Source organism: Choloepus didactylus (assembly GCF_015220235.1).
Source record: "Choloepus didactylus isolate mChoDid1 chromosome 23 unlocalized genomic scaffold, mChoDid1.pri SUPER_23_unloc4, whole genome shotgun sequence".
NCBI lineage: Eukaryota > Metazoa > Chordata > Mammalia > Pilosa > Megalonychidae > Choloepus > Choloepus didactylus.
The window spans coordinates 308,139-380,014 of record NW_023637598.1 but is presented as its reverse complement, the minus strand read 5'-3'; the positions used below and the strand labels follow the sequence as shown (position 1 = coordinate 380,014).

At 47.9% G+C, this 71,876-nt stretch overlaps 1 pseudogene and 2 gene segments (V, D, J or C); 1 reads left to right on the top strand and 2 right to left on the bottom strand.

Annotated features, from left to right (window-relative positions):
- Positions 1 to 39,546: 39,546 nt before the first annotated feature.
- Positions 39,547 to 42,257, top strand: LOC119525057 (annotated as a pseudogene).
- A 17,635-nt stretch (positions 42,258 to 59,892) lies between these two features.
- LOC119525046 lies at positions 59,893 to 62,469 on the bottom strand. The segment is given in 3 exon segments: positions 59,893 to 59,942; positions 61,770 to 62,096; positions 62,331 to 62,469. Coding segments are annotated over 3 exon segments (423 nt in total).
- Positions 62,470 to 70,370: 7,901 nt separating this feature from the next.
- LOC119525058 overlaps positions 70,371 to 71,876 on the bottom strand; it is a 1,955-nt gene continuing 449 nt past the window's right edge. The window contains 1 exon segment of the V gene segment in view: positions 70,371 to 71,876. This exon segment is cut by the window's right edge and continues 14 nt beyond it. Coding sequence covers positions 71,481 to 71,876 — 396 coding nt within the window.

Here is a 71,876-nt window from a genome sequence, read left to right as displayed (position 1 = left end):
GCCTCCTGGCTTCTGATCCTGTGGTGTCCTCACTCCAGTCATCTTCCTGAGCCAGATTCTTCCCTGAAAGGTAAGGGACTGGAAGGCTGATGGCAGAGGATGCTGCTCTTGCCAATATGCTAGAGGCAATGACAACATCATGGAAACCCAATAATGGGCTATCTGGGTGTGTCTGGCCCAGATTTTATTGATTCTTTCTGAAATTCCCCACCTGTGCTAAGCTGCTCTTGATCATGACCTGAAGAGTTTCTTGTTTCTCCTTCATGCCCTGACCCAACTGCAGCCTGGAATCATCTTATTCCCTCCCACAGAAGTGTTCTCAGAACTCTCCTGGGGACTGTGCAGAGCTAAGCAGCCTGAATCATGGGACAACTAGTGTCCTGCTGAGGTTCCCAGTAGCAGCTCTAGGTGGCCTCCTCCTCAGCAATGCCAGAGGCCAAACCTTATTCATTCCTGGTGGCCTCACCTGCCTTCTACAGATGGGGCTGTGGAAAACCCCCAGGGAAGCTCAGGCAGACACTCACACCAAGTCTCAGTTAGGTTTTTTTTTTTTTTTTTTTTAATCTTCATTTTATTGAGATATATTCACATACCACGCAGTCATACAAAACAAATCGTACTTTCGATTGTTTACAGTACCATTACATAGTGGTACAGTCATCACCCAAATCAATCCCTGACACCTTCATTGGCACACACACAAAAATAACAAGAATAATAATTAGAGTGAAAAAGAGCAATTGAAGTAAAAAAGAACACTGGGTACCTTTGTCTGTTTGTTTCCTTCCCCTATTTTTCTACTCATCCATCCATAAACTAGACAAAGTGGAGTGTGGTCCTTATGGCTTTCCCAATCCCATTGTCACCCCTCATAAGCTACATTTTTATACAACTGTCTTCGAGATTCATGGGTTCTGGGTTGTAGTTTGATAGTTTCAGGCATCCACCACCAGCTACCCCAATTCTTTAGAACCTAAAAAGGGTTGTCTAAAGTGTGCATAAGAGTGCCCACCAGAGTGACCTCTCGGCTCCTTTTGGAATCTCTCTGCCACTGAAGCTTATTTCATTTCCTTTCACATCCCCCTTTTGGTCAAGAAGATGTTCTCCGTCCCACGATGCCGGGTCTAGATTCCTCCCCAGGAGTCATATTCCACGTTGCCAGGGAGATTCACTCCCCTGGGTGTCTGATCCCACGTAGGGGGGAGGGCAGTGATTTCACCTTTCAAGTTGGCTTAGCTAGAGAGACAGGGCCACATCTGAGCAACAAAGAGGCATTCGGGAGGAGGCTCTTAGGCACAACCATAGGGAGGCCTAGCCTCTCCTTTGCAGCAACCGTCTTCCCAAGGGTAAAACCTGTGGTAGAGGGCTCAACCCATCAAACCACCAGTCCCCTATGTCTGTGGTCATGTTAGCAACCATGGAGGTGGGGTAGGCGAATACCCCTGCATTCTCCACAGGCTCCTCAAGGGGGCACTACATCTTTTTTTTTCTTTGTTTTTCTTTTTTTCTTTTTTTTTTTTTTAACTTTCCCTTCTTTTTTAAATGAACTGTATGAAAAAAAAAAGTTAAAAAGAAAACAAACATACAATAAAAGAACATTTCAAAGAGACCATAACAAGGGAGTAAGAAAAGGACAACTAACCTAAGATAACTGCTTAACTTCCAACATGTTCCTACTTTACCCCAAGAAAGTTACCTAATATAGCAACATTTCTGTGAACTTGCTCCTACTATATCCATCAGAAATTCACAGACCATAGTCATTCCTGGGCATCCCCAGAACGTTAAATAGCTTATCTGTTCTTCTTGGATTATTGTTCCCCCTTCCTTAATTGCTCTCTATTGCTAGTTCCCCTACATTCTACATTATAAACCATTTGTTTTACATTTTTCAAAGTTCACATTAGTGGTAGCATATAATATTTCTCTTTTTGTGCCTGGCTTATTTCGCTCAGCATTATGTCTTCAAGGTTCATCCATGTTGTCATATGTTTCACCAGATCGTTCTTTCTTACTGCCGTGTAGTATTCCATCGTGTGTATATACCGCATTTTATTTATCCACTCATCTGTTGAAGGACATTTGGGTTGTTTCCATCTCTTGGCAATTGTGAATAATGCTGCTATGAACATTGGCATGCAGATATCTGTTCGTGTCACTGCTTTCCAATCTTCTGGGTATATACCGAGAATTGCAATCACTGGATCGAATGGTAACTCTATATCTAGTTTTCTAAGGAACTGCCAGACTGACTTCCAGAGTGGTTGAACCATTATACAGTCCCACCAACAATGAATAAGAGTTCCAATTTCTCCACATCCCCTCCAGCATTTGTAGTTTCCTGTTTGTTTAATGGCAGCCATTCTAACCAGTGTTAGATGGTATCTCTGTGGTCTTAATTTGCATCTCTCTAATAGCTAGTGAAACTGAACATTTTTTCATGTGTTTCTTGGCCATTTGTATTTCCTCTTCAGAGAACTGTCTTTTCATATCTTTTGCCCATTCTATAATTGGGCTGACTGTACTATTGTCATTGAGTTGTAGGATTTCTTTATATATGCAAGATATCAGTCTTTTGTCAGATACCTGGTTTCCAAAAATTTTTTCCCATTGAGTTGGCTGCCTCTTTACCTTTTTGAGAAATTCCTTTGAGGTGCAGAAACTTCTAAGCTTGAGGAGTTCCCATTTATCTATTTTCACTTTTGTTGCTTGTGCTTTGGGTGTAAAGTCTAGGAAGTGGCCGCCTAATACAAGGTCTTGAAGATGTTTTCCTACATTATCTTCTAGGAGTTTTATGGTACTTTCTTTTATATTGAGATCTTTGGTCCATTTTGAGTTAATTTTTGTGTAGGGGGTGAGGTAGGGGTCCTCTTTCATTCTTTTGGATATGGATATCCAACTCTCCCAGCCCCATTTGTTGAAAAGACCATTATGACTCAGTTCAGTGACTTTGGGGGCCTTATCAAAGATCAGTTGGCCATAGATCTGAGGGTCTATCTCCGAATTCTCAATTCGATTCCATTGATCTATATGTCTATCTTTGTGCCAGTACCATGCTGTTTTGGCAACTGTGGCTTTATAATAAGCTTCAAAGTCAGGGAGTGTAAGTCCTCCCACTTCGTTTTTCTTTTTTAGAGTGTCTTTAGCAATTCGAGGCATCTTCCCTTTCCAAATAAATTTGATAACTAGCTTTTCCAAGTCTGCAAAGTAGGTTGTTGGAATTTTGATTGGGATTGCATTGAATCTGTAGATGAGTTTGGGTAGAATTGACATCTTAATGACATTTAGTCTTCCTATCCATGAACATGGAATATTTTTCCATCTTTTAAGGTCCCCTTCTATTTCTTTTAGTAGAGTTATGTAGTTTTTTTTGTATAGGTCTTTTATATCTTTGGTTAAGTTTATTCCTAGGTACTTGATTTTTTTAGTTGCTATTGAAAATGGTATCTTTTTCTTGAGTGTCTCTTCAGTTTGTTCATTTCTAGCATATAGAAACATTACTGACTTATGTGCATTAACCTTGTATCCCGCTACTTTGCTAAATTTGTTTATTAGCTCTATTAGCTGTCTCATCGATTTCTCAGGGTTTTCTAGATATAAGATCATATCATCTGCAAACAATGACAGTTTTACTTCTTCTTTTCCAATTTGGATGACTTTTATTTCTTTGTCTTGCCGGATTGCCCTGGCTAGCACTTCCAGCACAATGTTGAATAACAGTGGTGACAGCGGGCATCCTTGTCTTGTTCCTGATCTTAGAGGGAAGGCTTTCAGTCTCTCACCATTGAGTACTATGCTGGCTGTGGGTTTTTCATATATGCTCTTTATCATGTTGAGGAAGTTTCCTTCAATTCCTACCTTTTGAAGTGCTTTTATCAAAAATGGATGTTGGATTTTGTCAAATGCTTTTTCAGCATCTATTGAGATGATCAATTGATTTTTCCCTTTTGACTTGTTAATGTGTTGTAATACATTGATTGATTTTCTTATGTTGAACCATCCTTGCATGCCTGGAATAAACCCCACTTGGTAATGGTGTATGATTTTTTTAATGTGTCTTTGGATTCAATTTGCAAGTATTTTGTTGAGGATTTTTGCATCTATATTCATTAGGGAGATTGGCCGGTAGTTTTCCTTTTTTGTAGCATCTTTGCCTGGTTTTGGTATTAGATTGATGGTAGTTTCATAAAATGAGTTAGGTAGTGTTCCATTTTCTTCAATGTTTTGAAAGAGTTTGAGTAAGATTGGTGTCAGTTCTTTCTGGAAAGTTTGGTAGAATTCCCCTGTGAAGCCATCTGGCCCTGGGCATTTATTTGTGGGAAGATTTTTGATGACTGATTGGATCTCTTTGCTTGTGATGGGTTGCTTGAGGTCTTCTATTTCTTCTCTGGTCAGTCTAGGTTGTTCATATGTTTCCAGGAACTTGTCCATTTCCTCTACATTATCCAGTTTGTTGCCATACAGTTGTTCATAGTATCCTCTTATAATTTTTTAATTTCTTCAGGATCTGCATTTATGTCACCTTTTTCATTCATTATTTTGTTTATATGGGTCTTCTCTCTTTTTGATTTTGTCAGTCTAGCTAGGGGCTTGTCAATCTTGTTGATCTTCTCAAAGAACCAACTTTTGGTGATATTTATCCTCTCTATTTTTTTTTTTTTTTTGTTCTCTCTGTCATTTATTTCTGCTTTAATCCTTGTTATTTCTTTTCTTGTACTTGGTTTAGGATTGGTTTGCTGTTCATTTTCTAGCTTCTTCAGTTGATCCATTAGTTCTTTGATTTTGGCTCTTTCTTCCTTTTTAATATATGCGTTTAGTGCTATAAATTTCCCCCTTAGCACTGCTTTTGCTGCATCCCATAGGTTTTGGTATGTTGTGTTCTCATTTTCATTCGTCTCTATATATTTAGCAATTTCTCTTGCTATTTCTTCTTTAACCCACTGATTGTTTAGGAGTGTGTTGTTTAACCTCCAGGTATTTGTGAATTTTCTAAGTCTCTGATGGTTATTGACTTCTAATTGTATTCCATTGTGGTCAGAGAATGTGCTTTGAATAATTTCAATCTTTTTAAATTTATTGAGGCTTGTTTTATGTCCCAGCATATGATCTATTCTGGAGAAAGTTCCGTGACCACTAGAAAAGTATGTGTATCCTGGTGATTTGGGATGTAATGTCCTGTATATGTCTGTTAAATCTAATTCATTTATCAGATTGTTTAGGTTTTCAATTTCCTTATTGGTCTTCTGTCTGGTTGATCTATCTATAGGAGAGAGTGATGTGTTGAAGTCTCCCACAATTATTGTGGAAACATCAATTGCTTCCTTTAGTTTTTCCAGTGTTTCTCTCATGTATTTTGTGGCAACTTGATTGGGTGCATAGACATTTACGATTGTTATTTCTTCTTGCTGAATTGCCCCTTTTATTAGTATGTAGTGGCCTTCTTTGTCTCTCAAAACATCCCTGCATTTGAAGTCTATTTTATCTGAGATTAATATTGCTACACCTGCTTTCTTTTGGCTGTGGCTTGCATGAAATATTTTTTTCCATCCTTTCACTTTCAGTTTCTTTGTGTCCCTGTGTCTAAGATGAGTCTCTTGTATGCAACATATTGATGGTTCATTTTTTTTGATCCATTCTGCGAATCTATATCTTTTAATTGGGGAGTTTAATCCATTTACATTCAACGTTAAAACCGTGAAGGCATTTCTTGAATTGGCCATCTTATCCTTTGGTTTATGTTTGCCATATTTTTCCCTTTCTCTATTAATATCCTTTATTGTACCCATACCGAATCTCTTTAGTACTGAACCTTTCTCCAAGTCTCTCTGTCCTGTCTTTGTTTCTCTGTCTGTAGGGCTCCCTTTAGTATCTCCAGTAGGGCAGGTCTCTTGTTAGCAAATTCTCTCAGCATTTGTTTGTCTGTGAAAAATTTAAGCTCTCCCTCAAATTTGAAGGAGAGCTTTGCTGGATAAAGTATTCTTGGCTGGAAATTTTTCTCACTCAGAATTTTAAATATATCGTGCCACTGCCTTCTCGCCTCCATGGTGGCTGCTGAGTAGTCACTACTTAGTCTTATGCTGTTTCCTTTGTATGTGGTGAATTGCTTTTCTCTTGCTGCTTTCAGAACTTGCTCCTTCTCTTCTGTGTTTGACAGTGTGATCAGTATATGTCTCGGAGTGGGTTTATTTGGATTTATTCTATTTGGGGTTCTCTGAGCATTTATGATTTGTGTATTTATGTTGCTTAGGAGATTTGGGAAGTTTTCCCCAACAATTTCTTTGAATACTCTTCCTAGACCTTTACCCTTTTCTTCCCCTTCTGGGACACCAATGAATCTTATACTTGGACGTTTCATATTATCTATCATATCCCTGAGGTCCATTTCAATTTTTTCAATTTTTTCCCCATTCTTTCTTTTATGCTTTCATTTTCCATTCTGTCATCTTTGAGGTCGCTGATTCGTTGTTCAACTTCCTCTAGTCTTGTACTATGAGTGTCCAGAATCTTTTTAATTTGGTCAACAGTTTCTTTAATTTCCATAAGATCATCCATTTTTTTATTTAGTCTTGCAATGTCTTCTTTATGCTCTTCTAGTGTCTTCTTGATTTCCTTTGTATCCCATACAATGGTCTCATTGTTCATCTTTAGTTCTTTGAGTAGCTGCTCTAGGTGCTGTGTCTCTTCTGATCTTTTGATTTGGGTGCTTGGGCTTGGGTTATCCATATCGTCTGGTTTTTTCATATGCTTTATAATTTTCTGTTGTTTTTGGCCTCGTGGCATTTGCTGAACTTGATAGGGTTCTTTTAGGATTTGTAGACCAATTGAAGTCCTTATCTCTAATTTATCAGATCTACAGCTTCGTGGAGTACACTTTCTCTAACTAACCAGCAGGTGGCATCCACGAGCCACCTGTTCTCCACAAGCCAGTTCTCCCCTGCTTAGACTTTTTGGTGAGTGGGGGTGTGAGTCTTGTGGGGTCCAATTGGTGTACCAAGCTTGCGTGTGTAGTTGGTGTTGCCTGCCCTGTATATGGGGCATGTTTCTGGGCAGTCAGGGAGGGGGGGGTGGGTGTAACAATCAAATCTCCCTGGTGATCCTAGAGTTTTAAGGCTACTGCAATAGTCTAATCCTTCAGTTCAGTCCTGCCACAGTTTGTCTCTGCCACTGACCCACAAGTCCTTGGTATTGGAGTATGGCTCCTGAGACTTGCAAGTGGGCCCCTCTTCCAGGCCGTGCACCCCCTGGTCTTCTGTTGAGGGATGACTGTGCTATGTCACAGGTGAGTGCCGTCCCCCCAGGGCAGTTCTGGGCTGCTGGGCTGTGTAGGGAGGCTCCCAGTCTGCTGAAATGATGGCTGAATGGGGCATTGTTAATTCACACTGCTCTACCTTCCCAACTCTGGGACAATCAGCTGAGGTTGCAGGGAAGGCTAATGTCCACGCGCAGTTTTGTGGTGTGTGCCTGTTATTTGAAGCACTTCCGTCATACTGGGTTGTCTGGGGCAGTTCTGGGCTATGGGGCTGGCAATGGGCAGGAGTGTTTCCTGTCCACCAGGATGATGGCTGTGAGCGGACACCCCCCTTTTCTTGGGAAGTTGTGGTGTTTAGTGAATTTTCTCAGCCACTGGATTATTGCGTTTTGTCTCAGAGCTCTCCTAGTTCTGCTCTTGACTTGACCTGCCCAAATTGCAGGTCTTTGAAGCTTTCTGTATTGGGCTTTTTAGAGTAATTGTTTTAGAAAAAGAAAAAAGGATTAAAAAAAAAAAAAAAAAAAAAAGGGCCCTCCTCAGAGATCTAATGGGTTATTGAAATGCTAAGAGACAAAGCAACCAGGGACATTAAGGAAAGGTCCACAGGGCAGAGAGATCAGCTTTTCTTCGGGATTTACATATACGCCTCAGGGCCTGAGCTGGGGCCTGAGCTCTGCCCTTCCCCTTTCTATGTTCACCAGAACTCCAAAAATCCTCCGCTTTTATTTTGGAGTTTTTCATGTTGTTTTTTTTCTATGCCTGTCTCCTCTCTGCTGGGCTGGCTGCTCTCAGATTCTCTGGCGTCTGGTCTCCGTCTATCTATGGTTGGAGTTTGGATCAGCAGAATGTGTTTCCGATAAGGGCTGCCACTGCAGTTCTCCTTTCTCCTTCCGGGAGCTGACAGCCCCTCCTCCCATGGGACTGAGCCTGGCAGGGAGGGGCGCAGGTCCCCTGGCCACAAAAACTTACAGATTTCGCTGATCTCAGCAGTTCCACATTTTCATGAGTGTTGTATGAAGTATGCCCAAAGTCAGATTGCTCTGTGGTGTCCAGTCCACGCAGTTCCTGGCTTTCTACCTACTTTCCTGGAGGAGTAACTAAAACATACAGCTCACCAGTCTGCCATCTTGCCCCGCCTCTGCTATAGTTTTAAGGATGGTCATTTACTTTTTGTCTCCATTCTTCTACTCATCTGTCCATAAACTGAGTAAAGGGAATGTGAGCCACAAGGTTTTCACAGTCACATGGTCACATCATGCAAGTTATATAGTTAAACAATCATGTTCAAGAATCAAGGATACTGGGTTGCTGTTCAACAGTTTTAGGTATTTCCTCATAAGTATTTTATTAAACCAAAAACTAAAAAGGGATATCTATATAATGCATAAGAATAACCTCCAGAATGACCTCTCAACTCCATTTGACATCTCTCAGCCACTGAAATTTTGTTTCGTTTCTCTTCCTCTTTTTGGTTCATAAGGCTTTCTCAATCCCATGATGCCAGGGCCAGGCTCATCCCCAGGAGTCATGCCCCACGATACCAGGGAGCTTTAGACACCTGGGAGTCATGTCCCATATTTGGGGGTGGGGGTATGAGGACACACTGCAGAGTTGGCTTAGAGATAGAGGCCAGATCTGAGCAACAAAAGAGGTACTCTTAGGCATAATTATAAGGAGTCTTAGCATCTCTTTTGCAGGAACAAGCTTCATAATTAAAAGCCCAAAAATCAAGGGCTCAGCCTACCAAACTGGTAGTCCCTGATGCTTGAAACAATATCATGGAATTAATATTGCCATGTGTTCCGGTTTGCTAATGCTGCCATTATACAAAATACTAGCAATGGATTGGCTTTTATAAAGGGGATTTATTCAGTTATGCAGTTACAGTCTTAAGGCCATAAAGTGTCCAAGGTAAGGCCACAAAAATAGGGTACTGATAGCTGGATAAGTATAAAATATTCAATATAATTCTTTAGCTGGAAAATGGTTAGTATAGTCTTTAATAGCCAGTAAAGGAAAAAGAAAACTGTTCATTAAGATCACTTCACTCAAGCAGCTTTAAGTTATTCTGATCATGAAAAGCCCTTGTTAAAATAACTTGCTATTGCTCTAATCTCAAAAACAAAAATGTATTGTCTGCTCCCAGGAACTTTCCCAGCATTGCCTGCAGTAAGATACGAGGGATGTAACCATGTGGTCTCATGATCAGGACCTTGAAAAACAAAGCTGGATGAGGGGAGGACCTGAAGGTAACAAGGAAATGCTGACCAAACAGCTTTCTCTCCTCTATTTTTTTTTTCCTTTCTACTTTCTTCTGGCTTCTGGCCATTTCTTTGTCTGTTTGGAGTTTATAAAAGCCCAAATAATTCTTCTCACTCTGAACTGGTCTTGGAAACCCTTTTTTTTCCCTCCTGTTCCTGATTGATGCACCTTCAATAAACTCACCTTCTCACCCAAAAATCTTGTTTCTCTGTTTGATAGGGGGTCAGGTGGGCCTCACTATTTAGAACTGTGTTTTCAAACAGTAACTGTACCTTCACTGGAGAAAGGCCATTGGCATGTGGAAAATATCTGTTAGCTCTGATGGCACGTGGCTGGCATTTGCTGATCCAGGGTTGTGTTCCAGCTCTTCTGTCAGCTCCTGTGCATTCTTCAAAATGTTGCTCTTGGGCATTTGTCCTCTCTTTGCTGCAGCTTCTCTTCAAAATGTCACCCTCAGTTGCACTCTCTTGGCTGAAGCTCTGAACTTCTCTCTGAGCTCTTACATGGGGCTCTAGTAAACTAATCAAGGCCCATGCTGTATGGGCAGGGCTTCAATTCCATGCAAATTATCTAATCATAGTTATCACCTACAGTTGGGTGGGTCACATCTCCATGGAAACAATCTAATGGAAAAGCTCCAACTTACACTAATAAGTCTGCCTCCACAAGATTGCATCAAATTACATGGCTTTTTATGGGGGACATAATAAATACAAATTGGCACACCACAGCATACCCAGAACTCTTCAGAGCACAGTTCTTCCTCTGACTCACTGTACCCAGCGGATGGCATTCCCATGGCCAGAAGACCTTGCTCTGGAAACTGACTTCAACCTACTATCCTTGCATGGTATCTTCTGGGGAGTCTTTTTCTTCCTTGGAGTTCTCTTGTTTGAAAAGTGTGAAGGATGGTGAGGTCATGAAAAGCAGATGGACAATGAGTTCTCCAAAACAAGCAAACTTATAGCTAAGTCATTTTTAGACTGTGAGGAAGCACTTGAACACAAAAAGATGAATTCTAAAGCAACCGTGAGTTTTACTGACAATCTGTTGAAGGAAGTCTCTGAGCTAAAAGATGCACTCAGAGTGCACGAGCAAGAAAACTAATGGTTGCTGCATATATTCTTCTTAGCTTGGTGACACAGGAAGGACAGGATTTAAAGAACATCCCAGAGATCCAGCTCTCCCTCAGCACATTAGCAGATGGTAAGAGGAGTTGGAAATAAGTTCCTGAGGAATCCCAGGCCCTGAGGATGATCATGCTGAGTAAGGGAGTCCTTGGCTGAGCTTCACCTGGCCCAGCATGATCATCCCCAGGGCCTGGGTATCCTCAGGAACATGTTCACAACTCCCTTTGTTATAATGCACACAGGGAGAACTGGCTCTCCAGCATGACCTTTAAATCCTGTCCTTCCTGGGTCACCAAGCTAAGAAGTCAAATCTGCATCAACATTAAGTCTTCCTGCTCATGCACTCTGTTAACACACAGACTTCCTGCAACAGATTGTCAGTAACACTCATGGTGGCTTTAGAATTCATCTTTGTGTGTTCAAGTGCTTCCTCACAGACTAAGAATGACTTACCTACAAGGTTTCTGGTGTTGCAGAGCCCTTGCAACTCCAAGTCCATTGCTTTTCACAACCTCACCATCCTTTACACTCTTTAAACAAGAGAACTCCAATGAAGAAAAGGACTCCCCAGAAGATTCCACACAAGGATAGTAGGTTGAAGTCAGTCTCCAGACCAAGGTCTTCTGGCCATGGGAATGCCATCCCCTGGGTACAGTGAGTCAGAGGGAGAACTGTGCTCTGAGCAGTTCTGGGGACTGCTGGACCTCAAATCTGGGCCCTAAATCATTCATATTTCCTAGTCCACCTTGTCCTGGGTTCCTTGGCAGGCAGCTGTCACCAGCACTCTGGGTATCAATTTTCCAATGGATCAGCAGTGGCAGGAAGATGGACGACTATGATGAGGGTTCTGCAGGTGGGTGGAGCTCCATGGGGCATTGATCACAGGTCTGTGGCTGCCAGTGGGTCTCTGAGGGCTGAAAGATACTCTTGGGACAGGGGTTCTGCAGGCAGGAGGAGTCCCAGGAGCATTTAGTGTGGACCCATGGCTGCTGGTGGATCTTTTGGGGCTCAGTGATGGAGATTTGGGACAGGGGTTGTGTCCACAGGAAGGGATACATGGGGCATGGAGAGCAGGTCCATGCCTTATGCTGGATTAGCAGGGGCTGGAAGACAGAAACCTTGGTGAAGGGGTCTAGAAGCAGGAGATGCTCCATTGGGTGTGAAATGCAGGTTGGCAGCTGCCAGTTGATCAGTGGGGGCTTGGAGATGGACAGTTTGTACATGGGATCCTCAGTCATAATAGGGACTGAGAGGTGCCAAGTGCAAGTCTGTGGCTGCCAGTGGATCAGGTTAGGCTCAAAGGCGGACAGTTTTGACAGGAGTTGGGCTGGAAAGAGGTCATCCAAGGGGCATCAAATGAAGGTCCACAACTGCTGGTGGCTTGTTGGTGGCTCAAAGTTGGACAGTACTGACAGGACTCATACACACCAGGAGCCATCCAAGGGGCACTGAATGTTGGTCCATGAATTCTGGTTTATCACTGGGGGCTTGGTGTTGGATGGTTGTGACAGGGATTCTGCAGGCAGGAAGCAGGCCAAGCATCACCATGGGCAGGTCCCCAGCTGACAGTGGATCAGCAGGGGCTAGAAGGTTAACAGTTCTGACAGAACTTGTGCAGGCCAGAAGTCATCCTTGGGGCATTAATTGTGGATCCGTGACTTCTGGTTGATGAGTGGGGGCTTGAAGTTGTGTGGTTGGGACATGGGTTCTGTAGGCAGGAAGTGATCTAATGGTTGCTGATTGTGGATTCACAGCTGCCAGTGGATCTGTGGGACTTTGAAAGTGAACAGTTCTAACTGAAGTTGTGCACACCAGAGGTCATACAAGTGGCAGTGTGCTTTGTTCCGCAACTTCTGGTGGATCAGTGGGGGCTTGAAGTTTGATGGATGGGACATTGTTCTGCAGGGGGGAGGTGATCCAAGGGTTGCCAAGTGCAGGTCCATGGATGCTTGTTGTTTGGCAGGGGCTCAAAGGTGGACAGTTCTGACAGGACTTGTGCACACCAGAAGTCATCCAAGGGGCATTGAGTGAGGGTCCACGACTTCTGGTTGATCAATGGGGGCTTGAAGTTGTGTGGTTGGGGCAGGGGTCCTGCAGGCAGGTGGTGGTCCAAGGATTGCTGAGTGCATGTCCACTTCCACCGGTGGATCATTATGAGCTGGAAGCTGGATGGTTGGGACAGGGGTTGTGCAGGTGGTGGGTCTACCCAGGGGCATCGAGTGTGGGTCCACGGCTGTCAGTGGATCAGTGAGGACTCAAAGTTGGATGGTTGGAACTGGGTTTCCCCAGGCAGGAGGGGGTACATTGGGTGTTGAGTGTGGGTCCACATACTCCCTGGCCCACAACAGGAAGTGAAGGGGGGTGCTACCCAGGGGACCCCACTTTTGTGACAGGGTTCCTGGTATAGGATGTGTGTGTGAGGGAGGACCCCTCCACTGACCTGAGCAGGTCAGCCAGAAGGAGCAGGAGCAGCAGCAGTGGCGCCATCTTGGCTCACTCAGCCTTTCTGCTCAGCCTCAGGCCCTGGCAACTGCCTTACATCCAGGCTCCGCCCCCAAACCCACCCACCAATCAGCTGGGGGAACTCAGCTTGCTTCTTGTGACATCACCACCTTCTCTCCCTGTGAGGTCACCTTCCCCCCTCCATGACGTCAGCGCCCTCCACCCCCCAGCCCCCTGCTTGTGCCCTGCTGATCCCCTGCCCAGGGGACCTTCCCCACCACCATCCTCCCTCCGTGCAGCCCCCGCCTCCCTCAGTCTGTCCTGGATGTGGCCATTGGGTTGGGGGTGGTGACCAGCACTCGGGCCTCACCTGAGGTGACTGCGGGCAGCCTGGGGAGCTGCCACCACCACGTCTCCTCAGGGACCCGGAGGGCTCTGGGATGGGGCAGGGAGGGGGACTCCCAGTACCATGGTGCGGTTTAGCCCAGAGTCCTGCCCCTGCCCAAAGCCATGACCAACTCACTGCAGGTGGGTCTGGGGTCTCCATGGGGAACATGCTCACCCCTCACCTGCCAGTGCTGCCCCCACTCCCTTTGCTGGTGGAGCTTCAGGCTCTGACACTGGGTCTGTGGACTGAGAACTTCAGGGGAGGGAGACCCCAGTGCAGGGGAGGGTGCTGGGGAGGCTCCCACACCAGGAGGGGCCTTGAACTCAGGAAATGCATGTCTGGGCCAGTCACACTCGCGCCTCCTGGGCTGGGCTGGGAGCACTCTGGGAGTGTGAAAGCAGCCCCATATCTCAATGCCTTCCCCCTAACAGCAGGAGTTCACTGGGGTCCGCAGGCCCAGTCTAATGGGACAGTGTCTCTCTGGCTCCCTGACCCCCTGGGGTGATCATGTGATGAACTTTTAGCAGAGGGTCTCTGCAGGGTTTCCACAGAAGATCTGACAGGGAGCAGCAGCCCCATCACTGCCATTCCAGGGCTCCTGGGGGGGGCTCCTCATTCCCCTCACACCTGCCAAGCTCCCTCCCATTCAGCCACTGTGACATTTTTCCAGTTGTGGGAACTGGGTGTTCACACCCCCTGGCCAGTCCTGCTGTCATTCGTGTCTCTGTCATTTCCTCCCTGGCCCCAGCACTAGGACACACACCCCCACCTCCCACAGCTTCCTCCTCTGTGTCCTCATCACACCCGGTGTGATGCCTGTGTGTGCTCATCAGATTCCTGCCTGCCCTTCCCCAGGAGGGGGCACAGGATCACCCTGGCTTTACCCGGTGTCTCTGTGCCCTGCTTCTGAGCATGGCACCAGCACAGGGAGGTGCTCAAGCATGTCCATGTCCCCCACCTTATATGACTCTGCTCCTGTGGAGTCAAGATGTCCCAAGTCAGCAGATGCAGCCCCGATAAAGCCTGGGGTCTGTCCACCCATGACAGAGTCTCTCCCCATCCATGTTCTCACCATCCACCTTCAGGCAGGTGACTCCCACAGCCCTCTACTTTCAACTGTGCATGTGTTGATGCTGGGAAGCAGCCCATGCTGTGGGTCCAAGCTGTGGGGTGTGCATGCAAGGCCCTGGACTCATGGCTGACACAGCCACCTGCTCACCCAGCCCGGTCTCACGGGAAATGCATAAAGCTCCCCAAGTCCTCTGCCTTCTTGTGCTGTGCAATCCTGGAGACGTCTGATGGAGAAGGTGGCAGTCAGTCCTCCAGCCTGTCCATTCCAGAGCAGGGGCCCAGGGGATGTACAGGGACAGTGCAGCCATCCTCTCTGCTGGCTGGAGACAACCCTCCCCTCCCAGAGAAGAGCCAGGCTGGAGGTCCTGTGGGGCTGGACTAGATGGGGGCAGACCCTGCTGTGTGGGGTGATGAGGGGAAGGGTGCTGAGCTCCAGGGGGCCACAGATGACTAAGGTGTGGAAAGAGGAATTCTGAGTGGCCCAGCCTGTGGGAGTCAGGGAGGAGACAGGCCAGGGGCCAGCCCAGGGCTCCCAGCTGCCTTCCTGGGAGCCCAGGCCCTAAGGCTGACAATAGGTGGGGACTCGGCATTGCAGAGGTGCAGAGAGCAGGCCACCTTGCACCTGTGCACAGGGGCCTGTGTGGAGAAGGACCCCCACATGTGCACACAGTATCAGGGGTACCACCCCTCCCTCACCTGCACACACAACCCCTCACTCTCTTCTGTGCACCAGCTTCCAGGCCAGTTCCCACCAAATCCAGAGTGTTGGAATGTACCAATCCCGAAAGGGGGGGGGCATGACTTTGGTTTTCCTCCACACAGGTGGATTTGGCTGGAAGCAGGGGGATGAGAAACACACAGAAGAGGACCTGGCTTCTGTTATCCTATCAACAGTCCTCAGTGATTCTCCCATAACCAGCATGTGGGAATGTGGGCACCAAGCCTGGCCTTCCCCACAAGATGATGATGGTGGAGCACACCAGGATGGCAGGTGAGTCTGAGGGGACCATGGCTACCTGGGCAGCTGAGGAAGGTGCACCCTCTGCCCTCGCGGGCAAGTGAGGCTGCACAGACCACAGAGGACAGGAGGGCTGGGGCTTTGGAGTGACAGGGTGGGTGAGGGTGTAGGCTGAGGCCAAGCTAGGAGCCCATATACCTGTGGGCCACATGAGTGGAGGCTGGGGATCAGCTCAGAGCCCACATCTCCCCAATATAGATAGGTGGAGGTGTGGAGCCCAGCTTGGAGCCCATATTACTATGGAATAGACAGGTGGAGGCTCTGAGCCCTTATTCCCACAGTATAGATGGGTGGAGGAATGGGCCAAAGTGAGGAGCCCCAATACCTGTGGGTAGATAGGTAGAAGCTGGGACCCGGCTCAGAACCCATATACCTGTGGGAAAGACAGGTGGAGGCTGACTTCCAGCTTGTAGCTCATATACCTGTTGGGTAAACAGTAAAGCCTGGGATGTGGCTGGGAGCCAGATCCCCACAGGGCAGACAGGTGTAGCCTGGAGTCCAGCTTGGAGCCCATATTCCTGTGGTGTGGACTGGTAGAGCTGTGGGGCCTAACTTGGAGCACATATACCTGTTGGGTAGGTGGGTGGAGGCTGGGATCTGGCTGGCTGCCCATATTGCCACAGTGTAGATGGCTATAGTCTGTGTCCCAGCTTGGAGTCCATATACCTGTGGTGTAGACAGGTGGAGATGTGAGGCCCAGCTAAGAGCACATATACCTGTGGGGTAGGTGGGTGGAGGCTGGGACCTTATGGGAGCCCATATCACCATACTGTAGGTGGTTGTAATCTGTGTCCCAGCTGGGAGTCCATGTATCTGTGGTATAGAGAGGTGGAAGCATGTGGCCTAGCTAGGAGCCCATATACCTATGGTGTAGATAGGTTGACATTAGAGCCTGGCTTAGAGCCCAGATAACTGGTGTAGACAGGTGGAGATGTGAGGCCCAGCTTGGAGTCCATACACTTGTGGGGTAGATGGCTGGGGGCCGGGGCCCACCTCAGAGCCCATATTCCCAGTGTTGACAGGTGCAGGCTGGGTCCCAGCTTGGAGCCCATACATCTTTGTGGTACACAGGTGGAGGATAGGGCCTGCCTTGAAACTCATATCCTCACAGTGTAGACACGTGGAGGTTGGAGCCCAGATTGGAGCCTGTGCACCTCTGTGGCAGACAGGTGGAGACTGGGACACCACTCAGTACCCATATTCCCAGAATTGACGAGTGGAGGCTGGAGCCCATCTCAGAGCCCATAGTCCCACAATGTAGATGGGTGGAATCTGGGGACTGGCTTGGAGCCCATATCCCCACAGTGTAGACAGGTGGGGGTGTGGAGCCTGGCTTGTTGTCCATCTAACTGTGGTGTAGAGAGGTGGATGCCATGGCCCAGCTTTGAACCCAAATATCTGTGGGGTAGCCAGGTGGATGTGAGGGCTTCATTCAGAGCCAATATCCACACAATGTAGACATTTGGAGGCGTGGGGCTGTGCTTGGAGCCCATATACCTGTGGGTATATGGGTGGAGGCTGGGGGTCTGCTCAGACCCATAACCCAGCAGTGTAAGTGGGTGTAGGCTGGGGTCAAGCTTGCAGCACATATAGCTGTGGTGAAGACAGGTGGAGGTGTGGGGCCCAACTTGTAGCACATACAACTGTGGGCTAGGTGGGTGGAAACTGGGGCCTGGCTAGGAGCCCATATCCACACAGTTTACACGGGTGGAGGCTGGGCCTAGATGGGAGACCACATATCTGTGGGATTGTCAGGTGGAGGCTTGGTCCTGGCTCGGAACCCATATAACTGTGGTATAGATAGGTAAAGGCTAGAGCCTGGGTTGGAGCCCAGATAACTGTGGTGTAGACAGGTGGAGATGTGGGTCCCAGCTTGGAGCCCATATAGCTGTGGGGTAGATGGCTGGAGGTTGGGGCCCAGCTTGGTGCCCATATTCACACAGTGTAGACACCTGGAGTCTAGGGCCCAGCTTGGAACCCATATAACTGTGGGGTAAATGAGTGGAGGCTGGGGCTCAGTTCAGAGCCTGTATCCTCACAGTGTAGATGGGTAGAGGCATGGGGCCTGGCTCAAGCCCGAAGTCTCACAGTGTAGATGGGTGGATGCTGGGGCATGACTCAGAGTCCATATATCCACAGTGTAGACTGTTGCAGGTTGGGGCCCAGCTAGGAGCACATATACCTGTTGGGTAGGTGGGTGGAGGCTGCGGTCTAGCTCAGAGCCCATATCCTCAAAGTGTAGACAGGTGTAGGCTGGGGCCCACCTTGGTACTCATATACCTGTGGTGTAGACAGATGGATGCTGGGGTCAGGCTCAGTGCATGTATTCCCACATTGTGAAAGGGTGGAGGCTGGGATTTGGCTCAGAGTCCAAATTCCCTCAGTTTAGATGGGTTTAAGCTGGGGCCCAGCTTGGAACCCATATACCTGTAGGGTTGACAGGTGGAGGCTAAGGCCCAGCTCAGAGCCAATACACCTGTGGACACCTCCAGGCTGGAACCTATCTCAGAGGCTAAATAACTGTGGTAGAGACAGGTGGATGCTTGGGGACTAGCCTGGAGCCCATATACCTTCATGATAGATGGTTGGAGGTCAGGACCCAGCTCAGAGCCTGTATTCCCAAAGGGTCAACATGTGGAGGCTGGGGCCATGATCAGACCCCATACACCTGTGGTGTAGACTGGTGGAGGCTGGGTCCCAGCTTGGAGCCCATATACTGTTGGGTAGACAGGTGGAGGCTAGGGCCAAGCTGGGAACCATAAACCCATGGTGTAGATGGGTAGAGACGTGCAGCCCAGCTTGGAGCCCACATATATGTGGTATAGACTGATAGAAGCTGGTGTCCAGCTAGAAGCCCATATCCCCACAGTGTAGACAGGTGTAGCCTGGGGCTGAGCTTGGAGCCCATATAACTCTGTGGTAGACAGGTGGAGGCTGGGGCCTGTCTCGGAGCCCATATCCCCACAGTGTAGTTGGTTGGAGGCATAGGTCCCAGCTTGGAGCCATAAACCTGTGGTGTAGACAGGTGGAGGCTGATGCCTGTCTCAGAGCCTGTATCCCCATAATGTAGATGGGTTGTGCTGTGGCGCCCAGCTTGGGGCCCATATACCTGTGGTGTAGACAGGTGGAGGCTGGGGCCCAGTTTGGAGCCTATATACTTGAGGTATAGACAAGTGGAAGCTTGGGTCCAGTTTGGAGCCCATATAATTGTGGTTTTGACAGGTGGAACCTGGGGCCTGGCTCGGAGTCCAGACAACTGTGGTTTTGACAGGTATAGGCATGGGGACCAGTGTGGAGCCCATATAACTGTGGGGTAGATGGATGGAGGCTGGGACCAGGCCCAGAGCCCAAATTACTGCAATGTATATGAGTGGAAGGTGGGGCCCAGGTTGGACCCCATATATTTGTGGGGTATACAAGTGGAGGCTAGGAAGCAACTCAGAGCCAATATCCACAGAGTTTAGATGGGTGGAGAAGATGGGCCTGGCTTGGAACCCATATACCTGTGGTGTAGATGGGTGTAGTCTGTGACCCACCTTGGCCCCATATGCCTGTGTGGAGATAGGAGGAAGCTGGGAACAGTCTACAAACCCACAGATTTCATGACTATGGGCTGGGCCCCAGCTTGGAGCCCATATAACTGTGGTGTAGACAGCTGAAGGCCAGGGCACAACTTAGAGCCCACATACCTCTGGGGTAGACAGGTAGAAGTTGAGGCCCAGCTCTGAGCCCATATTCCCACAGTGTTGACATCTGGAGGCTGGGGCCCAGATTGGGGCCTATACACCTGTAGTGTAGGCTGATGAAGGCTGGGTCCCAGCATGGAGCCCATATACCTGTTGTGTAGACAGGTGGAGGCTGATGTCCAGCATGGAGCCCATACACTTGTGGGGTAGACAGGTGGGGCCTTGCGCTGGCCCAGAGCCCTTATTCCCAAAATGTACACAGAAGGTGGCTGTAGAGTGGCTTGGGGCCCATATACCTATGGTCTAGACATTTGGAAGATGGGGTGTACCTTGGAGCCTATATACTTTTGTGGTAGACAGGTGGAGATTAGGGTTCGGCTCAGGGTCCATATTCCCAAAGTGTAGACAGGTGGAGGTGTGAGGCCAAGCTTGGAGCCCATATACCTGTGGAGCAGACAGAAGGAGGCTGGTGCCCAGCTCAGAGCCTGTATACCCACAGTGTCGACAATTATAGGCTGTGTCCTAGCTTGGAGTCCATATACTTGTGGTGTAGACAGGTGCAGCATGGGCCCATATACCTGTGGGATAGATATGTGGAGGCTGCTGTCTGGCTTAGAGCCCATATCCCCACAGTGTAGATGGGTGGAGGCTTGGAGCCTGTCTGAGAGCTCATATACCTGTGGTGTAGACAGATGGAGGCATTGTACCAGCTTATAGCCCATATACCGTAGAGTAAGGAGGTGGAGGCTGGGAAGTGGCTCAGATATGCTATCTCCTCAATGTAGACAGGTGGAGGCTGGGCCTGGCATTTAGCCAACATCCACACAGTGTAGATGGGTAGATGCAGTAGCCTGGCTTGGAGCCCATATACCTGTTGTGCAGACAGGTGGAGGCCAGGGCCCAGCCCATACACCTGTGGGATGATAGTGGATGCTGGGGCCTGGCTTGGAGCCCATGCACATCTGGTGTAGACTGCTGGAGGTTGGGGCCTGATTAGGAACTCATATACCTGTGGGATAGACAGGTGGAGATTGTGGCACAGCTTGGAGCCTATATACATGTTGGGTAGATAAGTGGAGGCTTGGGCCCCTGAGGGAGCCCATGAACCCACAGTGTAGACAGGTGGAGCTGGGGCCTGGCTCAGAGCCCATATCCCAATATGTAGATGGATGGAGGCTGGTGGCAGGTTAGAGCCCATGAAACTGTGCTGTAGACACATTGGGGGTGGGGTAAGATTGGAGCCCATAAACCTGTGGACCAAATGGCTTGAGACCAGGGCTAGCTCAGAGGCCATATTTCTACAGTGTAGACAGGTACAAACTGGGGCCCAACTTAGAGCCCATATCCAGACTGTACCAGCGTGGAGGTGAGGGGTCCAGCTTGGAACCCATATACGTGTGGTGTGGACAGGCAGAAGCTGGGACCCGGCTTGGAGCCCATATCCCCACAGTGTAGGCAAAGGCATGCTGGAACCTGGCTCGGAGCCCACATCCCTAAATTGAAGATGGGTAGAGGCATGGGGTCACACTTGAATTCCATATACCTGTGGTATAGACAGGTGGAGGCTGTGGTCCAGCTTGGAGCCCATATACCTGTGTGGTAGACAGGTGAATGCTGAGGCCCTGTTCAGAGCCCATATACCTGTGGGGTAGAGAGGTGGAGGCTGGACAGAGCTTGCTTCCAATATACCTGTTGAGTACACAGGTAAAGGCTGGGATCCAGCTTGGAGCCCGTATTTCTGCAATGTATTCAGGCCAAGTCAAGGGCCTGATCAGAAGTATATAACTGTGGTGTTGATAGGTGGAGGCTGGGGCCCAGCTTGGAGCCCATATACCTGTTGGGTAGACAGTTGGAGGCTAAGACCTGGCTCAGAGCCTATATCCCCACACTATACATGGGTGGAAGCTGGGGCACAGCTTGGAGCCCCTATCCCACAGTGTGAATGGGTGGGGCTATGGGGCCTGGCTTGCTGCTCATATAACTGTGGTGTAGACAGGTGGAGGCTGCGGCCTGGTTCGGACACTGAATAACTCTGCAGTAGACACGTGGATGCATGGGGTCCAGCCTGAATCCTATAAACCTGTGCAGAAGACTAGTGGAAGATGGGGTCCAATTCAGAGCCCGTATCCATACAGTGTAGATGGGTGTAGGCTTGGGCTTATTTTGGAGCCCATATACCTGCGGTGTAGGCAAGTGGACACTGTGGCTCAGCTTTGAATCCATGTACCTGTGGGCTAGAGAGGTGAAGGCTGGGGCCTGGCTCGGTGCCCAAATCCACACAACATGGACAAGGGGATGCATGGGGCAGTGCTTGGAGCCCATATAATGGCTGAATGTTGGGGCCTGGCATGGATCCCAAATCCCCACAGTGTAGACGGGTGGAGGACGGGGCTCAGCTGAAAGCCCATTTCTCTACAATATAGACTGGTGGAGGTTGGGGTCTGGCTCAGAGCCCATATACCGGTGGTGTGGAGAGTTGGAGGCTGGGATCCAGCTAGGAGCCCATATACCTGTGGGGTAGACAGTTGAAGGCTGGGGCCCAGCTTGCATCCCATACCCCCATAGTCTTTATGGGTGGAGGCTGGGGCTCTGCTTGGAGCCCATATCCACACAGTGTAGATAGGTACAGGCTGGGGCCCAACTCAAAGTCCATATCCTCACAGTGTAGATGAGTGGAGGCATGGGGCCCAGCTTGGAAACCATATACATGTGGAATATACAGGTGGAGGCTGGGCCAGAGTGGAGGCTATGGTCCAACTTGAAGCCACTATACCTCTGGGGCAGATGAGTAGATGCTAGGTACAGCTCAGAACCCATATTCCCAAAGAGTAGTCAGGTGGAAGCGTGGGGCCCAGATTGGAGCCCATACACCACTGGGGTAGACCGGTGGAGGCTGGGGCCCAGCCTAGAGCCCATATTCTTACGCTGTTGACATGTAGAGGTGTGGGGCACCACTTGGAGCTCATATAACTGGGGTGAAGACAGGTGGAGGTTATATCCAGGCTCAGAGCCCATATACCCACAATGTAGATATGTGGAGACTTGGGCCCAGCTTTGAGCCCATATCTCACAGTTTAGACATGTGGAGACTGGGCCTAGCTCTGATCCCATATACCTGTAGTGTAGACAGTTGGAGCCTGTGGCTCAGCTTGGAGCCCATATCCCTTTGAGGCAGACAGGTGGAGCCAGGGGCCCAGCTCAGAGCCCATATACCTTTGGTGTAAACACATGGAAGCAAGGGTCCAGCCTGAATGTCACATACCTGTGGGGTAGAAAGGAGAAGGCTTGGGCACAGCTCAGAGCTCAAATTCCAACAATGTAGACAGGTGGAGGCTGGGGCCCAGCTTGGAACCCTTATCCCCACAGGGTAAAGGGTGGAGGCTGGGGCAAAGCTTGGGGCCAATATCCCCACAATGTAGACATGTAGAGTTCTTGGGCCCACATTGACCCTATATTCCTATGGGGTAGACAGGTGGAGGCTGGAGCCAGCTCAGAGCCTATATAATTGTGGTGTAGGCAGGTGTGGAGGTTGTGGCCCGGCTTGGAGCCCATATCCCTACAGTGTTGACAGGTGTTGGCTACGGCCTGGCTAAGAGCCCATATTCCGCAATGTAGATGGCGGTAGGCTGGGGCCTGGCTTGTAGCACATATACTTGTGTAGACAGGTGGAGACTGGGCCTGGCTTGGATACCATAACCCCACACTTTAGACAGTTGTAAGCTGATGCCCAGCTTCAAGCACAAATACCAGTGGTGTGTACATGTGGAGGCTGGGGTGCAGCTTGGAGCCCTGATTCCCAAAACATAGACAGGAAGTGCCTATGGACTGGCTTGGAGCCCATATACCTCTGGTCTAGAGAGATGGAGGATGGGGTCTAACTTGGAGCCCATATATCTGCGTGGTAGACATATGGAGTCTAGGGTCTGGCTCAGAGCCCATATCCCCACAGTATAGACAGGTGTAGGCATGGGGCTGAGCTTAGAGCCCTTATATCTCTGGGGTAGACAGGTGGAGGTTGGGACCCTGCTCTTTGCCCATTTTACCATAATGTAGAGGGTGGAGGCTGGGGCCCGGCTTGGTGTTGATATACCCGTGGTGTACACAGGTAGAGGCTCGGGCCTGGCTTGGAGCCCAAACAACAGGTTTAGATAGGTGGAGGCATGGGGCAAGCTTGGAGCCAACATACTTATAGTGTAGACTGGTGGAGGCTGGTGTCCAGCTTGGATCCCATATACCTGTAGTATAGACAGGTAGAGGCTGGGGCACATCTTGGTGCCCACATACATGGGGGGGTAGACAGGTGGAGGCTGTGGCATGGCTCAAAGCCAATATCCCCACAGTGTAGACAGTGGGAGGCTGGGGTCTGGATTGGAACCACTCTCCCCACAGTTTACATGGATTGAGGTGTGGGGCCCAGCTTGGAGCCCATATACCTGTGGGGAAGACAGGTGGAGCCTGAGGCCCAACTCAGAGTCATTATTAACGCAATCAACACGGGTGGAGGCTGCAAACTGGCTTGGAGCCCATTTCAGCAATGTAGATGGTTGGAGGCTAGGGCCTGGCTCAGATAGCATATGACTGTGGTGTAGACAGGTGGAGCCTGGGGACCAGCTCTGGTCCATAACCCACAGTGTAGTTAGATGTAGGCATGCAGCCCAGCTTGGAGCAGTACAGCAATATAGCAATACAGATGGAGGCTGGGGTCTGGCTCGCAGCCCATATCCCCAGAGTGCAGATAGATTTTACCTCAGGCTGAACTTTGAGCCCATATAAATGTGGTGTAGACAGGTTGAGGCTGGAGACTGGATCAGAGCCCATATTCCCACAATGCAGACAGATGGAGGTGTAGGGCACAGCTTGGAGCCCATACACCTGTGGTGTAGACAGGTAGAGATTGTGTCCCAGCTTGGAACACATATCCTTATAGTATAGACGAGTGGGTGCTGGGCCCAGCTGGAGCCCAGGTAACTGTGGGGTAGACAGGTGGAAGCTGGGGCCTAGCTTGGATTCCACGTCCCCACAGTATAGATAGATGGAGGCTGGGGTCCAGCTTGGAGCCCATATCCCCACAGAATAGATACATCTAGAGAGGTAGAAAGTGGGGCCAAGCTTGGAGCCCATATTCCTGCAGTGTAGACTGTTGAAGGCATGGTACCCAGCTTGGACCCCATATACCTGTGGGGTATAGAGGTGTATCCTGGGGCACAGCTTGGGTCCCATCACCCTACAGTGTTTATGGGTGGAGGCTGAGATTTGTAACAGAGACCATATTCCCACAGTGAAGACAGGTGCAGTCTGGGGCCCAGCTTTGGATCTCATATCCACAAAGTGTAGACGGGTGGAGGCTGGGAAGAACTCGGAGCCCATATCCATGCAGTGTAGACAGGTGGAGACTGGGGCCGAACTAGGAGCCCAAATAAATGTGGGGTAGATTGTTGGAGGCTGGGGCCCAGCTTAGAGCCCAAATCCTCACAGTGTAGACACTTGGAGGCTGGGGACAAGCTCAATGCCATTATTTCCACAATGTGGATGGGTGGAGGCTGGGTCTAGCTCAGAGCCCATATAACTTTGGTATAGAAAGGCAGATGCCAGGGCCCATTTCAGAGCCCATATTCCCTCAATTTAAATGGGTTTAGGCTAGGGCCCATATTGGAACCTATATACCTGTGGTGTAGACAGATGGAGGCTAGGGCCTGGCTTGGAGCCCATATACCCACAATGTAGATTGGTGGAGGCTGGGGGCAGGCTTGGAGACCATATCCCACAGTGTAGATGAGTGGAGGCATGTAGCCCAGCTTTGAGCCCATATGCCTGTGGGGTAGACATGTGGAGACTGGGGTCCAGCTTGTAGCCCATGTACCTGTGGGGGAATGGGTGGTGGCTGGGGTGTGGTTTAGAGATGGGTGTGGGCACTGGGACTGGCTCATTGCCCATATAAATGTGGTATAGACAGGTGGAGGCTGGAGACTAGCTCAGAGCACAAATAAGTCTTCTGTAGACATGTGAAGGTGTGGGGCCCAGCCTGAAGCCCATATAACTATGGGGTAGATTGTTGGAGGATAGGACTAGGCTCAGAGCCCATATCCCCAAAGTGTAAATGGTTGTAGACTAGGGCCCATCTTGGGTCCCATATAGCTGTGATGTAGACAGGCTTACGCCATGACCTAGCTTTGAACCCATATAACTGGTGTAGACAGGTGGAAGATTGGAACAGCTTGGAGCAGATATACCTGTGGGGTAGACAAGTGAAGGCTGGGTCCCCACTTGGAGCCCATATACCTGTGGTGTGGACAGTTGGACGCGTGGGCTCGGCTCAGTGTCAATGTTACTGCAATGAAGACAGTTGGAGGCTGGGGCCTGGTTTGGAGACTGTGGAGTAGACAGCAGGATGCTAGTGCCTGGATCAGACCCCATATTCTCAGAATGTAGGTAGGCAGAGACCATGGTCCAGCTTGGAGCCCATATATATGTGGGGTACACAGGTGGACACTGAGGCCTGGCTTGGAAGCCATATTCCCACAATGTAGGCAGGTGGAGGTTGGGGCCCAGCATGGAGCCCATATCCCCTCAGTGTAGACGAATATTGACTGGGTCCCAGCTTGGTACCGGTATACCTGTGGATTAGTCAGGTGGAGTATGGAGCCAGTTTGGGGCCCATATGTCTGTGGGGTACATGCATGAAGGTTGGGGACTGACTCAGAGTCCATATTACTGCAATGTCGACGAGTGGTTGCTGGCTGGGCTCGGAGACCATACACCTATGATGTAGACAGGTGGAAGCTGGGTCCTGGCTCAGAGCCCATAGTCCCACAATGTAGATGGGTAGGAGGCCTGGGGCCCTGCTTGGAGCCCATATTCCCACAATGTAGATGGATGGAGGTGTGAGGCCCAGCTTGAGTCCATGTTCCTGTTAGGTAGATATGTGGTGGCTGGGGCCTTCTTCAGAGCCCATATACCTGGGGTGTCGACGGGTAGATGCTGTGGCCCAGCATGGATCCCATATAACTTGATGAGAGATGGGTGGAGGCTAGGGCCCAGCTCAGAGCCCAAAATCACAGAGTGTAGACAGGTGGATGCTGGGGTCTGGCTTGGATACCATATCCCCATGGTATAATTGGGTGGAGGAGTGGGGCCCAGGTTGGAGCCCATATACCTGTGTTGAGACAGGTAGAGGCTGGGGCCAGCTTGGAGTCCACATATTGTGGGGTAGACAGGTGGAAGCTGGGGCTAGGCTTAGAGTCCATATCCACACAGTGTAGACGATGGAGGCATGGGGCCCAGCTAGAGCAGATAAAATTTTGGGGCAGACAGGTGGAGGCTGAGGTCTGGCTCCTAGCCCAAACAATTGTAGTGTAGACAGGTGGAGGCTGGGACTCACTTGGAGCCCATATAACTCTATGGGAGACAGGTGGATGCTGGGGCCTGGCTTGAAGCCCATATCCTCACAGAACAGACAGTTGGAGACTGGGGCCCAGCTTAGAGCCCAAATCACGAAAATGTAGACAGGTATAGGCTAGTGCCAAGCTTGGAACCCATATACATGTGGTGTAGACAGGTGGAGGCTGGGGCCCAGCTTGGAGCCTATATACCTGTGGTGTAGACAGGAGGATGCTAGGGCCTGGCTCATAACCCAGGTCCCCACAGTGTTCACAGGTGTAGAATGGGGAGAACTTGGAGACCATATACCTGTGGGGAAGATGGATTATGGCTAGGGCCCAGCTGAGAACTATATCGCCACAGTGTAGATGGGTGGAGGCTGAAGCCAGCTTTGAGCCCATATGCCTATGTGTAGACAGGTGGAGGCTGAGGCCCAGCATGGAGCCAATATAACTGTGGGTAGACAGGCGAAGGCTGGGTCCCAACTCGGAGCCCATATTCCCACAATGTAGATGGGTGGAGTCTGGGGTCCAGCTTGGAGCCCATATCCCCACAGTGTAGATGGGTAGAGGCGTGGGGCCCAGCTTGGAGCCCATATACCTCTGTTGTAGACAGGATGACATGGGTTTCCACTTAGTGCCCATATACCTTGGGGTATACAGGTGGAGGCTGGGACCCAACTTCAAACTCATATTCCTGTGGGGTAGACATGTGGATTTTGGGGCCCGGCGCAGAGACAGTATTCCTGCAATGCAGATGTGTGTGGCTGGGGCCCAGCTTGGAACCCAGATAGTAGTAGGATTGTCAGGTGGAGGCTCGGGCACCATTCAGACCCCATATACCTGTGGTGTATATAGGTCGAGGCTAGAGCCTGGCTCGGAGTCCAAATATCTGTTGCGTAAACAGTTGGAGGTGTAGGGCAGAGCTTGGAGCCCATATACATGAGGGGTAGACAGATATAGCCTGGGGCCAGGTTCAGAGCCCGTATTCCACAGTGTAGATGGGTGGAGGCTGGAGCCTAGCTTGGATGCCAAATACGTGTCAGGTAGATAGTGGACACTTTGGCCCAGTTCAGAGCCCCTATCCCCACAGTTCAGACTGGGAGATGCTGGCGCTTAGTTCAGAGCATATATCACACAGTGTAGATGGGTGGTGGCGTGGCACCCATCTTGGAGCCCATATAACTGTGGTGTAGACAGGTGGAGGCTGGGGCCCAGTTTGGCACCCATATTTCCACAATGTAGATGGGTTGAGGGTGAGGCCAGGCTTGGAGCCCATATCCCGAGTGTAGACAGTTGGAGGTTGGGGACAGGCTCAGAGCCCATATCCCTATGTGTAGATGTGTGGAGGTATTGGATCCAGTTTGGATCCAATATACCTGTGGTGTAGACAGGTGGATGCTGTGCCACAGCTTGGAGCCCATATACCTGTGGGGTAGACAGGTGGAGGCCGTGTGTGGCTCGGATCCCATATCCCTACAGAGTAGACGGGAGGAAGCTGGGGCCCAGCTCCGAGCCTGTGCCAGTTTGGATGTATTATGTCCCCCCAGTGCAGTCTTGTGAGGGCAGACATATTAGCATTGATTAGGTTAGAATCTTTGGATTAGGTTGTTTCCATGGAGATGCAACCCACACAACTGTGGATAATACCTTTGATTAGATTATTTCCATGGAGGTGTGGGCCCACCCATTCAGTGTGGGTCTTGATTAAATCACTGGAGTCCTATAAAACAGCTCACAAACAGAAAGACCTCAGAGCAGCTGAGAGGGACATTTTGGAGATGGCTGCTGAAAGCAGACTTTTGCTGTCACCTTGCAGATGCTCGTCCAGTGTTTGCTCCGGAGAAGCTAAGAGAGGACAAAACACCCCAAGAGCAACATTTTGAAGAAAGCACAGGAGCTGAGAGAGGATCTGGGACACAACCAAGGATTAGCAGACACCAGCCACGTGTCTTCCCAGCTAACAGAGGTTTTCCGGATGTCATTGGCCTTCCTTCAGTGAAGGTTTACTTGTGTTGATTCCTTAATTTGAACATTTTCATGGCCTTAAAACTGTAACTTTGTAACCAAATAAACTCCCTTATATAAGCCAATCTATTTCTGGTGTTTGGCAACAGGGCAGAATTAGCAAACCAGAACAGAGCCCATATCCATGCTGTGTAGACAGATTGAGGCATGGGGCCCAGTTCATGGCCCATTGGCCCATATACTTGTGGGGTAGACAGGTCAAGGCTGGAGCCTGGCTCAGAATCCAAATAACTGTAGTGTAGACAGGTGGAGGCATGTGGCCAGGCTTGGAGCCCATATACTTTCATGGTGGATGGTTGGAGTTTGGGGCCCAGTGCAGAGCCCATATTCCCACACTGTAGACAGGCCCAGCTTGGCACCCATATACCTGTGGAGTAGACAGGTAGACGCTGGGGCCCAACTTGGAGCCCATATTCCCTTAATGTAGATGGGTGGAGGCTGGGGCCCAACTTGGAGCCCATATCCCCACAGTGTAGACAGAGGCCTTGGGCCTAGCATGACCCCATATGCCTGTGAGGTAGCTAGGTAGAGTCTGGGGCCAAGCTTGGTGCCCATAAAACTGTGGGGTAGACAGGTGGAAGCTAGATCTTGGTTCAGAGCCCACATGCCCACAGCATAGACAGGTAGAGGTATGGTGCCAAGCTTCTAGCCCATATACCTGTGGGGCACACAGGTAGAGGCTAGAGTCTGGCTCTGAGCCCATATCCCAACAGTGTAGACGGGTTGAGGCATGGGGCAAAGCAAGAAGCCCATATACCTGTGGGCTAGACAGGTGGAGTATGGTGTCTAGCTTGGAGCCCATATAACTGTGGGGTAGACAGGTGGAGCCTGGGGCCCAGCATGGAGCCCAGATACTTGCGGAGTAAATGGGCAGAAGCTGGGTCCTAGCTCAGAGCCCATATGACTAGAGTGTATATGGCTTGGAGCCCATATAACTGAGGTATAAACAAGTGGCAGCTAGGGTCCAGCTTGGAGCCTGTTTAATTGTGGTTTTGACAGGTGGAGCCTGGGGCTTGGATCGGAGTACAGACAACCATGGTTTTGAGAGATGTAGGCATGGGTCCCAGCATGGAGCCCATAGACCACTGGGGTAGACAGGTGGAGTTATGGCCCGACTCGGAGCCCACATCCACACAGTGTAGACAGGTGGAGAAGATGGGCCCGGCTTAGAACCCATATACCTGTGGTGTAGATGGGTGTAGTCTGGGGCCCAGCTTGGACCCATATACCTGTGTAGTGACAGGAGGAAGCTGGGAACAGCTTGGGCCCATATACCTGTGGTGTAGACAGGCAGAGGCAGGGACCAACTTGGAGACCATATTCCCACAATGTAGACACGTGGTCGCTTAGGCCTGGATCAGAGCCTGTGTACCTGTTGGTAGACAGGTAGGGAGTGTGGACCACCTTGCAGCCCATATACCTACAGTGTAGATGGGTGGAGGCTGGGGCCCAGCTCAGAGCACATATCCCCACATTGTAGGCAGGTGGGTACTTGGGGCCCAGTACAGAAAGCATATTCTTATGGGGTAGAAAGATGGAGCCACAGGCCTGCCTCGGGTCCCTTATCCAAATTGTGTATTTGGGTAGAGGCTGGGGCTCAGCTCAGAGCCTGTATCCCCACAGTGTAGATGGGTGGAGGTGTGCTGCCCAGCTTGGAGCCCATGTACCTGTGGGGCGGACAGGTAGAGACTGGGATCCAATTGGAAGCCATATACCTGTGAAGTAGATAGTGTAGGCTGGGGCCTGGTTCAGAGCCCATGTATATGTGATGTAGACAGATAGAGGGTAGGGCCCAGTTCAGAGCCCTCATACCTGTGGGATAGACAGGTGGAGGCAGTGGGCCCAGGTTGGACCCCATATACCTGTGGGGTAGATGGGTGGAGGCTGGGGCCTGGCTCAGAGAGTATATCCCAAAAGTGTAGACAAGTGTAGGCTGGGGCACAACTTGGAGCCCACATGCCTCTAGTGTAGAAAGTGGAGGCTGGGGCCCAGCTTGGAGTCCACATATCTGTGGGGTATACAAGTGGTGTCTGGATCCAGTTCAACAAAAATGTAGATGGGTATAGGCTAGAGCCAAGGGTGGAGCCCAAATAACTGTGATGTAGACAGGAGGCTGGGGTCCAGCTTGTAGCCTATATCCCACAGTGTATATAGTTGGAGGTGTAGGGCCTGGCTCATTGCCCATATACCTGTGGTGTACACAGGTGGAGGCTGGGCCCTGCTCCAAGTCCATATACCTGTGGTATAGACAGGGCATGGCTGGAGCCTGGCTCAGAACCCAAATAACTGTGGTGTAGACAGGTGGAAGCGTGTGGCCTAGCTTGGAGCCCATATATCTTCATGGTAGATGGTTAGAAGTCAGGACCAAGCTCAGAGCCCATATTCCCACATTGTAGATGCCTGGCTCGGAGCCCATATACCTGTGAATTTGACAGGTGGAGGCTAGTGTCTAGATCAGAGCACATATCCCCACAGTGTAGATGGATGAAGGCTGGGGCCTGGCTCCGAGCCCATATACATGTGGGGTAGAGAGGTGGAGTTTGTTTCCCAGCTTGGTGCCCATGTAACTGTAGGATAGATTTGGGGAGGCTTGGGCCCAGCTCAGAGCCCATTTCCCCACAGTGTAGACAGGTGGAGGCTTGGGCCCAGCTCACAGACTATATCCCCACAGTGCGCACAGGTGGAGCCTTGGTGACTGGCTAAGAATCCGTATAGCTGTGCCATAGATAGGTGGAGACTGAGGCCTGGCTTGGAGCCCATATTCCTGCAGTGTAGATGTGTGAAGGCTGGGGCCCGGCTCTGAGCCCATGTACCTGTGCTGTAGACAGTTGGAGCCAGTAGCCCAGCTTGGAGCCCATATACCTTTGAGGCAGACAGATGGAGCCTGGGGCCCGGCACAGAACCAATAAACCTGTGGTGTAGACAGGTAGAGGGTGGAGCCAGCTTGGTGGCAATATAGCTGTGGGGTAGACAGGTGGAAGCTGGGGCCTGGCTCAGAGCCTCTATCACCTCTTGTAGACAGGCCATCTTGGAACCCACTTATCTATAGGATTGACAGGTGGAGGCTGGGGCCTAGCTCAGAGCCCATATACCTGTAGTGTAGACAGCTTGAGGCTGGAGCCTGGCTCAGAACCCAAATAACTGTGGTATACACAGGTGGAGGCGTGGGGCACAGCTTGGAGACCATATAACTGTGGTGTAGACAGCTAGAGGCTGGGGCCCAGCTTAGAACCCCTATACCTGTGCGGTAGATGGGTGGAGGCTTGGGCCCAACTCAGAGCCCATATCTTCAAAGTGTAGATGGATGTAGGCTTTGGCCCAGCTTGGAGTCCATATCCCCACACTGTAGACAGGTGGGGGCTGGGGCCCAGATTGGAGCCCCTATAACTCAAGTGTAGACAAGCGGAGTTTGGGGCCCAGCTTATAGCCCAGATACCCAAAGTGCAGACAAATACAGGCTGGGGCCCAGCTTGGAGCCCATATAACTATAGGCTATACAGCTGGACCTGGGGGCCTGGCTCGAAGCCCGTATTTCTGCAATGTAGATGCACAGAGGCTGGGCCCCAGCATTGGGCCCATATCCATATGGGGTAGAGATGTGGAGGTTAGGGTGCTGCTTGATGCCCGTATCCCCACAGTGTTTATGGGTGGAGGCTGGGACCCAGCTCTGAGCCCATATCCCCACACTCTAGATGGGTCGAGACTTGGGGCCTGGTTCAGAGGCCATATAACTTTGTTGGAGACACGTGTAAGCCAGGGACTGGCTTGGAGCCCAAATGACTTTTTATAGACAGGTGCATGCGTGGACCCATGCTTGGAACCCATTTAACTGTGGTGTACACAGCTGGAGGATGGAGCACATCTTGGAGCCCTTATACCTCTGGGGTAGACAGGTAGAGGCTAGGGCCAGGCTCGGAGCCCACTTCCCGAGAGTGTAGACAGGTGGAGGCTGATGTCTGACATGGAGCCCATATCTGCACAGTGTACCCATGTCAAATTGGGGCCCAGATAGGAGCCCACATTCCCACAATGTAGACAGCAGGGCATGTGGGGCCAGGCTCGTCACCTATATCCCAACGAGTGTAGACGTGTAGAAGCTGGGCTTAGCTTGGATCCCATATCCCCACAGTGTAGGCAGGTGTAGGCTGGGGCCCAGCTTCAAGTACATATACCTATTGTGCAAATAGGTTGAAGGCCACAGCCAGCTTGGAGCCCATATATCTTGGGTGGACAAGTGGACCCTGGGGCCTTGCTCAGGGCCCATATCCCCAAAGTATAGAGGGGTAGAGGCTGGGGACTGGCTCAGTCCCATATACCTGTGGGGTAAACAGGTGGAAGCTGGGGCCCATCTCATAGCCCATATTCCTGCAATTTAGACAGGTGGAGGCTGGGGCCCACCTCAGAGCCCATATACCTGTGTGGTTGACAGGTAGAGATTGTGGCCCAGCTTGGAGCCCATATCCCACAGTATAGACTGGTTGGGGCTTGGGGCCTGGTTTGGAGCCCATATAGCTGTGCTATAGACCGGTGGAGGCTGGGGACTGGCTTGGAGCCCAAATAACAGTGGTATAGACAGGAGGAGGCATGGGGCCCAGCTTGGAGTACATATACTTGTGGGTTAGATGCGGGGAGGCTGCAGCCCGGCTTGGAGCCCATATTCCTACAGTGTAGATGGATGTAGGCTGGGGCCCAGCTTGGAGCCCATATCCCCACAGTGAAGACAGGTGGTCACTGACACCTGGCTTGGAGCCATATTCCCACAATGTAGTTGGGCAGAGGCTTGAGGCCCAGCTTGGAACCCATATTCCTGAACTGCAGATGGGTGAAGGTCTGGGGCCTGCCTCAGAGTCTATATACCTGTGGGGTAGGTGGGTGGAGGCTGGGGTCTTGCTCAGAGCCCATGTCTCCACCGTGTAGATGTGGGAGGCTGGGTTCAGCTTGGAACCCACATACCTGTGGTGTAGACAGGCAGAGGCTGGGGCCCAGCTAGGAGCGCATATCCCCACGATGGGGGTAGGGTAAGGCTTGGGCCTGGCCTGGGTGTAGAGAACACAGGTCTCCTGAAATCCCCTCTGTCCTTGAACCCCCCTCCCAGAGCATCCTCAATCTGGGAGAGAAGCAGCTGAAGTGGCAAAGCCCTTTGTAGGAACCGGAGCTAATGAGATCAGGCTCCAGGCACCGGCTGCACCGGCTGCACCAGCCCTCTCTGTGCTTGGCTTTAACTGCCAACCTGCCAGCGTTGGCGTGGCTAGTGCGCATGGCACCGCCGGCCGACATTTGGCTACAAGCAGGGAGCACTGGCCGACCACAGGCGGCGGGCGTCTCTTGTCTCAGCCTTCCAGCGCCAGCCCTTCAGGCTAAGGAACGGTGCGCTGGGGATGCGAAGAGGGGAGCCTCTGGGTGCCTGGGGTTCCTGCAGCCCCTGCTAGAGCGCCCTGTGCCCCGAGCTCAGTGCAGGTGACTCTAGGCCGAAGAGTCCCTCCAGCCCTAAGGGTCTCGCCTACACCCTACGTGCCCGCAGCCGAAGTCCCAAGCATGGGGACCCGGGAGCCCAGCGCTTGGACGGCCCAGAGAAGGGAGGAGCCCAACGTTGCGCGGGCCCGGCGGCCGAGCCCTGTTCCTGGGGAAGCGCGACTTGGGGCGCGGGGTGCGGGCGCGCAGGCCTCGCCGCCGGCTTCCCCGAAGCCCGGCCTGGCGGGCGTGGAGCGCTGCTGCAGGGGACGGGCTTGGGGATGGCGGCTTCGGCTTGGGACGGGGCTCGCGGCTAGACGCGGGAGGAGCCAGGGCCCCCCCATCCGGACCCCGAGCCGGCGGAGTCCCAGAAGGGCGCGGGGTCGACGGGCTGGGGCTGGACAAGAGAAGCTGTCGTCGCCGCCGCCGCCGCCGCCGCCACGGCGACTGGAGGCGCCACTCCGGGAGGCGATCGGTGTCTTTTAGGGCACCGGGAGGGATGTGGGCGGCGCCAGGGAGGGTCGGGCGTCCGGCCGGGATTTAAAAAAAAAATCTCCTGCCGCAGCGGCTGCCGCTCTGGCGCTCCGCTACCACCGCAAGCTGCGGGGTGGGGGTGTGGAGGGGCGGCCCGGCGGCCCCATGAATCGGCCCGCGGCCCCCCGAGCAGCGTACATGCCGGGCCCCGAAAGCCCCGGCTGGACTGCACAGCCGCTGGGCTGCGCGGGGTCCCGTCGATCGCCCTGGCTCTGCCGCCGCCTCCCGCGCTCGCTCCGGCCGGGGAATCAGGGGCCGCCGCGCCGCCTCCAGGGACCAGGCTTAGAGCTATGCGCGGGGCGCTGGGCGCCGCACCATAGCCGCCAGCCGGGGCCGCCCTGGGCAGCGCGAATTGGCGCACCCGGGGATGGGGGACCGCCTCTCTGGGTGGCCGTCCCCCAGGCCCGCTTCGCCGTGGGCGCCGGAGCCCGCGCAGCAGCGGCAGCCACGAGGCCAGGACGAGGCCCTGCGCGAGCTTCCCGGGGCCGCCGGGTGCTGGCGGCGGCGGTGGTGCCTGCCGATAGGGTGGCAACGCGGCGCCGACCGCCCGCGGGCCCCGTTGCCCCGGCCTGGCAGACGCCCGCGCGTTCGGGTGGCCCGGGCCTCTCGGAAAGAAGCGGGCCGGGAGCGCGATGCAGTTGCGGCCACTCTGGGCTGCCAGGGCCGGCGGGGAAGGCTCGACCCGGACCCGGCCCTGGCCCGCGGCGTCTGCGCCTCGTCTGAGCCTCGGAGGGACCGGGGGGAACCCGGAGCCCTGCAGTCCCCGCCTGGTGCGCCTGCGGGTCCAGCTGAAGCCTGCGGGTCGGGCTCCACCTAGTCGCTCGGGGGCTTCCCTGCAGAGCCTGCCCGGAGTTGGGCGCGTGTGCCTCGGGCCCCCTGCGTGGTCGGGGCGCCCCTTTCCCCTGCCTCGCCCCAGGGTTCCGGAGAGGCCGGGCCACCGGGGCCCAGGAGCTGGCTGCTGCGTGGAGGGCTCAGGGCCGACGGCACTTGGGAGGGAGAGCCCAGGGTTCTGAAACAGGCACAGGGGCCTGGAAACACACTCAGGCAGGGGCATGCACACGCCCACCTCCTGGCCCCGAAGTGCCACATCCCTCAGGCCAGCTGCCTGGCTCCCCAGCGCGCGGCTCCCTGGGCACATTCCCTCCTCCATCCCCAAGTGCCACAAGCGGGCACCTTCCTGCCACTAGCTCCCTCCTGCCACTGGGAAGGGCAGCGTTTTGTCTCCAACCAAGTTTCCTCCCAGCCCAGGCCCAGGGCAGGGGGCATCTGTGTGTCACTCACAGGGACATTGGTGGGAGCCTCAAGACAATTCTGTAGGGGTTGAACTTCAAATTCAAGTTCAAACGTGGCTCTCAAATGCCCAGCAAAGAGTGTGGAATGGGTGTCAGGAGGCAAGCCAGGGACTGCAGCTGTGTCCTTGGCAGGATGGGGTGGGGTGGCTGAGAGGCACTGGAGCTGGCCTGGAGGGCAGCCCCTGTGATTTGCCACAAGGTTGCTTTCTTAATCCACAGATGCTTCCTGAGCACCTACTGTGAACCAGGAAGGGGGGGAGCCAGAACCACAAGGGCTCTCTGGCTCAGCTAGATCAAGTATATTTGGGGAAACGGAGGTTCAGAGAGCCAAGGTGATGGATACCAGGTCAGGTAACCACTGGAGGGCAGAACTCAGCTCAGGGCCCCTGCCTGTCTCTGCTGGGCCCTGCCACAGAGGGTGGCAGATCTGTGCCTGCTGCTGGCAGCCCCTCACCCCAGAAGATGCCTTTGAGACAAGAATGCTGGGCCAAACATAGCACACCTCAAACAGAATTGATCCAAATAGACCTATTCCAAGATACTAAACAGATTTTCAAATGTCAAAGACAAAGAGAGGATTCTGAAAGTAGCAAGAGAAAAGCAATTCATCACATACAAGGGAAGTTCTATATGACTAAGTGCGGATCTCAGCAGAAAACATAGAGGCGAGAAGGCAGTGGCACAACATATTCAAGATACTGAAAGAGAAAAACTGCCAACCAAGAATCCTATAACCAGCAGAACTGTCCTTCAGAAATGAGGGAGAGTTTAAAATATTTACAGATAAACAGACACTGAGAGAGTTGGTGAACAGGAGAACTCCTGTACAGGAAATACTAAAGGGAGTGCTACAGACAGATGGGAGAAGGCAGGAGAGAGAGGTTTGGAGAAGAGTGTAGAAATGAAGGTATCAGGAAATAGAAAGAGGGTAGAGATCAGACTTTTGATGTTGAAGGAGTATAGAATGTTCTAGAGGGTTGATTGTGTAGCTCTGGAAATGGATAGCACAATATGGGTGATAGTAGCACAACACTGTAAGTGCACTGAACAAACATGAGTGTGAATATGGTTGAAAGAGGAAGGTTAGGGGTCTGTGTGACACCAGAAGGAAAGACAGAAGATAAAGACTGAGAATGTATAATTTAGTGAACCCTAGAGTGGTCAATGAGTGTGATCAAATGTACAAACAAGAATGTTTTTTCATGAGGGAGCAGCAAGAAGGAATAAAGTTGAGGTATGCAATGAAATGAATGGACCATGAGGACAGTAGGTTGAGTGAAATAAACCAGAAATGAAAAGACAAATATTATAATACCTCACTAAAATGGACTAATAACAATGAGTAAACTCTGAAAATTGAATCTGGGAGCATGGACTAGAAGGGGAAGGCTTACGTAAAGGTTCCTAGATTGTAAGCTCTTACAGCAGTCACGTTTATTCATGAGTTGTAACAGTTATTTCTAAATTTTGAGATTCTGACATGTCTGTGTGTGACATGGTCAGTCCCTGGAGCTTTGAGTGTCTGTGTGGCACCTGGAACTCAGAGCCAGACAGAACTGCCACCATCACCTCTGACCTCTCCAGCCATGTCAGTGCCCTCACAGGGGCCCCAGACCCTCACCACCTCGGCCTTGGTGTCCTTAGCATCCTGCCTTAGGCTCTGTGGGCTGCATGATGAGCAAAATTGCACAAACCAGGGGTCTCCAAATACCCAAGGTGCACAGCCTCCCAGTCCTGGGGGCCCAATGTCCACCCCGGGTGCCTGCAGAGCGGTAACCCCTCTGATGTCTGTTGGGGACAGTCTGCTCCCTGCCTCTCCCCTGGCACCTGGAGGTGGTGTCCCCTGCCTGGGTCATCATCACAGGGCTGCGCCCCCTGTGTCTGCCCCTCTGTGTCCAAGTTTCCTCTCCAGATGGCAACAGGCACAGGGGATCGGGCCCCCCAGCTCCAGTCAGACCTCAGTTTACCTGGCTGCATTCCCTCTCCCTGCTGGCTGGGGTGAGGACTTCACATCTCTCTGTGGGGCCCTCCGCAGCCATGGGTGCCCGGAGCCCTCTGGAGTCTGCAGGCCACAGGGCCCTACCATGCTGAGGGGTGAGTTCTGTGCCCGGTGCCTTCCCGGGTGCCTTCCACAGGCCCTGCACTTGGCAAGGAGGTGCGTGAACAGACCCGTGCACTGATGCTGATGCTGCGTGGACTGTGGTTCCCTAGAGCTGCTCCCTGCAGGCCCCGGCAGTGCCCAGGGAGGGGGGCAAGCCCAGCACTGGGAGCAGGAGCAGGGGCTGGGCTGCTTCAGGAGGGCCCCTGAGCTGGTCTGCCCCTCATGCCAAAGGGCCCAGAGTCATCCCCAAGGCCCCAACCAGGAAGGCCCTGGCCCCCAAAAGCTCCCCAGAGCCAGCTCTCCTGAGCACCCCCAGGGAGGAAACCAGCACTCTGCAGATTGGGCTGAGCTCTCCCCCCTGCAGGTCACAGTGAGGATTTGGTGGGAGGATGCAGGCTAAGGCACATGGTGGGGACAGGGAGGTCCCCACAGGGGCAGCTCAGGCACAATGAGACCTTGACCCAGCTGGCAGCACATGGATGTGGGGGAGTCCAGGGCCCAGGCCTAGTGGAGCCCTGCTCTTGCAGCTGTGTGACCTTGAGTTAGAGGGTTAAGCTGGGGCTCCACATCCTCTAGTGCACACAGCATGGTGGTTCCAACCATCCCCGGCCCCAGCCTCCAATCCAGCACCTTACAGACACTTCTTCCCCTTTCAGGTACTGTGTAGACAGAGCTGGATTTTCTTTTTAGAAACTTCAAATCAGAGTGTGTGTGCCCCAGGACAGGGCCATGACCCCCAAGAGTAGCCCTGGCCTGGGGAGGAGCAGCTGCACTTTGGGTAGGGGGTGCCACACCCTGTGACAGCCATGTGGCCACCCCAGCCTCAGGTGCCTCTGCCATCTCCTCCTGGGCCCCTGGTTTACAAAGGCAGCCCCGGACTCAGGTTGACTTTGGGCTGTAGGTGCCCTGGGATCCTCCCTTGGAGTGGAGTCAGGGTCCCCACTGGTGTCTGGTGGGAATTGTCACCCACCCCACCCCTTGCATGTTTCACTGAGTAGGAGGGGGGCTGGGGGAACTGATGAGGGAGCCGGGGGAGCCAAGGAGCTCTGACTCCAAGGACCCTGTGGGGACCCATGGGCCCAGCCTGTGAGAACAGGGTCACATGCACCAGAGGTGTGTGCTGGGCCCCTGGACACTGGATTTCCCGTGGGAAATGGGCCCTTGGCACTGAGTGTGTCTGTCTGTCTGTGTAAGAATGACTGGGGGGCCTCCCTGATATCCAGCCCTAAGCAGGGTGCCATCTGGTCAGGATTTGTTTGGGTGAGTTTGCACCATTCATGCCTGCATCAGGTGGCATTGGTGGCAGGTTCCAGCACCTTCTGGAGGGCATCTCCAGGGGCATACTTTATGGGAGTGGATGGAAACTGGAAAGCCCTGCAGGGGAGACAGAGGGACCTCAGGGAACCTCAGGCAGGCCTGGGACTCCTGGAGATGAGTGGAAAACACCCTCCCCCTTTGTGGCAGAGGTGGGAGCAGAGGGGGGGAGGAGCCTGAGAGGTCCCGTTGTCATGCTCCCTCTCTCTCCCCTGGCATCCTGCAGACCCTCTCCTTGGAAATCCCTGGGGACATGGCAAACAGGATTGACAGGTTTCACAGGCTCTTTGCTAGACAGAGCTGCTCATGACCATCACTGTCTGCAGCTAGTGTGGCACAGCACCCCAAACTCAGCAGTGCGACCCACTGGTACCCTCGCCCACTGTGCCCCAGCTGCCACCACTGATTGGTTGTGAGTGTACAGGGAGCCAGGCTGGTGCTGACCCCAGAGCAGACAAGCAGCAGCTCCAGCTCTGTGGCCACCGCTTCCCTGCTGACTCCATGATCTGAGGCTGTCAGAAATGACTGTGGTTCTGTCCATGAACAGAGTCTGCGAGCCCATTATCTCAGAAGGAGCTGCTGAGATTGCCAGTACCAGACACTATGGAGCACGGCTGACAGCTACGGAGGCCTGGGCCCCACAGGGCCACCCAGGCCCCTCTGCAGAGAGACCCCAGAGCCTGCCCCCTACTGGCCAGATCACATTACAGGGGAATCTCAAACCCTATAACATCCAAGATCACATACTTCAAGAGGAAGAATGTGGAAGAAGAGAATTTTACCCACCTCTCGGATGGTAGCCATAAAACTGTCTCAGTTTTGAGGAATTAGCACACATCCTTCATTATGTCCTTAGAAAAACTAAAGTTCATCGATGATCCTGAAATATACCTCCAAAGATCTGTCCTTGTAAACAATTTGATGAAGAAGATCCATGGAGCAATTATCATGCAGAGTAATTGGTAATTTCCTGCCTGCTCTTTCAATGGTGCCTCTGCCTGAGAATGGCTTATGGCTGAAAACTGTCCACACGGAAAATGACCAAAGGTGGCCAAAGAGGAGTGTGAAGTTTCATGCCTGCTGCTTTTACCAAGAATGTGGTGTGGCTATGTAAATTCTCCCCCTTTCTGTCAATGCTAAGGTTAGAGGTGCCTCCACAACCTCCTCCTCCTCCCCCTCCCTCCTCCTCCCCCTCCCTCCTCCTCCTCCCCCTCCTCTTCCTCTCCCCTTCTGCCTTTACCAGGTTGTTTCCACCAGGTGGATTTCGATGTAGGCAGTGCACCTATTTACAAGAGTGTTGGCCAGATACCTGCCAATGAGATATTTGTTACCAATGTCAGGTTGTTTGGTGTTCAGGAAAAGGCTAATTTAAATGATGAGAAAGCAAGTACTAACACTGACAAGGATGGTGGCCTCCTAAGCCACAACCTGTGGGAAAGGACCTTGCTTTCAAGTGCAAAGGCCACTTTTATGATTATTTTGAGACTGGGTGTAATGAAAAAAAACAGTGTAAGCAAATCTTGGAAAAAGTCCTTAAGGAAAAAGGAGCCTTCACCAAGTAACAAATTGTGCTGCAGCAAAGGAAGTAAAATATGGGTCATCATTTCACTGAAACTTTGAAGCATGCACAGCATGATCAATTAGCTCTTATAAATTTTATTTTGAATGGATTTTATAGTTTTGTACAGCTGATAAAATTATGCCATGAATGTGCCATGTTGCTTTCATAGCTGGAGAGCAGATGGCATAAAACATCTGTATAATAGGCATCAGCAAGCTTATAAATGTGGTGATTTTATGAAGAAAACAAGGCTTAAAAGTGTATCTTAATTTTCTTCCAGAGAAGATTAGTAGATTTGATTGGGGGACAATGTGCTCTTGTGATATTCCCATTGCCCTCCAAGGAGCCTGTTACTGGCTAAGAAATTTAAACATATTTACCAATTAATTAGGTAGTTATTTAGTAAGCAAATCAATATAATCAGCAAAGGATGTCTGCTTCTTCTCTATATACAGTACCTTTTGTTCTGAATAAGACTAAAAACAGAGAGCTTGTGAGATAGCTTCATGTTGCCATTAAATATTTGTATTTAACAGTTGGTGTGACAGATGAAAATTGATGTTACCTAATGAAACACCTACTAGGGGCAACAATCAACAAAACATGTAAAGGGCAATCCATGCAATTTCCTGGCTTGCCTGTGATGGGTGATGAGGCTTTTAGAGAGGTCTTACACAGGACTATTTTTTTTGCCTTTATCTTAATATTTGCTAATGTGAAAATTAAGGATAAATCAGAGTTACAGCAGGGATTTAACAAACAGGAGAAAAACCAGAGTGGATCAATATTGTTTAAAAACTATTAACTTTGAACTGTTGCATTCAACTTTTGATTCAACATCTCTATTCTTCCTTTATTTTTCATGCCCAGTTGCTTTTGAATTTGGCAGCTTTGGAAAGGCATGGGGAAAACAATAGAGAGATCTGTTAGAAACTAGACTAGCTGCTTGAGCTTTATCTAAGGCAACAGTTTCTTGCTAGCATTTGGGTCTTTTGGGTTTTGGGTTGTTTGGTATGGTTTGATTTGATTTGGTTGTCCAGTGAAGTTCATGAAACAGTGTCATGCATTATGCTTTAATCCATTTTGCATCATTTCACTTGTTTAGATTACAAAAACAATGTTTTTTTTTAATGTGACTTATGCTGATGATTAAAAACACAATGTTAATAAATAGTGTGATCAATAGGTTTTATCCTAAGTAATGTAAAGATTTTAGTTTTTGGAAAGTTCTTTTAGAGAAATGGGACTTAATCTGTAATGGTTACTGTGTATTTGGCCAACAGTTTTCTCAATAATTTCTTTAATTTGTACATTTGCAAGAGTGTTCAGAGTGTCCTTTGACCATCCTTGCACACCAGCTAACATCTGCTAAAGAGTATTCCAGTTTCCAAGGTTACTAATTGACTTGGGCTTCCTTAAACAACATTTAACAGGAACCAAATGCCAAATGGAGGAAATAAGTAAGTCCTCCCAATTTCTGCAAGATAAAAGCTTTTTAAAATTCTTGCTGTTAATATTGAATATAGGTCTCTTTCATATAGTGTATGAGTAGGATCATCATTTGGACAGCTGTCCACAAAGACCAATTTTTAAAAACATATTCTGGTGTTATAGGTAAATAGCCTAGTAATGTTATTTATTTTCAATATTTGATAAACATTTGTTGTTCAAAACTTAGATGATAGATGTTTGTATATGACTGTCTTTGTAATAAAATGAGGTTTTCTTGATATTTATTAAAAATGATCAAAATTCAAAAAATAAAAAATAAAAGGGTAGAAAATATATATCATTCTGGCATACACCAAAAGAAAGTTGGAATGGCTATATATATATCAGTCAAATTAGACTTCAGAACACAGTAAATTACCAGGGACAAAGAACAACATTAGATAGTAACAAAGGGATCTATTCACCAAGAGGACATAACCCTCCTAAATGCACCAAAGAGCTTCAAAATGCATGAAATACAACTAGCACAACTGGAAGGGGTAATAAACAAATCAGCAATAATAGTAGAGGACTTCAACCCTCCTCTCTACAGGGCAGAAAATCTGCAGTGATATAGAAGAACGGAACAGCACCATCAGCCAATGGGATATATTTGACATTTTTAGTACACTCCACTCCAAAACAGAAGAGAACACATTCTTTTCAGGTGTACATAGACTGTTCACCAAAATAGGAAACCTGATTAGGCCCAACTATTTGACAGTTTTCACCTTTACTGAAGGGCCTAAATACTCCTGGAGAACAGCACTCGGCCAAGCTGACTGATGGCTTTCTAAAGGTATCATCTCTTTGCAGTGTCTAGTATGTACATTTTGTCTTCTCCAGAACAGCTGGTTCATGCCACTTCTTTCCTTCCAGGCCTCTTCTGGTACTTCCCCTTCCTCCCACTTCTCAGATGGTTACTTTGCCTTATGGGGAAACAGTCTGACAGGTTCTCCACCTTCCCACTACCAAATGTCCTTACCATCTGAACTTAGTCTTTCTGCCTCCCTTTGTTGTAATGGCTGGAATATCCCTCTCACAGGCTCTCCACTTTTCCACTACCAAATGTCCTTACCATCTGAACTTACCCTTTCTGTCTCTGTTTTGTTGGAATGGCTGGGATATCCCTCTCCCCCACTTCCATAACACTTTGTGCTCATCACTGTCCCCACAGTCACCCATACCAGGCTGTTCCCCTCAGCATGCAACCTGTTCTAGAAGTCCCCCTCTAGTCTACATTATGTAAGAAATTAGAGGGTAGGGGACATATTTTATTCCTCTTTCTTGCGATCTCCAGGTCCTGAGCACTAATTCAAGAGCAGAGTGTAGGAGCTCAATAAATATTTGTGGAATGAATGAAAGTGTGTCCCACACTATATATTCAATGAAGGTTTTTGAATGAATGAGTGCTACTTTGGCCTCCCATTAAAAATGATTATTTTCCTGGCATATTCCCTGGAGTTATCAGAATGGATGAGAATCATTTCTTCTTGCTTTTACCATGATCTGCAAGCCCTACCTGTCACCTGCAGGTGGGAAGGGAGAGGGAAGTGTCCTGCCCAGCTCCTGCCACCAGATGGCAGAAGAGACGCTTTGTTCATAGGCCGAGTAAGCCTTGGAGGCCCAGGCACCACAGAAATAACTTTTCAGTAGGTTGGCACATATGAAAAAACAATCCAAAGGATAAAAATGTGTATACACAGAACATGGACACCAACACAACCAGCCTTGTCATGTTTGTCACCGCATGATGAGAGAGCCACAGGCTTCACTGTTCAAGAAGAGTGACTTGAGACAGACCATCTGATTGGAAGCTGACTCTGCAGCTTACCAGCTGTGCTGTCCAGGGCACAGTGCCTCAGTTTCCCATCAGTAAAATAAGGTGATACTAATGCATTTCTTAGGGTGTGATGATTCAGGGAGTTAATATCTGTAAACTACTTAATGCAGAGCCTCGCACATTGTAGACTCTGTGAAAGTGCTTGATCAATAAATGCTTACCTTATTATTCAGCTTTTAATGAAAAATAAGCAACCAGAAAGATAGGTGTAGAAGGGAACTTTCTCAATATTGATAAAGGATATTTATGAAAAATGAAAAGCTAATATCAAATTCAGTTTTGAAAACCAGAAAACTTTTCCCTATGACTACAGAGATCACAAGGATGCCCACTGTCAGCACTGATATTCAACATGGTACTGGAATTTCTAACCAGAGACATTAGGCAAGAGAAAGAGAGAAAAGGCATACAAATTGGAAAGGAAGAAGTAAAACTATTTCGGTGTGCAGGTGACATGATCCTATGTATAGAAAATCCAAAAGATTCTAATAGAAAGCTACCAAAACTAATAATTAACTTCAGCAGAATTATGGAGTAAAAGATCAGCATAAAAAATATCAGTTGTTAATCAGCATGAATAATTTAAAAAGGAAATCAAGAAAAATATTCCACATACAATAACACCTAAGAGAATAAAATGTCTCGGGATAAATTTTTGTCTTGAAGCCATGGGGGGAGGGGTGCAGGGTCTCCCAGTTTATGGGTGCGTAACTGCTGTATGCAGACTCTACTTGGAGAATGCAGGCCTCTTCTCTGCTTCCTAGTTCATCTCTCTTCCTCTCAGGAAGGATTTTGAGCCCTGAGTCCATCACAGATGCTTCTCTAGATGGGCTTAGGACAGATACTCATAGGCCAAGTTTACAAGGTTAGAGACAGGGTCCACAAGGTTGGGAGCTAATATTGACAGAGGACCTGCTGCATGTCAAGGACAATACCACATGCTTTGTGGCTTCAAGGGAGGTGTTGTCTCCAGTTTACAGATGTAACAGAGCTGAAAATCACCCAACTATTAAGCAATAAAAGTGAATTTCAAACTGCATCTTGTCTCTTTGTCTCAAAGCCTATTCTCTATCCTTCTATGGTGCTCTTAGCTACCTCCAGTGAGCAAAAACTACCTTGTAGGTAGGTTTTGATGACTGCCTCTGAGGTCATCCCTCCTGAATGTTCTAGATGGATGTATTTCATTGGACCACATTGGTGTTAAGAACTATGAAGAAAGAAACAGGAAATAACCTGTATGTGCCCTTCCTGAACTGGGGATCTCAGGTCTAATCTAAGGTCTTCATAGATTCTCAGGAGATTATTTTCATTTTGATGGAAAGGACCCTGGAAATCTCTATTATACTTCCTGTCTCTATGAATTTGCCTATTCTGGGTACCTAGAATCATACAATGTGTATCCTTTTGTGTCTGGCACTTTCACTTAGCATTATGCTTTCAGGGTTCATCCATGCTGTAGCATGTATCAGAACTTCATTCCTTCTCACAGCAGAATAATACTCACTGTGTTTATGCATCACGTTTTTATCCATTCATATGCTAATGGATATTTGGTGTGCTTCCACCTTTTTGGCTATTAAGAATGTTATAAGCATTGATGTGTAAGTAACTGTTGAAGTCCTGTTTTTAATTTTTTGGAGTATATACCAAGAGTGGAATTACTGCATCATATGGTAATTCTATGTTTAACATTTTGAGAAACCACCAAATTGTTTTCCATGATGTATGCATCATTTTACATTCTCAACAGCAATAAATTAGAGTCCCAGTGTCTCCACATCCTTGACAATATTTTTTATCTTCTGTGTCTGTTTGTTTGAAAATAGCCCTCCTAGTGTGTCTGAAGTGGTTTCTCATTGCGGCTTTGATTTGCATTTCCCTGGTGACTAATGTTGAAGAGCATCTTTTCAAGTGCTTATGGGCCATCTGTGCATCTTCAGTGGATTGTTTTCTTGGTACTGAGCTGTAGAATATTACAGGGAATTTTTAAAAATCATTTCATATTTGTATTTTGGATAGGCTTTTACCTTATTTGGAACATCAATTTAATAGACTGATGATTAAAGATGTGATCACATTTAAAAGGAAAACTAATGATAATAGAGAATAAATTTATAGTCTATCATGCTCAAAATTCTTTTAAATGAAGTTCATAACAGAGAATTGGGAAATAACCCCAAAACAACTTTCTTTTGTTAAATATTTGTGTGTTTGTCCCTCTTTAACTCCAATAATATTTGTAATTTTAAAGACTATGTTGACTCCACCAACTTTCTTCTGGTTCATATGTACACATGAGAACTTTTCTCATTCTTTTACTTTCAACATTTCCTCATATCTAAAGTGTTTCATTTGGAAACAGTGTACAGTTGTATTTCTCTCCCATTCAATCCAGTATGACAATCTTAGTTTTTTAATTGGTGTGTTTAGTCCATTTATACTTAATGTAATTTAAAATAGTGGCTTTCAAGTCGACCTTCTTGCTATTTATTTTCTATTTTTCCCATTTGCTATTTATTCCATTTCCCCCCTTTTTTGCCTTTTCTTGGATAATCAAGGTTATTTATGTTTTATTTTTTCATTTTCTGTATTAGCATATTAGTCATAAACTTTATTATTATTCTTTTATTATGTTGGTCACAGTAGGTATCCTTATACAGCATACTTCCTTAAATTAGTATTTTTACTACTTTCTGAATATTGCAAGAATCTTTCAGCAGTTTAATTTACCCTTTTTATTCCTTTGTGTTATTGTTTTGTATTTTACTTCTACAATTGTTATAAAACCTACAAGACATTGTTAATATTGTTTTAAACAGTCAATAGCTGTTTATGTTTACCTGTATGTTCACCCTTTTTGGTGCTCTTCATTCTTTCATTTGATGCTTTGCAGCAATTGGGATTCATTCCCCTTCAGCTTGAACAGCTCCTTTAATATTTCTTACAGTGCAGGTCTATCGGTGAAGCAATTTAACATTCTGGGAATGCCCAGGAATGACTATGGTCTTTTAATTTCTGATGGGTATAGTAGGAACAAGTTCACAGAAATGTTGCTATATTAGGTTACTTTCTTGGGATAGAGTAGGAACATGTTGGAAGTAAAGTAGTTATCTTAGGTTAGTTGTCTTTTTCTTACTCCTTTGTTATGGTCTGTTTGAAATGTTCTTTTATGGTATGTTTTTCTAATTTTTTTTATTTTTTATACAGTTGACTTAAAAAAAGTTAATTAAAAAAAACAAGGAAAAAATATGCAGAGACCCCTTGAGGAGCTGCTGGAGAATGCAGGGGTATTGGGCTGCCCCACCTTGATGGATGCTAATGTGCTCACAGACATAGGGGACTAGTGGTATGATGGGTTGAGCCCTCTACCACAGGACTTGCCCTTGGGAAGACTGTTGCTGCAAAGGAGAGGCTAGGCCTCCTTATAATTGTGCCTAAGAGCCTCCTCCCGAATGCCTCTTTGTTGCTCACATGTGGCCCTCTCTCTCTAGCTAAGCCAACTTGGCAGGTGAAATCACTGCCCTCCCCCCTACATGGGATCTGACACCCAGAGGAGTGAATCTCCCTGGCAATGTGGAATATGACTCCCAGGGAGGAATCTAGACCCAGCATTGTGGGATGGAGAACATCTTCTTGACCAAAAGGAGGAAGTGAAAAGAAATGAAATAAGCTTCAGTGGCAGAGAGATTCCAAAAGGAGCTGAGAGGTCACTCTGGTGGGCACTCTTACGCACAATATAGGCAACGCTTTTTAGGTCTAATGAATTGGGGTAGCTGATGGTAGATATCTGAAACTATCAAACTTCAACCCAGAACCCTTGAATCTTGAAGACAATTGTATAAAAATGTAGCTTATGAGGGGTGACAGTGTGATTGGGAAAGCCATAAGGACCACACTCCCCTTTGTCTAGTTTATGGATGGATGAGTAGAAAAATGGGGGAAGAAAACAAACAAACAAACAAAGGCACCCATTGTTCTTTTTTTACTTTAATTGCTCTTTTTCACTGTAATTATTATTCTTGTTATTTGTGTGTGTGTGGTAATGAAGGTGTCAGGGACTGATTTTGGTGATGAATGCACAACTATGTAATGGTACTGTGAATAACTGAATGTAAGATTTCTTTTGTATGACTGCATGGTATGTGAATTGTGCCAGTTTGAATGTATTATGTCCCCCAAACACCATTATCTTTGATGTAATCTTGTGTGGGCAGACATTATCAGTGTTGATTAGATTTCTTTGAGTGTTTTTTTGGAGATGTGCCCCACCCAGCTGTGTGTGATGACTCTGATTAGATATTTCCATGCAGGCATGGCCCCATGCATTCAGGGTGGGCCTTGATCAGTGGAGCCATATAAATGAGCTGACATAACAGAAGGAACTCAGTGCAGCTGAGAGTGAACTTTTGAAGAGGAGCTACAGCCAAGAGGGACACTTTGAAGAAAGTATAGGAGCTGCAGATGAGAGAGAGTTTGGAGACAGCTGTTGAAAGCAGACTCTTGCACCAGAGACATTAAGAGAGAACAAATACCCCAAGGACAACTAAGAGTGACATTTTTGAGGAACTGCACCCTAGAGAGGAACATCCTGGCAGAAAGCCATTTTGAAATCAGAACTTTGGAGCAGATGCCAGCCACATGTCTTCCCAGCTGACAGAGGTTTTCTGGACACCATTGGCCATCCTCCAGTGAAGGTACCCAATTGCTGATGGACACTTTATGGCCTTAAGACTGTAACTGTGTAACCAAATAAACCCACTTTTATAAAAGCCAATCCATCTCTGGTGTTTTGCATTCTGGCAGCATTAGCAAACTAGAACATGAATATATCTAAATAAAATGAATTAAAAAAAAAAACCAAACACCTTTATTTTGGCTTTGTTTTTGAAGGCTATTTTCACCAAGTACCAAAATATGTGTTTTTGTTTTGTTTCCATACACTTTGAAGATGCCATTTGTGTTCTGGCTTCTATAGTTTCTGTTGAATGGTTGCTGTTCTTTCTGTTATTCCACTGAGATAGTGCTATTTACCCCTATGCTTATTTTTTTATACATTTTTTTTTAAATTAGAGAAGTTGTACATTCATGAAAAATCATGAGGAAAATAGAATTCTCATATACTCCCCCTCCTTCATCCACACCATTTTCTCAATTACCAACACTTTGCATTAGTGTGGTGCATCTTTTACAACTGATGAAAGATTATTATAATTGTACTGTTAACTATATACTATAGTTTGCATTAGGGTTCTCTGTGTTGTGCAGTCTATGGTTGTTTAAAAATTTTTATTCTAGTTACATATATAAAACATAAGGATTTCACTTATAGCCCCACTCATATATGTAATTTAAGGCTGTTAACATTCAAAATGTTGTGCTATCATCAGCACCATACATTATCAAAATTTTTCTTTCTTACCAGCTAAGCATTAATTCCTCATTCTGTGACTTCACCATGGTCCCTGGTAACCTGTATCCTGGCTTTTCACTCCATGAATTTGCTTATTCAAGTTATTTCATATCAGGAAGATCCTACAGTATTTTGACTTTTGTGTCAGTTTGTTTCACTCAACATGATGTCTTCAAGGTTAAACCATGTTGTCACTTGTACCAGAACTTCATTCCTTAAGGCTGAATAATATTCCATTCCTTTATGTACCACATTTTGTTTATCTATTCATCTGTTGATGGGCACTTGAGTTGCTTCCATCTTTTGGCAACTCTGAATAACACCATTTTGAATATCAGTGTGCAAGTGTCCGAGTCCCTGCTTTCAATTCCTTTGGGTATATACCTAGAAATTATATTGCCAGGTCATATGGTAGTTCTATAATTTCTGGGGACCCAAAAAACTCAGAACTCACAGCAGCTGCACCGTTTTACATTTGACCCAACTAACCATGAAGGTGTGATCCTGTTTCTCCACATCCTCTCCAATACCTGGTAACTTCTGTCCTTTTAATAGTCACCACTCTAGTGGGTGTGAAATGGTATCTCATTGTGGTTTGGATTTGCATTTCCCTAATGACTAATGAATTTGGGCATATTTTAAAGATATTTTAAAATTTTGGCCATTAGGATATCTCCTTTGGAGAAGTGTCTATTTCAGGATTTTGTCCATTTTTAAAATTGGGTTGTCTGTTTTTTGTTGTTGAGTTGTAGGACTATTTTATAAATTCTGGATACTGGACAATTTTCAAGCATGTGGATTCCAAATATTTTCTCCCATTCTGCAGGTTGTCATTTTATTTTCATGATTAAGTCCTTTGATACACAAAAGCAATTTTTAATTTATCTATGTTTTCTTTTGTTTCTTGGGCTTTTGATGTGAAGTCTAAGAAACTATTGCCTAACACAAGGTTTTGAGGGTACTTCTGTTTTCTTCCAGAATTTTTATAGCTATGCTTCATATATTTATGTCTTTGATCATCTTTGAGTTAATTTTTGTATATAGTGTAAGGTAGAAGTTCACCTTCATTCTTTTGCCTACGAATATCTCTATCTTTCCATATATAAGATCATGTCGCCTGCAAATAGGGAATGTTTTACTCCTTCCTTTTAGAATGAGACATCTTTTCTTTCATTTTCTTGCCTAATTGCTCTGTCTAGAGATACCAAAACAGTACTGATAAGAGCAGTGACAGTGGGCATCCTTGTAGTCTTCCTGATCTCAGAGGGAAAACTTTTTGTCTTTCACCATTGAGGATGATGTTAGCTGTGTTTTTCATACATGTCCTTTATCATGTTCAGAATATCCTTTCTAATTCTACTTTTCTAGATGTATTTATCAAGAAGGGGTGGTGAATTTTGACAGATGCTTTTCTCTGCATCAGTTGACATGATTATCTGATTTTTACCCTTTGTTCTTTTAATCTTGAGTATCATATAGATTTATTTTCTTATTTTGAAACACTTGCATGTGTGGGATACATCCCACTTCATCACAGTGTACAATTCTTTGAATTTGGTTTTCTAGTATTTTGTTGAAGAGTTTTGCATCTATTATCACTAATTGTCTTTTCTTGTGGTATCCTTTTCTTGCTTTGGTATTAGGATGATGCTGGCATCACAGTGTGATTTGGGAACAGTTCCCTCCTCTTCAGTGTTTTGGAAGTGTTTGAGCAGTATTGGTGTTAATTCTTCTTGAAATGTCTGTTAAAATTCACCACTGAGGCCATATGCTCCTAAGCTTTTCTTCGTTGGGATATTTTTGAAGACTGATACTATTTCTTTATTTGTTATGAGTCTGTCAGCATGTATTTATCCTTAATTCAGTATAGGCAATTTGCGTGTTTCTATATTATATAATTGTTACCAGTTTTTCAATGTATCCTCTAATAATCCATTTATTTCTGTGGAGTCAGCAATAATGTCCCCCATTTCATTTCTAATTTTAATTTTTATGTCCTCTCATTTTATAAGTTTAGCTAAAGATTTGATGATTTTATTGATCTTCTCAAAGAACTTTCAGTTTTGCTGACTCTATTGTATAATTCTCTATTTATCTCTGTTCTAATCTTTGTTATTTCCTTCCTTTTGCTCATTTATGGTTAATTTTACTTTTCATTTTCTAGACTCCCAAAATATGAAGCTAATTCTCTGATTTGAATTATTTCTTCTTTTGTAACTTAAGCATTTAGAACTATAAATTTCCTTCTCAGCACTGCTTTTGCTTCATCCCATAAGTTTTGGTATGTTACATTTTCATTTTATTTACTTCAAGATATTTCCTAATTTCCCTTGTGATTTCTTCTTTGATTCAACTTCTTTTCACCCCATATGTGAATTTTCCACTTCTCACACTTTATTCCATTGTAGTCAGAGAAGATACATTATATGATTTCAATATTTTGAATTCATGGAAGTTGGGTTTGTGACCTAACATATGGTTTATCCTGGAGAATGATCAATTTGCATTAGAGAAGTATTTGTATTCTGCTGCTCTTGGGATATGTGTTCTACATATATCTGTTAGGTCTAGTTGGTTTGGAGTATTGTTGAAATCTTCTGTTTCCTTATTGACATTCTGTTTAGTTCTTTTATTCATTATTGAAGGTGGTATATTGAAGTCTCCTACTTCTCTTGTAGAAACATCTTTAATCCCTACATAATTGTCATTATTTTTTCATGTGTTTTGGGGCTTTGTCAGTGGGTGCATATATAATTTTAATTTTTATGTCTTCAGTTTTAATTTGTCCCTTTTTCATCTAGTGACCTTCTTGGGTCCTCATTACATTTTTAATTTAAAGTCTATTTTAACTGGTATTGGTATAGCTAGCCCAATTCTCTTTTGGTTACTATTTGCACAGTAAATTTTATTCCCATCCTTTCATCTTCAAACTATTTGTGTCTGAATTTAAGGGGACTCTCTTGTAAACTGCCTATAGTTGGGTCATGCTTTTTTATCCATCATGCCAATATCTGCTTTTTGTTTGGAGCATTGAATCCATTTACATTTAAACTACTTACCATGTAAGATTTTACTCTGCAATTTTGCTATTTTTTTCCTTCTAAGTCATAAATTTTGTCCCTCAATTCTGCCAATGATGCTTACTTTTATATTTCTTTGATTTTTTTGTATTATACCAGTTTGAGTATCTTCTCATTGCTTTCTGTATATATTTTTCAGATATTTTCCTTGGGGCTACCATGGTGCTTAAACTTAATATCCTAAATCTATAACAATCACAACTGATTTGATACCAAGTTAGCTTCAATAGCCTACACCTACTCTGTTCCTATACCCCTCCGAACCCTACATTTTTTTGTACTTGTTACAAATGATATCTCTATACATTGTATGTCTAAAACCATAGAATTCTCATTAGTTTTTTGCATTTGCATTTTAGAACCTGGAAGAAGTATAAAGTGGACTTACATACCAACAAAAACAATACAATATAACTGAAATTTATAATTAACCATATGATTACCTTTACTGGAGGTTTTTATTTCTTTGTGCTGCTTTGATCCACTGTCTAGTGTCCTTTCCTTTTAGTGTGAGGAACTTCTTTAGCATTGCCTGTAGGGAGAGTCTAGTGATGTGAGCTCCCTCACCTTTTGTTTATCTGAGGATGTCCTAATTTCATCTTTTCTGAAAGAGTATTACCAGATATATAATTCTTGCTCAGCAATTGTTTTCTTTCAGCACTTTAAATATTTCACCCATTGCCTTCTTTTTTCCATGGTTTCTGATGAGAATTCAGCACTTAATCTAATTGGGATTACCTTGGACATAACTTGTTTTTCTTATGTAACTTTCAAAATGCTTTCTCATCCTTGGCATAGGACAGTTTGATTACTATTTGTCTAGGTGTTGTTCTCTTTGAATTTATCCTATTGGGTTCATTGGGATTCTTGAATGTGCATGTTCATATCTTTTGTTAAATTTGGGAAGTTTTTTTTGCCATTATTTCCTTGAATATGCTTTCTGCCCTTTTCTCTCCTTCTTCTCCTTCTGGGACTCCCATAATGCATATATTCATGCACTTGATGGTGTCTCACAGGCCTCTTATTCTATGTGTTTTTAAAATTCATTTTTCTTTCTGCTCCTCAATCTGGATTGTTTCAATCATCTTGTCTTCAAGTTCACTGAGCTCCAACCTGAAAACAACTATGAAAACTTGGCAAAACATATTAAACAAGTGTTTGAAGGCACTGGGGTATAATCAACATGGGTAGACTTCAGAGGCTGTGAAGTCTGAGAGAAGGGAAGGCCATGGTGTGAGCCTCACAATCATCTTGACATTTTTTTTCCATCAGGACATTTTTGAAATTCTGGATTAAGGTGACATTGGCCATGAAAAATGGATAAGGAAACAGGTCAGAGTTCCAGGCTGCCAAAGTGGCTGGGAATTGAAGGGTGAAACCCAGGAGAAAAAAGGAAATGAAAACAAGGAGGGAGGCCCCAAATCTGCAAAGAATCCTCCTCAAGCCATTGGCTGATACCTAAATGTATTAGGCTTCAAAAAAGGGCAGAAAATTGTAACTGGGCACCAAGAAGCTGAACAGAGACAATAGCAGTCACAGGAACTATGGACAAAGGTTGAAGCACTAACAGGTTAGAAGGGACTTGATAAACACTGGACTTTCCATTGGAAACACCGAAGGGACACACTGGAGGAATAAGATGAGGATCTAGGAGGATCACAACTTATGATAAGGGCTTCATTCTATGAATAAGGAGAAAAGAAAAGCACACCAGCCATAACTGTCTGCTGGGGAAAAAAGTAACCCTTTCATAGGAAGAGGATATTATCCAAAGTCATCTCAATTTTTCATCCATAGTATTCAGCAATCAAAATTATGAAGCATATTTTTAAAAAGACAGGATGACATGTGATTAGAATAAAAATGTTAAAAAACCATAGGGCTGTACCACACAAACAGTAAATCCTAACGTAAACTATGGCCTATAGTTGATAGGATAATTATAATAGTACTGTTTCATCAATTGTAGCAAAGTTGTCAGGCTAATGCAAAGTATGGATAATAGGGAAAATGATTCAGGAATAGTATAGGAGAACTTTGTATTTTATGCATGATTTATCTGCAATCTTTTATGTTCTGTAATTAAAAAAATATATGTATAGCTTCCTTTTGAGTGGATCCAGAATGAAGTGGGCAGAATGAAGATGGCTGAAAATTGTGGGAGGCAGGTGTTTGCTCTTGGATGGTTGCCGATTGTGCTGCCCTGCAAGGAGAAGATGAGGACTGTGTGTGCTGAGACCCCATCAGGGGCAGGAGGGTCAGACTCACAGAGTCTCTTCCACAACTAGAGTCTGCAGTTCTGTGGTTTGAGGACAATATTTTTCTTTTTTATGTAAAAATTCGATTATGTGACTTGACATGTATCCAATTTTTCCCTGTACTCACAGTAAACATTAAGTAGCTGAGCTCTAAATCTAAATAATTGCCTAGGGTGATGGCTAAGGAGACCCCAGAGTCGGGGGGCTAAATGGAAGCCCAGGTGGGCAGGGGTGGGGGGCAGGGGGAAACCATGTAGTCAGCAAAGAACCAGAGCAGTGAAGGAAACAAGGAAGGAGGGCACTGAGGACCAGCAGACAGCACTGTCCAGCAGGAGGAGGACTGCCATAGGTCCCTGCCTCCAAGGCTGAGGCAGCCAGCATGGCAGGCAGGGCCATGAGCCAGTCCAGACAGATCTCTCCTCAGTGCAGCTCTCACAAGCTCAGTCCAGCTGCATTTGTCATTTCTGCATCAAAGGCCTCCAGTGGCTCCTTTGGTTCTAGCTCACTGCCACATCTGTGTCCTGAGTCACATCCATCCAGCTGGTGGCCATGAGACAACATGAAGGGTGGGTGGGCCACCCTATGCCCTTACTCCACCTCTTCCTCTTCCAATGCAGGCTGAAAAATCCAGTTGCTAGGAAAGCAGCCAGCTGCATTAGGGCTCTTCACCCAGGAGCCAAAGCTTCACCCTTGAAGGAGAGAGTTGGCTCAGGAAACAGACTCAGCAAACACTTAGATCACACTTTCCCTGTGGCTGGCCAAGTATTAAAAGCTTTACAAACATTCAATCACCATCACACCAGAAGAAATGTGTTTAATTGGTATTATTATTCTATTTTACAAGTGTGGAAACAGAGAGAGTAAGTCAGTTGCCCAAGGGCACAGAAAACACCAAGACAGCCAGGTCCTGCCAGCTAAGGACCCACTCCAGGTCCACCCTGTGCAGAGACCCATCTGGAGGGCTGGGAGGAGAGGGCAGCCTGGGGGTCTCAGACCTGGTGAACAGAGCCAGACCTGCCCATTATTTGTCTTCAGTCCTCCTGGGGCTTGAGGGGGAGTGAGACCCAGACTGGGGTCAGGGTTTCTGTCCCACTTCCCTATCTGCCTGTGTCACTGGGGGATTCCTGGCTGCTATAAAATCCAACCTGACAGTAATATTCAATCTTGTTCTTGGCCTGCGCCCTGCTTATGATCAGTGTGGCTGTGCATCCCAGAGAACTGGTCAGGGATCCCTGAGGCCCATTTGCTATCACCATAAATGAGCAGTGCAGGGACCTAGCCTGGCTTCTGCTGGTCCCAGTGGATGTCACCCACTTCCAGGCTGTTATTTTGGCAGATGACAGTGGCCATTCCTCCCAGGGCCACAAATACATTGGGTGGTTATGTTGGCTGAGAATAAGTCACAGACCCTACAGTGAAAGACATTGAGAGGCTGGCTTGAAACCAACAGACTCATTCCAGGGGTTCCCACCACTGAATCTGGCCAGGGTTTAGCTCTGTGTTTAGGTAGAAGTTGAGTGTCCTGTGGGATCTCAGCCTGTGGCAGGGCCTCAGGGGCAGCCCCTGTGCAGAGAGTGATGAGGGGAGCAGGAGGGGTCCAGGCCATGGTGGAGACTTCCCAGAGCTCTGCCTCCTGAGTTCCCAGCTGGGCAGGTGCCCCCAGCCTCTGTTTCACCCCCAGAGAAGGTCCTGCCTGGTGTGTAACAGACCAGCCCTCATTGGCCTGCCAGGGAAGGATCCGGGGTTTAGAGAAGAGATGGTCCCAAGGGAAACATGGTGGAGCCAGCCTCCCCTTAGCCCATAACCCACTGTCTCCTCCCTGTCACCATCTCAGGGTCTGCTTCAATGTCCCAGCTTTGACTGGATGGTCACTTCTCCCTCAGCAATCATTCTGTCCTCCATCCCTTCTCTGCTCTGCCAGGGGTCAACTCAGAGGGGTTGGCTCTGCCTTCAGGGCAGTGGGTCATTCATTCCATAAGGGGGGCTGGGGGCACATCCCAAGGTCACCATGAAAATCCTCTGGGAGCCAGTTCTCCAGGCCTGTGCTTTCCACAAAACTGAAAGGGTCCTGGGTGGTGCTGCCAGCTGACAGAGCATTCCAGATGACATTTGACAACAGAGCAGCATGTGGTTTATAGCATAAACTAGGAAGGAGTTCAAGTAATTGAGTGCTGCTGCTTTTACAAAACTCCTATTTATGAGAATAATATGCTTGCATCCTTATTAAAAGATCACAATTGATGCAAAACCTCTGCCTCATTCTAGTAGTAAATTATATTAATTTATAGAACAAAGCACATATAGTGTTTTGTAATATATAAGTGCTAAGTTGTTTCTAAAATATAATTAGTATAGTTATATTATAAAAACTATAATTATAATAGTTACAATATAAAAGTTATAATATTATAATAATTAGAATGACAACATAAATATTGGAAGAAAAATCTTTAATATTTTTTGTCATAGAAAATAAAACAAATTTTGACATCCAATTTATATAACAGTCAATAACAGAGAACTTGACAAGATAATGAATAAAACATTTTTGGACATAAAGCTATATGAACAGACAAAATTCACTAGGGGTTGTGGATGGAAACAAAAGTCAAGGAGAAGGAAAGATGTAAAATTTCATAATGCTAGAGAAGAATTTGAAAAAGACTGGGCCTCCCCATTTTGATGGCCTCCACTTTACATCTGTTAAAAAGCGATGGGGATGTTCACAGACTTCAGATGAAAAATTTTTGATGTCCAAGGCATTTCAGCAGTGTTTTAACAATCTCTATGGGACTGGGGCATCAAAGTGTGTGAAGCCCCTGGCTGTGGGCCCCCACCCCTCCAAGGAGGCTTTTCTCACAGCTCAGGGCAGGAGGGGCATAAATTAATAGTGGTAACGGGTGCCAGGTGTCCAGGGCTGGCTCAGAGCCAGGTGTGCTCCTTCCCACAGTCTGAATCTCCCTAGCAGCCCAGAGGGGAGCAGCTGAACCTGGGAGAGGGGAAGGGGCTTGGTGAGCCCTCAGCTAGTGAGGGGGAGGCAAATAGATCCTTGGGTGCTGAGCATCTGGATGGAAATGCTGGGTCTTCCTTTGGAAGATATCCATCATCACTATGGGATTCCCTGACTCCTGGTTTTAAAATATTCTAAACTCCAGGAGGAAGAGGCCATCTACTCTGTTCAATACGGTGTCACCACTCACCTGGTCTGATCTCTGCACATATTAGATGCTCAATGAATATTTCTTTATTAAATGAGTAAATGGAGCAGGACTCACACTAGACCTGTCTGTGCAGACAGTCCCTCTCATGCCATGGGAACTCTGAATTGGGGAGATGGATGCATTGGACTCCCCCACACCTCAGATGCCTGCATCTTACCTCAGGAAAGGCACCTGGGTCAATAACTTCCCATGTACTCTCCTGCCCCTTACACAGCCCCTGATGTCCCATATCCAGGTGACCATTAAAACATTTCTTTCTGTGATTCTCTCCCCAGCTGACTGTGAGAAGCCCTCAAGACCCATCACACAGGGTAGGTGGGAGGACATTACTTGTGTCCCTGACATCCCATCAGTAACTTGTTAAATTGGAACCATCACTGATTTGGAGTGAGCTCTGTGCCAAATGGAGCCCACTCACAGCCACCATCCCTTGAGTCCTCCCTGGTGACCTGGGAGGCAGGTGTCCCAGGACACAGACCAGGAAACTGAGGACAAGAAGTGAGGAAAGAAACCTAATGGGACTGTATTGTGCATTGGGAACTGGAACCCAGCATTCCAGCCTCTAAGCTTTCTACAGAATAGTGTGAAGTAGAGCAGGGTTGAGGGTTAGACAGAGAGAGTGAAACCATGGTCTGAAGTTGCAACTCCATAGCCAGCCTCACTGTACCTGGTTTTTCTAGATGGGGCCAGAGTTGATCAGAGACCTCAGTGGTCCCATTGGTATCTCTGGAAATAAGTGATACAGTGCCCTAGCTGAGTTTCTGTAGAAATGGCATATTTCCCAGGACTAAGGATCCTGTGGGGAGAAGAGACATGGTTTTGAGGCTTTGAGGTCCATTCCCAGGAGGCTTCAGCCCTGTAGAAATCCCAGACAGATGTGGCCAGACCCAGGCCAGTGTCCAGTGTGGGCAGCACCTATGCAGGGAATGAAGAGTGAGTATGGTAGAGGTCCAGGCCATGGTGGACACACCCCAGAATTCTGACCACTGAGAACCCACAGCTGGGCAGGTCTCCCCAGGCCTCTCTCATGCTCCTAGGAAGGAAGAGGCTTTGATATGTTGGCTTCAAGGAAGTAGTTGCTGCTCTAGATGGTTCCCAGGATGGCCAAGATGGGCCCAGATAGGAGGGAAATGTTGAGAGAGGGGATTACTTCTCCAAACCCCTCTTCCAGCCCCACAGGGTGTCCTCAAAAGAAGGAGGAGATCTCTCCCCTTCAAACTGCAGTTTCACAGCTTGTCCTAAATGAGTTCATGACCCATTTCCTGTCAGATGTTGCCTTCCCAAGGGGGATTCTATTGCAACACTGCCCCCTGCAGGTGGGAAGGACCTTTATGGATGTGCTCATGTGAGGACCAAAGATATTTCCATCCAGAATAGGGTAAATTAACCCATGATTCTGACTTTTCTCTTTCATACTCTCTGTTAATTAAAAGAATGCTGTAAGTGTTGCAACCAAGATAAAAGAAAGAATGAACAAATCAATCTTTTCTAAATGTTCAATTTGTCTCTGAGTTTTTCTTCACTGACTTGATTATCCAATTCAAGGGATAAACAGAAGCAATAACAAGGGTTCAATACCAGATGGGTCAATAAGGACATTGCACATTTAAGGAGATGGGGCATGTGCAATGAAGTGCAGCCTGGAGGAAACCCCAAGGATTCACTCCAGAGGTTCTCATCTGAGCCTCAGGTGGTGCTGGACCTGCTAGGAGGTCCTGCTGGGACATCCTGCTGGGCTGGGTCATGGGGCATCAGAGAGGGACCCAGGACTCAGGCCAGTCTCCTTGTGCCTGTCCAGGCATCTGAAACCTCAGCAGGTGTTTGCTTGGATGCCCCTGTGGTGATTGCTGTTGGGAACATACAATTCTGACAGGGAGTGGGCCAGGGCCCCATGCAGGGCTGGACATGGAGCAGAGGGAGAGCCTGGGAGGTTGCAGAGGGCAGGAGCTGGGTGCTGGGGACAGTTTGGGGAGGGGAGATGATGGAGATGAGAGGAGGCAGAGGATCACAGGACACAGAAGTGGCTTCTGCAGAGGGAGGGAGGGGACTGAGAGGAGACAGAGCAGAAGGTCCAGGGCCAAGGAAGTCAGGCATCAACACATCACCAGGCACAGCCAGGCCAGGGAGCCCAGAACCCAGGGAAGTCCATTTCCTTCATCTTCAATACATCCCCCAAGACAACCTCTTGGGGGGACCTTCCATGGCTCCTTCTATCAAAGTACAGGATGAGCTCCCGTGGGACAGGGAAAGGAGACTCAACATCTCCCAATCCTGCACCTGGGGATGTGTAGGTCCCTGTTCCTCCAGGAATTATTAACACCTTTCATTTTCACTTTCCCTTTTCATCTTTTTGGTTCTGAAGACTGAGATCCCAGTTTAACATGTCTGCATTATTACTTCTGAGAACTTTTTCTGAGGAGAATATGGATGTAAACTAACTGTAATGTCACTATTTGCTCTAGCAGATTGCTCAAAATTGACTAACTGTCCAGATTAGATAGCTTTCTCCCCTGAGAGGAGTTCAGACCTGGGCAAACAGCTCAGTTATCAGATTAAAATGAATTATCAAGACTCACTTACAGCTCACGGTGTCCTCCAATCTGATGCTCCTATGTCACAGGTGTGATCCAATTTTAGTCAGATTCCTCCCATGATCAACCTGCCTTAAGTCACCCAAATGCAGATCCCCAGACCCTATAAAGGACCCCCACCCCCATTGTGAGACACTACTAAGACCATCAGAGTTTATTCTCCTATGTGCTAGTAAATTTTGGATTCTCAATTACCAGATTTCTGAGGGTGGTGGGAGGATGCCACTTGATAAGTATAAATGACCTGATCAGTTTACAGTAAAGAACCTGAGGCCCAGAGAGGACAAGGAAGTGTGTCCCCATCTCCCAGGAAAGTAAACAGAGGAAGGAGGGGAGAAAACTCTATGTGGAGAGTTTCTGCCCAGTCTGACCAGTGCAGGGAGGGAGGGACCACTGGAGCAAACTGGAAGAGGACTTGGATTCAAAACAATTTCAGACTTGAGTGACCTTTGCTCTAAGTGAACTTTGTGCAGGAGGGATGTGTGCTCAGGTGTGGGGAGGAGGAGTCTCTAGGCAGTAAATCAGGGGATCTTGGCAGCTGCTCACTAGCTCTTTGGGGCCCCCAGGATGGTGCCACTGCACAGGGACATGTAAGTCTCTGTTGACTTCAGTCTCCTCCATTACCTTGTTCCCTGGGGCTGGAGACTGTCAGGTAGGGGGTAGGAAATCCACCATTGCCCCCCTCTTGTCCTTGACCACACACATCTCATGGGCCCCTGAGCCCTGTGGGTGCCTCTGGTCCTGGACCCCATCTGGGGTCTCCCAAGGGTGACCCAGCTCTGTTTCCCCAATGTTCTTCAGACTCACTGGCCTGGGTGGGAACTCAGAGTGTGGGGGATACTTTGGCAGCCAGGGCAGCCTGAGGGTTCAGGTCTGGGTGAACTGGGCCAGGCCAGCCCATTGTTTGTGCTCAGTCCTCCTGGGGCTAGAGAGACAATGAGACACAGATAGGGGAATGGGTTTTTGTCTCACTTCCCCATCTGCCTGTGTCACTGTGGGCAGCACTGCTGGCACTATCCCACACCTGACAGTAATAGTCAGCCTCATCCCCAGCCTGGACCTTGCTGATGGTCAGGGTGGCCGTGTTTCCTGAGTTGGAGCCAGAGAATCGGTCAGGGATCCCTGAAGGCCGGCTGTCATCACTATAGATGAGCAGCACAGGGGCCTGGCCTGGCATCTGCTGGTACCACTGAACATTTTTATTTCCAATGTTGTTTCCCCCACAGGTGAGCCTGGCTGTCTGTCCCAGGGCCACTGACACAGAGGATGACTGTGTCAGCACATAGGAGGCCACAGAACCTGCAAGAGAGGAAGGAGGGGTGGGCTGAAGTGAGGGGCTTATCCCCAGGAGGTTGCCACATCCACCTTGGATTGAGCTCCAGGATCCTGTGACCCTACAGGGAGCCCCTTCATGTTGCCCCCTGTGCAGTTGCCCTATAACCTGCCCCCTCTATCCCAGGTACAGCATCCTCTGGGGCTCTCAGCACAGTGAGCAAAGCTCTGAGCACTGGGTGAGACCCTGGGTGGCAGCACCTGTGCAGTGAGCCAGGAGGATGAGGAGGAGAGGGGTCCAGGCCATGGTGGAGGTGCCCCCAGATCTGCTCCCTGAGGCCCCAAGGATGGGCTGCTTTCCCCCAGGCCTCTCTTATCCCCTGGCTGTGGAGAGCTTCTGGTTATGCAAATCAGCACAAGCTCTGGGTGGCTGCTGAGGAAGCTTTGTGGCTTTCAGGGAAGGGATCAGCCCCCAGGGACACAGAGAGGGGAGGGTGAGCTCCTGCAGACCCACCCTCAGCCCCTCACATCCTCCTCCCTCTACTGGTCCCAGGAGTCTGGGCCCATCTCCACCCTCAGTCCTTGCCCTGGCTTCCCTCCTGGGTGGGCCAGGCCACCAAAGTGCCTAGAGGGGACATCTGCATGCTTTTTCCATGAAACCCAAAATCCATCTTTGTGGGAGGACCCTAGGTCCTGTCCTAGAGATGGGCAGGGAATCACAGTGGTGAGGCTGGGACTATCCTGTCCCCAGGCCCTTCCTCTGCTCACCTGGCTCAGGAGGGACCCAAAGGTGTCCCCCCCCATGAACCCACAAGCCCTTTGTGGAGGAGCTCAGATCCAGGCCTCTTCCTAGCTCCCCCCTTGGAAGCTTTCATGTGACATCTCATGTGACCTTCAAGGACTCAGTGCAGTGACCCTCCCTATTTTACAGGTGACAGCAGGAGGACACTAGGAGGGTGGCAGTGTCCTCCCCTGCTCCCCCTTCCTGAGTGGCAGAGCCAGAGTCAAATTCCTTCCTTGCAGGTGCTCCTGGGGACCCTGAGGCAGGACTGGGTTCTGCCTTTGGCTGTGAGCTCCTTCCCCAGGTCCTGGGCTCTTTGCCTCATGGTCCCCAGTGTGAGTCAGGGCCAGACTTAGGTCTGGTGCTGTCTGCTATGTAAAGTGATGATAGTGAGCTATATTTCCAAGAATACTTCAAATCATTTTTTATTATAATTAATTTGTCAATTGCTGGAGAAAATGCATTATGCAAAAGAAAGTTTAATGCAACTAATCACATCATGGGAAGTTTGAGGAGACACCAATATGTGAAGCTTCTGAGGAATTGAGAATAACCTTTGATACCTTCCCCTGGAAAGACTCAGAGCAGGTGCAGGGACTGTGGGAGTTGCTTCCAGGGAAAGTGAGAAGCAGCTACAAAGGGGCTGGAGGTGGGAAACATGGGACCACAGGGAGGATGGGGTTTTGGGGACACTTACACTGCTTTAGCACAATGGGGTGAGCTGGGAGGAGAGGCAGTTGCCAGAACCTGTGTAGAGAAAGGGGCAACCTCTTCAAGAGCCAAAGAGAAGACTCGCAAAAGCAGAAGAATTTGTGCATCCATGTCCAGGATGATCCTGCAGAGAAAGGACACCTGCTCCTTCAGGTCCGAGTTCAGTGTCACTGACCTTCCTGCATGTGGGAATCTCCCTGATGCCCAGGGACCCCCGACTCCAGGGGCTTTGCCAGGTCACTCTCTGCTGCCCCCTGGTGGCTGCTCTGCTCTGGCTGCTGCAGGCACAGGGTGTCCTTGTCCAGGTGGAGATGCAGAAGTGAGTGGGGGGTGAGCAACATCTACCCTGTGGGAAGAGTCTGTTTTCTCAATGAACTGAAAGGTCAGAGGACATTGGAATGGAGTCAGGAGTCAAAACAAGTTCAGGTCTGATGTGACATTTCTCATAAGAGGAGAATTTGAGGAGTGTGGTGAGAGGGAATTTCCAGATATTAATCCCATGGGTGACCCATCAGTTCTTTCCCTAATGCTTCTCAAATTCATTGACCTGGCTGGGAGCACAGGGGGTGGGAGCATATTTGACAGAGAAGGGAAGGGGCAGATGGAGTGAAAATTCCAAGTTCACTTGGGATCCAAACTGGCACATATGTATATTATATATACAAAAAACTTGAGATTCTGCGGAGTCTTCTTTGCCAGGTAAACCTCTAATGGTCTTACAGTGGAATCAGCCACCCCAGCTCCAGTCTGCCCTGGGGAATCAGTCATCCCACATCCACCTGAGGAGGTTAACCCTGCTGTGCCTGATAACCCTGCAACTGCCCACTGAGGAAACAGCTCTCACACCTCCTTCCAAAGAGTTTAACCGCATTTCACCAGAAAAATGGAATGTACTGGGGTAGGTGACTTGCATGACACTTCCATCTCCTCTCAGGACACACCTCCACTAGCCCTTTTCCTTCCAGACTTATAACTAGACTGAAGCTCCAACAGGCTCTGAAATGTGAGGCACAAAGTGTGACCCATGAGGAGTTGTGCTACATTTCAAAACAGCTGCATGACTTTGCCAATTATATAGACAGAAGTCAGGGGAATATGCGTGGGGATGGATATTCAAGGTGTAGGATAAGGGTGAAAGGAACATAATGTTGGATTGGGCTAAATTTATTGATATGGTCCTGCTGAAAAGAGAATTTGAATTCAACATCATAGCTCAAATGGTTAAAAGGGCTCTAGCAGTTTGTGTGGGTGGTTGGCTGAAGCATGGACCCATGGGTGGCCTATATTGCCTGAAGTTGAAATGCCAGAACTGCCCTGGTGTAATGTGGATGAGGGGATACAAAGACTTAGAGAGACTGGAGTAGCAGAGAGGATTTATCATGCAAGACCTGCTCCTCACCCCAGGAATGCCCAGAGGACACCCCCTTCACCAGGGCTGTGAGCAACACATTTGTGAGAGTAACTCCATCATTCCTGAGGAGCCCTGTGTCAGCTCCTCTCTGTAGGTCAGATATTACCATGGGAGCTGCTGCCACTGAACTTGGATCCTTAAACACAATGGGGATGATCAGATCCCTGGTTGGCAGGAGCCAAGTGGCAGCATTTAATCAACAAAGACAATGTGGTTGTGGCTACCAAAATGGACAGCAGAGTCACGGCAGTAATCAGAATAGTCTGATATGCAGAGCCCTACGGTGTTGGCAGGTTGATGAAGTGAAATAGATGGAGAGTCCACTCAAATCTTACCTAATCTGTATAAGTAGAAGAGTTTAGGTCAAGTAAACAAAAGTCTAACTTGAATCAGAAAAAGAGTTACAGCCTCTCAATCAATTCCCAAAATTGAGAAAATTTACAGACACAGAACCCCTTGAATGAAGGGATGCCTGGGCCCTCTTGAGGAAGGATGCTGCTACACTGCCCAAATTAAATACTGTTCATCTTTGCTCTGGTTTCCCCAAAAGATCTTATAGATTTTCTCTAGAGAAAAGGAAATGATCAGACATTTCAGGGATTTTTGGAAACTCAATTGGGACTGACCTTAATTTCATAAGTCCAATAATGTCACTGTGGTCCAACAGGATGGACCCTAAACTTGGGGAGACAGTGTTCAGCAGCCAAACACAATGCACACTGAGGCCCAGAGCTCTGCACTGCCCAGGGCTCCCAGGGCTGCAGAGGGTGTGTCAGCCCTGAAGAGGGATTCCTCGGGGAGGCCACAGAGTCCTTTCCACTGGTCTGCTCTGTCCAGAATCCCAGGCTGCCCTTGAGCCTGGGGATTTATGGTCCTACCTGGAACAGGACAGTTCTGGGGATGAAACTAAGACAGGTGGGCCAAGGAGTAGCCCAGTCCCCTCATTTGGAAGCCTAGACAGCATTATGATGGATGTATGTCACCTCCTGTCTGTCCTTCCTTTCAGACTCTCTTTCCCCAGCTCATGCCCTTGTTCAGAAAACCCCAGGGCTGCCTGGTCCTGCAGCCAGAAGCCCACCCTAGGCACATGCTCTAAGGAGCCTGCTTGGGGGGTCAGGAGGAAAGGGCAGTCTTGGGTCTCACTTCTAGGTGAACTGGGCCAGACCTGCCCATTATTTGTCTATAGCTCTCAGAGGGCTTGAGGGAGACTGGGACATGGTTAGGGGAGAGCATTTGTGTTTCACGTCCCCTTGTGCCTCTGTCACTGTGGGATCATCACTGTTATAACCCCCATGTGAGAGTCATAGCCTCATCCTCAGACTGGACCCTTCAAACCCTGGGTTCATAGCTTGTCCTAACAAACTGGAGGCCTCAGTCACATTTCCGGCCAGGTGCTGACATCTCAATGTCAATTTTATGGCAACACTGCCCTCTGCGGGCAGGAGAGACCTTTGTGGAAGTGATTACAATGAGACTGAGCAACTTTTCTATGAAGTATAAAACAAATTAACACAAATTCCTGACTTTCCTCTTCAGATACTCTCTTTTTTTTCATAGTGAGCCAGTTCCTCTGAAAGCTTGACTCCCTTAAAATGTTAACAAAGAGATTGAATGAAAGAATGAAACTATTTTATGTTCTAAATGACTGAGTGTTTCTTTGTCACTCCTAGTCATCCAATTCAAATGATAAATGGACCAGGGAAAAAGGGCCCAATACCAATTGGGTCAGAAAGTTCTTTATCCATAGAGGAGACTCAGGTGTGGCCAAGAGGAAACACTCAAGAATGGCATGAGAAGGTCTCAATAAAGGCTCAGGTATTCTGGTGTCTCCCAAGAGGTCTTAATGGCTAATTTCAAGGGGCATTGGAGAGGGAGCTTGCAGGGCTCAGGCTGGTCCCTGGAGTGCACCTGCCTGTCCAGGGGAGGAAGTCCTCAGAGAGTGTTTGCCATGATGCCTCTTAACCAGAGCAGCTGGTGGAGACTTAAGTCTTGAAAGAGTCTATTGGCCTGTCCTCCTGGCCTGGGCCTGGACATGAATAAGAGAGAGGAAGCTTGGAACATACAGAGGGATGGAGCTTGGGGTTGGGCAAAGCCAGGAATTGAGGGAAGACTATGGAGTTGGGAAGTCAGCAAATGAAAGTGAGTAGGAGAAAGGAGCCTGGAAAGATGCTGATGGGAAGACTTGGTGGCCAGGCAGGGTCTGGAAGAGGGGGAGCCTATGGAATGAAGGAGGCAGCAGAGGATCATGGGACCTAGAGGTGACCTCATGCAGAGGGAGGGAGGAGCTGGGGAGGATAAGGTGGGGAGATCCTGAAACAGGGTGAGGCCAGGCAGTGAACCTTGGGGCAGCCTGTTCTCTCCATCTGGAGCCAGCCCTTCAAACACCTTCCTCTGTATCTGTTTTATGGCCATTTCCATCAAAAGATGCAAGAGTCCTACAGGACAGGACAGCAGATGCAACCTCTTATCCTTCATGTGGAGTTGTTTTGTCTGTATCATTCCTTTCTCTTTCTCTCTCACTTTTAATTCTAAGTAGTAAAATGAGTGTTTGTTGGTTCTGAGAACTGAAACCTCCTCTGTCAACAGGACTTAGCCATTAGTTCCTGGACCTCTTGATCAGGAGGATAAGGAGGTAAACCAATGAATAATATCACTCCTTGCTTCAGTATATCCCTGAATACCAATTATCCAGATAAAAAGTTTGCACATTTCAGTAGAATTTACCACCTGGGCCAAAAGCATGCACATTGGACAAAAGCTGACTCTCTAAGATTTGATTCAGTGCCAAGCTCATGTTATTAGTCTTATATGTGGCCCAAGATAGTTCAGTTGCACTCCTTGAAAGACCTGCCTTAATCCACTCATGTGCATATCCTGAAATCCTATAAAATTTCACCTGACCTCCCTTTTCTGTCAAATGGCACTCTCCCTTTACACTTATCAACTTAGTGCTGCTTGATCAACAGAGTGTTTGATGGGCTTTGGGAAGCTGGCAGTTGATAATTAAAAATGACTTGAGCAGTTTGCCATGCAATAAACTGAAGCCCAGAGAGGCCAAAGAAGATGTCCCCAACTCTTAGGTTCATAAGTGGAGGGATGAGATGAGAAAGCTGCTCCCCATGCTAAGGCTTCATCATTCTCAGTGAGACCAGGGCAGGGAGGGAGGGGCCATGTGTGCTGGGCATGGATGGGAGGGTATTTTTTTGAATGGACTCAGTAGCTTTATTTTTTAATTCAGTTTTATTGAGATTTATTCCCATACCATACAACCATGCATGGTGCACAATCAACTTTTCACAGTACCACCATATAGCTCTGCATTCATCACCCCAATCTATTTTTGAACACTTTCTCTTTACCAGAAAAAGCAAAAATAAGGATAAAAAATAAAAGTAAAAAAAAAAATACCCAAATCATCCCCCACCCTGTTTTTCATTTAGTTTTTGTCCCCATTTTTCTACTCGTCCATCCATACACTGGATAAAGGGAATGTGATCCACAAGGTCTTCATAATGACACTGTCACCCCTTGTAAGCTACATTGCTCTACAATTGTCTTCAAGAGCCAAGGCTACTGTGTTGCAGTTTGATAGTTTCAGTTGTTTGCTTCTAGCTATTCCAATGCTTTAAAACCTAAAATGTATTACCTATATAGTTCATAAGAATGCCCACCAGAGTGACCTCTCAACTCTATTTTTAATCTCTCAGCCACTGAAACTTTACTTTGTTTCATTTCACATCCCCCTTTTGGTCATGAAGTTGTATTCAATCCCACAATGTTGGGCCCAGATTCATTCTCAGGAGTCATATCCTGCATTGTCAGGAAAATTTACACCCCTGGGAGTCAGATCCCACATAGTGGGGAGGGCAGTGAGTTCACCTGATGAGGTCGGTTAGCTAGAGAGAGAGGCCACATCTGAGCAACGAAGAGGCACTCAGGGGACAATCTCAGGCATAATTATAAGTAGGCTTAGCCTCTCCTTTGCAGTAACAAGCTTCATAAGGGCAAGTCCCAAGATAGAGGGCTCAGCACACCAAACTGCCAGTCCTTAATGTTTTTTAAATGAATAATAAAAAAGATAATAAAAAGAAAAACAAAATATCATACAATACAATGCAATAGTAGGGTCAGACAACACTACTACCAAGAATCCCATATTTCTCCCTCATATCTCCCTCTCATACACATTTAGCTTTGGTATATTGCCTTTGTTACATTCAATGGAGGTATATTACAATGTTATTTTTGACCATAGACTCAAGTTTGCTTTGATTATATTTTTACCCTATACCACCCCCTTTCCAACACTTTGCATTTTTGGCATTCCTTTGTTTTCTCCCATGTGCAAGTACATTTTTATATTTGTACATTTAGTCAGAGTCATTGAACACTCCAATTTTTTGCTAAGTTAAACAGCCCCAGTCTTTACCTTCTATCTTCACCTCAGGTGTCATAAATGTCCCTGGTCCACCTCTTTCAGCTTTACTCATGGACACTTTTGTTCCATGTACTTACAATATTGTGCTACCATCACACAGTATTATGCTATTTCTGGATCTATACATTCAATCCTGCTGAACATTCTGTCATTCTTCACCATCAGATGCCAAATCTCTACCCTTTTTCTATTTCCTGATAGCCTGTGTTATCAGCTTTTAACTCTCAAAATTTCCTCATTAATGTAAGTTCATATTAGTGAGACCATATAGTATTTGTCCTTTTGTTTCTGGCTAACTTCACTCAGCATAATGTCCTCAAGGTTCATCCATGTTTTATATGTTCTGTCTTTGTTCTGTCTTACAGCTGCATAATATTCCCTTGTGTGTATGCACCACAGTGTTTATCCACTGGTCCATTGATGGACACTTGAGCTGTTTCCTTCTCTTGGCTATTGTGAATAATGCTGCAGTAAACATTGATTTACAAATGTCTGTTCCTGTCTTAGCTTTCAGTTCCTCTGAGTATATGCCTAGTAACAGAATAGCTGGGTCATATGGCAAATCTACACTTAGTTTCCTGAGGAGCCTCCACACTGCCTGCCATAGTGGTTGCACCATTCTACATTCCCATCAACAGTGAATAAGTGTGCCTCTTTCTCCACATCCTCTCCAGCACTTGCCATTTTTTGTTTTTTGGATAATGGCTATTCTGGTAGGTACATGTGAGATGACATCTCATTGTAGTTTTGATTTTCATTTCCCTAATAACCAGTGAAGCTGAGCATTTTCCATATGTTTTTGAGCCATTTGTATTTCCTCTTCAAAAAGTGTCTGTCCATGTCTTTTGCCCATTTCTTAATTGGGTTGTTTGTTTTTCTGTTGTTGAGTTGTAGGATCACTTTGTATATTGGGGATATTAAACTCTTATCTGATATGTGGTTTACAAATATTGTCTCCCATTGTGTAGGCTGCCTTTTTACCTTTCTGACAAAGTCCTTTGATGTAAAAAAGTGTTTAATATTGAGGAGATCCCATTTGTCTACTTGTTCTTCAGTTGCTTGCTCTTTGGGTGTAAGGATTTTGCAGCAGACAAAGCTTCCAGGGATCCTGGTTGAGAAAGGCAGGGCAGGAGAGAGTCCCTGTGAAATGTGAGGCTGGGATTGTGGGTCCTGGTTGGTAACACAGTTAAACAGCTAACAAAGTAATTCCTGTGCAAGTCAGGAAATGTGACTGACATGGGAGAGGTTTATTTTTTGTTTATTCCACTGGGAGAAAGATGGTGGACTTAGTGGAACAATATATGTGTTTATAAATCTATGGAAAGATAGACAGAAGAAAGAAAAAAATCAATATGGCACAGGGTGAGCAGTGGTGAGTGCTCTGCAGAAAATTAGTGAGAGTGTGAGAGAAAATGAGAGGCAGGATGCTCTCTGGGATGAGGGACTTCCTCAAGGGCTGGCCTTGGAGCTGCTGTTGGGACAGGAGAGGAAAGAGGGGATGGGCAGAGTATGGGGGCAGAGCTATGTCAGGGCCCTGTAGGGAGGGTTTGTTGTTTTTGAGGAGCTGAGAGAACAGGGGCCCCAGGGGGAGCCAGGAATCAAAGCCACAACAGGTACCAGTGACATTATCCCCGAGTGAGGAATTTGGGGTGTGGAATGATGTGAGGTCAGGGGTGATAAAGGGGAAGGAAATTCCAGGTCATAAATCAGGTGACCTGGGCAGGTGCTGAGCAGGACTCATGGCCTCCAGGAATGTCTGCCTGGGAAGGGACAGGGTCCCCCAGGTGGGCTCTGTCTAGCTCTCTGTGCCTCTGTACTGTGCCTGACAGTTGAGGACACTGGGCAGTGTGGTCACCAAGCTGCACTGATGCCACCTCAGTTCCACACCTTTCTCTTAGCATGGGGGCCCCTGAGCCCTGTGGTCCTGCACCCCATCTAGGGTCTCCTGAGGGTGACTCAGCTCTGATTTCCTCAACACCCCTCAGACTCACTGACCTGGCCAGGAGCTCAGAAGGTGGGGAGACTTGGCAGCCTGGGCAGCCTGGGGGGTCTCAGGCCTGGGTGAATGGGCTAGGTGTGCATATTGTTTGCCCTCAGTCCTCCTGGGGCTTGAGGGAGAGTGACACAGACAGGGGACTGGGTTTTTGTCTCACTTCTCCATCTGCCTGTGTCACTGTGAGAAGCACTGCTGTCACTCTCTGATGACTGACAATAATAGTCGGCCTCATCCTCATTCTGGACCCCGTTGATGGTCAGGGTGGCTGTGTTCCCAGAGCTGGAGCCAGAGAATTGGTCAGGGATCCCTGAGGGTCGTTTGCTATCCTCATAGATGACCAGCTTAGGGGGCTGATCTGTCTTCTGCTGGTACCAGTAAACATATCGGTCCTCAAATTTTCCTCCAGAGCAGGTGAGCCTGGCTGTCTGTCCCAGGGCCACTGACACTGAGCGTGGCTGGGTCAGCTCAAA